Source organism: Aotus nancymaae, unplaced genomic scaffold (assembly GCF_030222135.1).
Source record: "Aotus nancymaae isolate 86718 unplaced genomic scaffold, 86718_ANA_hifiasm-v0.15.2.pri h1tg000040l, whole genome shotgun sequence".
Classification (NCBI taxonomy): Eukaryota; Metazoa; Chordata; class Mammalia; order Primates; family Aotidae; genus Aotus; species Aotus nancymaae.
The window spans coordinates 99307309-99379397 of NW_026988454.1; the positions used below are offsets into that span (position 1 = coordinate 99307309).

Below are 72089 nucleotides of genomic sequence, written 5' to 3' on the forward strand. Positions count from 1 at the left end.
CTTTGGCTGACTCCCTATCTTGGCTATTGTGAATAATGCTGCAATGGACATAAAGTTTAAAATTTTATTTTCCTCAGATATGTACTCAGAAGTAGATGTTGGGTCATATGGTAGGGCTATTTTTAATTTTTTGAGGATGCTTCATACTATTTTCTAAAATGGCTACAACAATTTACATTTTCTCTCACCGTCTACAAGGCCTTGTCTCCACATCCTTGAAAACAGTTGTTATCCTTTTTCTTTTTGAAAATAGCTATCCTAACAGGTGTAAGAGGATATCTCATTGTAGTTTTGATTTGCATTTTCTTAATGATTAGTAATATTGAGGATCTAGTCACATACCTGTTGGCCGTTTGCATGTCTTCTTTCAATAAATGTCAGTCAAGCTCCTTTGCCAATTTTTATATTGGGTTATTTGTTTTTTTGCTACTGAGTTCTATGAATTTTTTATATATTTTAGAAATAAGCCACTTATCAGATATATACCCTGGCATTGTACCTATGTGAATGCAGGGACATTTGATTCTTTACAAAAGGGCTTCATTTATTCACTGAGGCATGCTCCCTGAAGGTTTTAATCCATTAAGAAGGATTGCCCTTTTCATGTTTGCATAAAGATATTCTATAGGCTGATATTATATATGCACATATTTGTATATGCACATATCTATGTGTACATATCCATGTGCACATACACATATTTTCATTGACTGGCAGAGGGAGGAGAAAAGAGCAAATGTTCTTGTTCTTTCTATTCTGACTAATGACCATAGAAAATATGTGAGTCTCCTTTATAATTTGAAACAGTGTGGCCAAAACCTCCACAGGTGAAGATCACCTTACTACCTAATTTGTATGGCTGTCTTGTAAGCATTCTCCTGATTCCCACTAGGATAATGCTCCAAGTTCCTGAGGGAATATATAATATCTCAGATGTGCAAACATATACATATATTGTATGTATATGCACTACATTTGTATATATGTAAACATAATACGCACAATACATATTCATTAAATGAAAATATACCTATATAAAATATATTTCTTTTGTTTTTTTAATCTAATATATACCTATAACATTATTACCAATTAAAGCTTAAGATATAAGAATGGTAGAAGTATATAATTTTATCTATATCATATACATATGTATATTTTAATTTGCTATATTGCTTCAGACTATAACTGACCTGCTTTCTGTGTCCAGTTGCAAAGCAAGTAATACTTGCTGAACCCTAGAAGTGACTATGAAAATAAAAAAGCAAGTGAATACATTTTTTTAAATACAGACTATGTATTATATATCACTACCCTGAACTTGACTTCCAGTCTTACTATAAACCATAATCATGTACTTTGACCAAATTGAACATTAACTCCCCAGTGTTTAATTATAGCACATATTAGTTCACTTACCCTAAGCACTTCTTTGTTTTAATTTCTTTTTCTGATTTATTCTATCCCACTGAATTCCATATTGAGAAACAGTCACAAAGTTGCTGTCTTATCCAATCTTTTAAATTATATGAAAATGAAACAACATATTTTCTACTATTCTCCTTGCACAAATACATGCCTCTAGTTTTGAAATAATTTGCTTGGATTCTCTGCTAAGCATAGAATGAAGAAAAAATCCTATAGAGAATGACTAAAATTAGGATGGTTACTACCTTCATAAGGATTTGCCAATTTTCACTGAAAATCTCTTTATATTACTTCATTAAATCAAATATAATCATGGATTTGTATGTTTGCCTGGTTATATTTTGTGTTTTAGAAAGTCACATGTAAAAGTTTTAAAGACATTTATTTATAAATACAAACATTTTTAAGTTGCTATTAGTGTGGCTCCACCTTGACTCCAAGTTTAAATCTACAACCCACAAAAGAAAAGTAAAATAGATCCAATTAATACAGTCATTATAAATAAATCTGACTTGAGAGTCAGATTTTGTAAAGGAAAACTGACTGCTTACAAGGAATTTTTATTATTTGAGCATTACATCAATCATCATATTTACTTTATGAAAATACAGTAATGTGTAAATGTATGACAGAAATGTTAGATTATATTTGTAACTTATGACTTCCTGCCCATTAGTTTTCAATTGCTGATAAATTTGTATATTGCTTTTTAGATCAAATTTAATTTATATTCAATGCAGACTCTCCATTTCTATTTTATTAAAATCATTATTTGAAACTTATACTATTAAATTATTTCTTTTAATATTGTGCTTTCACCTCATTGTTTTGTTTATCCCTACTAGAAGCTTGAATAAAACACAATGTTCTAGCTGTATGTTTCAATGCTATATTGTAATGACATGAGTCTTCACAAAAAGTTCTAAGCCCTGCTAAGCAATTTCTTGCCTGTCAGCCACAAGTATGTTTCACTTTTGTTTTGATAACAAAGATTGTTTGTTTTAGTTAACAGGATCTTAGCTAAAAATCACTAACAATGATAATGCATTATTGTTAATGTGTTTCTTGTAAACAAAATTCTTCATTTAAATAAATAAGTTTGTTCTCTTGTTATTTCACTGGGAATCATAACTTCATTATTCATAAATTGTAAATGTATATGTAGAGTGCTAAGAACAATTTCTGATATGGGAAAATGTGATGAAAAGTGTTTTTCTAGAACTATTACTATGCTTCCTTCTTCTTTTCAATGTCCCAAACATCTTAAGATATTCTGTAAAAATATACCTTTTTAGAATGTCATCTTTGGAGAGAAAAAATAAATTTAAAATTACTCTATTTCTAATGGTATCAAGGGAGGGAGGATATAGAAAATTGAATCAAACAGTTATCAAAAAGTTGTAATTGAATTATTTCACCTATAATTTTGGGACAACTACTAAGTTAATTCAAAATTGACCCTTTGAGTTATGTCTGTAGTAGAGTAAATCAAAAAGATTCACAAATGTAAAATGACCTATATACAAGTTTATTTCTCAGTCAGGCAATAGATGTAGATATTTTCTTCTGTGTAAGGAATCAAGAAACCAGTCTATTTTTTCCGTCTTACAGCTTCACCACTCATTTGGTCACTTTGTGCTCCAAATCTAGTTAGTTGATGAGAAAAGTGATCTTAGCTAAGGTAATATTTTTCTTAAAAGCCTTTGTTCAAAAGTGTCATGCCTTCTTTCCACTCATGGTCATAGGTAAAGTAACATGCAAGAATTAAAAATGACATAAAATTGTGTGCCCAGGTAGAAGAAAAATTTGATCAACAGCTGCTGGCTCTCTTATAACTACTCTCATAGGTTCAGAACTAAGCAACTGAAAGTAGAAGAGAAATTAAAAACTGAATTAATAAATGCATTAGATCATAGTTCCCTAAATAACTGAAATGTTAAGATATGAATATTTGAATTTTTACTTTAGATGTAAAAGTAAATATAAAATGAAACCATATATGTTAGAATAAATCTGAATAAATTATTTTCAAAACTAAAATTATTTTTAAACATAATATTTTAACATTTTATATTTCTTGTATATTTCATGTACAGATATAAGCCATTGTCAGTGGTTCCACCATGATGTTGTGAAGCATCCAAGAACTAGTTTTCTTCTGAAATTTTCTATATCTACCTACCTTGGTATTTGGATATTATCAAATTTTATCACCAAGAATAAGTGTAATTGTCACTGCCCTTTGGTAATTTTTAATACATTATGCAGGCTGGGTGCAGTGGCTCAAGCCTGTAATCCCAGCATTTTGGGAGGCCGAGGCAGGTGGATCATGAGGTCAAGAGATCGAGACCATCCTGGTCAACATGGTGAAACCCCGTCTCTACTAATACAAAAAATTAGCTGGGCATGGTGGCGCGTGCCTGTAATCCCAGCTACTCAGGAGGCTGAGGCAGGAGAATTGCCTGAACCCAGGAGGCGGAGGTTGCGGTGAGCTGAGATCGCGCCATTGCACTCCAGCCTGGGTAACAAGAGTGAAACTCCGTCACAAAAAAAAAAATACATTATGCAAATGTATTTTATTTTTTTCTTCTAAATTTCCTTTGTGTACAATGTGTTTTTTGTTGTTGCGACTAAAAGTAGTGGTAGCATTGCAAAATTTATTTAAAAAACTTGAATACTGTGAGGAAATAAGAATACATGAATACAAACAATATGTACAACATGAGTAAATCATTTCATGTATATTCAAATACCAACGATTTTTTCTTCTTCCTAATGTATCAACTAGAAAATATATTATTCTATGGTGTATGACACATAAAAATATTTGTATATATTCTTGTTTATGGAAAAAATAAAATAAGAGATTTTAATAAATAACTAAGATTGTGTTATTGTGTTAAAGCCCAATTCACAAATCCTTCATTGCTCCAACTCCTTTAAATTTAATTCGACTGAAGTTTTTCTTTTAACAGATGGTGTCAGAAGTGGGATCTGAAGTAGAACTTCTAACTACCCTCAGGAGAACTGAGTGAACAAGTAAGGTGCCTGCTGGACCCACTTGTGCCCTTCAATCTCTCAGAGCAACTGGGAATCATGGTATGTTCTCTCTTGGATTTCAGAGCTCCATGGATTTCTGTTTTGAGCTATCCAAGTTTCTCTGAGCAAATTTCTTTTCCAAACTGAATGGAAGTCATGAAAGAAAACTGGAATGACTCCAGGATGAGATATGATCTGGTAATTAACTGGCTTAGGTCCAGTTAGAGGCCACTTACATCTGATTGGGTTAGAAAGAAACTGGTAGTAAATGGTAATATTGCAGGGACTGTCAAATTTGTCTTTTGGAAATACACAGGGGCTTTTGTGCTCTACTCCTTTGTTTCATTTTTCTTGTGCATTTAGGTAGGAAAAATTATTGGATAAATTTATCAAGGGAACCTGAAAGCAAAGCCTATATTTTAGGTAAAAGTATAATACTTAATATCTGAAAAATTCAGTTCCTTTCACCTTATGCATTAGGATTGGGAAGCAGTAAAGTCTTACAGAAACGGAAAATGTTACTAAAGATACCTTACAATGGAACATTCTAAATGAACAACTATGCACTGAAGTGCATTAAATTAAAAAAAAAAAAAAAAAGATTTTCTTTTGTGTTGCAGATTGGCCCAAAGAGCTATGGTACAGGGTTATTTCAGGTGCTCAGGAAAAGGAAGCCCAGAAGCCTGTCATGCCAGCAAAAGGGTAATAATTTCTTACCAGTCAGACTTCTGGCCTCTCTCTTTGTATGCAAACTGGTTGAATGAATAGTAAAAATCACTGTTTATCTGCTCCGTAAAGTTTTCATTAATGCAAAAACAGAATTCTGAGGCTAGTCTTAAGCTGTAGCAAATCTGGTGTACTTTGTCCTATGAATTAATCTTTCCGTATTTTTCTGTCATAAAGAGGGGTACTTTATGAAATAATGTGGGCCGAGGACACCTATAAGACTGCTGTTCAAGACAGCCTAGCAAACTGGTCACTCATGTCCTTGGGAGGTTGACCTTGTAAACATATGGCAGTACTTTACCTTGGTTTCTGCTTTTCAGGGAAGAGAAATTTTAGAATTCGTATCATAGTTAGCTCTAAAAATTATCTTGAATAGGTAAAAGCCTTTGCAACCTAAAAATTAACTACTCTAGATTCCTTCTGAAAGGGCAATTGAGACTGTCCAGTGCTGTTGCTCAGTAGCTAAGGTTTTGTCTTGTCATAGTGGTGGCCTGAATTTGATTCCTGCCTTAGGGAATAAGCCCTTTATGGTTTGATATCTGCATAACATTTATCTTTTGTTGATTCTCTTCCTCTCCATGAAGCATCTTGAATTTTCCTTTCTTTGAGCACGTGAGAGGCTACTTTTTTTAAAGTTCAGAAGCCAGAAATATTGGCAGTTTGGTGTGGCTAAAGTTAGGAAATAAGAGATTTAAATGGTCTCCACCATAAAGGCAATAATCCAATTAAGAAAGTTAGAAACTGGTAAATGAAAAATCTTACAACTACTAGATCTTCTTCTGTCTGTGTAGTTATATATGTGTTTGGTATTTGTATAAAAGAGATCTAATTAATTAGCTTGAAGAAAAAAATGCTTAAATCAAATATTTTGAAAGAAAAATAAAAACTGTAATGTGGTTTAGTTCACATAACTTTAATAATCTGAGGGAAATAATAACAGCTTTAAAGATCATTGGCAAAATAAAAAACATTTGGTCTAAATCGGGCAGGTCAGATATTAGGTTTGCTAAAGGCTTTAAGTAATAAGTTGCTACTTTAACTTTTGAAAATTGTTCAATGTACCTATTTTGGAGCATTAGGTTCTAGATAAGGCCTGAGGATATATGGAAATAACCATAATCCCCAGCTATGCAAAGAAGGTTATAAGGAAAAGATATTTTATATAAGAAAGGATCTTGCATGATAAATTTTTGTCCAAAAATAAAATCATTGATTGTGTAAAACGAGGGATGTTTAGGACAAGTAAGAAAGTCTAAGCCTGTCATAGATTATCTTGTGTAAGTCAAAAAAGGATCCGTGAAAGGAAATCTATGCACCAAAAGTAAAAGTTGCTAGGAGTTACCATTATAACATGTGACTGAGACTACTGAAAACATAGTTTTGCATGCAAGTGTGTGAGAAGATGAAATATGTTTTTGGTAAAACATTACAAGAGGGCATGGGAATTTGAATTTTTGTCCAGTTTACAGGGTTAAAGGATTGTTTTAAATCAGGTAAGATAAAGCAAAAGGTTTGAACAAGTTGTGGAAGGTTTGTGAAAAATGAATCTTGTAAAGAGAAATTCTGTGTGGACACTGGCTAAAGTTAAAAAGGCATCATTAAGTTTTTCTGTAAGTTGAATATTAGAATTAAAACATAGAAGGTTTTTCTTAGAGCACTGGTTTGCTCTTTCACAAAAATTTTAAAGGGTTAAAACAGGTTTATGAGAATCTTACCTTATGGTCAAACTGATTAAGATTGCTAGATTTGTCTGTAAGGTTTTATAAAAATTGGGGTTGACATTAATAGAACACTAATGTAAGGGTGAAATGTGGCTTTCCCCAAACAAGATTTTCATGCAATATTGAAGGATAATAAAAGATTTTTGTTAGCCTTTTGAATATTATTGGAAAAAGAAGGGAAAGACAAGAAACACATTTTTTGGAAAGCTAAGTCTTCCCTCTATCAATCAGTTAACAGTTTTCACCTTTTTAAAAATTTTGAGTCAATATTTCGGCTAAATGAATGACTTATGGTAACCTGTAATTTGATTTCATAATATCAAGTGTTTTAAACTTTTAACATATTTAATAGCCTTCCTAAAATTAAATTTCAGCTTGAAGATTATCTTTTCTGACCTCTGACTTTGGAATGCTACAGAGGATTCCTGAACCATCCAAAAGAGAGGTAAACAGAGCTGTTTAACATGTTAAGTTACATGGGAAGCACTGTCAAAATAAAAGATAATATTTAATCTCCTTTAAGTTATATTTTAGTGTATATCATCAATACGTTCCAGAATTGTATAGAATTTCTAAAATTCTAATATGTCTGAGTATATGCTATCAACCATAATTATGGTTACTTTGAGTGTGTTATTATAGACCACAGAACCAACCAAATTTTCTTGTTAATTTTGTCTTTAACTATGACTATTTAAGTTCATTTCCACAGTTAATTCTGATAAATTTATAAAAACACCAAATTCTAGAATATGGTGTCTTTTAGGGGGCTCATGAAACAATAAAAAGCACTCTAAAAAGTACTCTTAGATGCAGGTTTCTAATACCTTTAAAATCATGTCATGGGTAAGAATTCCCTCACGAATTCCCCAATTCTCCAAGAATTGGACTGGGAGAAACTTTAATGAAAAGGCTGACAGGTTTATAAAACTGCTAACCAAATAGAATAAAAATTAATTAAATATTAAGAAATATTTTGCCAAATTTTCATTCTAAATCAGCCAATACAAAAACTTTTCAGATATACAATTTGAATGAACAGTACAGTATAAGTCAAATTACCTATGATAACCATGAGTTGCCAGTGCTATACACCTAAATTGGAGAAACAACTGATATTCAAGAGGACCTAAGTTCAATGTTAAGCATAGACTCATGGAGAACCAGGACAGCTGCATTGTTCTTCCTGAGTTCTTACAGCTTTTGTTATTAAAAGTTCTGTATTACATGACTCATCATGGAAAATATAAAATAATTAAAAATCAAAAATATTGGTGTGGTGACTTATAAATTGCTAAAATAGTTTATAAACAATGTTTGGTTTGTTAAATTCACATTCCTGGGAAGACAAATCCTCAGGTACATTTGGTTACTTGATGGGTCGTTTAAATGTTTTATATAGGAATTTCATTCAACTGTCATTTCCAATGCATGTTTTCTGGTTGTATAAAAGCTCTCCCATGCAAGAGAGCTGATGTTATAACAGTAGATTACTATGCTATACCGTATCTTTACCTGGTAAAGAAAGCTTTCTATGCTTCACTGAGGACAATCAATCCCTTCACAATCTAGAACCCAAAATTTAAATTTTCTGAGAAGATCAGAGAAAGACTGTTCTTGACATCCACAATTACACCAAAACTTTGGGACCTTGAACTTTGAGTTTATAATCTCACAACTGAGAAAGGTCCCTACACACTCTTGGAACTGTACACCCATTTGAACCTGTAGGACAAAGCTAACAAGGTAAGTTTCTCCTGAGAAGAAGATGGCATCCTTGATGTGAACAGCTTTGTCCAAGATCATGGATCAAGACCTCTACTCCATGAGACTCTTATCTTTTAATATTTTTCATTGTTTATGCCTCTATGAATAATAGAAATGAAAAGGGTGTCTGTTGTTTTCTCTTATGGGTATAGTTTCATTGGTAAATAATTTTGCAGCTAGTCTTATACATGGATCCCCTTATATACTTTGATAATTAAAAGATGAAAGCCCCATGCAGGTGAGAAAGTTTAATGGTACATACATTGCCTCATGAGCAGTCAGAAACAGAATATTAATTCACTCCTCTGAACCCACATGATGGGTTAAATAGAACATTGCCAGAAGGCCTTCACTTTTCTAAAACACATCATTTGTTGGGTCCTTTTTCCATGGCTTGAGGTAAAAAAAGCAATGACTAGAAATACATGCCTCATGATAGGCTATAAAGCACATTCTACTGTAAAGGCTGTAGTTACACAACAGGCTTTAAATTCTTTCTGTGAATGTTATGCTACATAGAATTATCTAAACAGTGAATTATCTGTGCAGCTGCTGGCAGTTTTGGCCTATGGAAAAATATATCAGGTATTATAGAGGGTCAGTTGCAGGGGATTAATGAAAAGACCTTCTAGTTAAGTGAATAGATTCTTTAACTATCTCATTTTTTGATCTATTTATTTATAGGTAGTTTGGTTTATGGGAACCCTGGGTAAGGCGCATACTCCAAACTCTTGGTATTATCATCCTGAGAGTCATAACTGTGGTCTCCCTGGTACACTGTACTCTCTCGAAGATTTTAAATGTTTGCATGCAGTCATCTCCAAAATGCTAAATGGTCATTATTTAACAGGAATGACAAGAGCTGAAAAAAATATGTGACTGTGAGCACACTATAATCTCTCAGTAATATGCTGAGATTAGAAATCCAAAATAATGGTAACTAAGAGTGGCACTAAGGTACCTAGTTTTGGTCAAATTGTCATCTGACAACCTGATGAAAAAGGGGGAATTTTTATAAGCAAAATTATGGGAGGTCATTGTTTTGGACTGAGCTCATGCATTAGGTCTCAACAAACAAAACCAAACAACAATGGAGTTACTCATGCTAAATATGCCTAGAATAGACCAGGTTTTGTTTTTCTTCTGTCAACAAATGTTTCACTGTAAGGAGGTAACCTCTACTCACTCTTTCTTCCTGCCTTGTTAAACTAATTGTTCTACTGTTTCCCAGTGGACCAAATAACTACATTTACATTGGTGATAGAGACATCAATAACTAAACCTTTGGTCAATCTCTCAAAATTGAGAAAGTTATCAAAGGGGGGAATTGTTAAAGCAAACTAAGTATAGCCTGAGAAGGACTCTGTACTTCTACATTTGAGTCCTTGTGGATAAACTGTCACCTAGCTTAACAGGCAGACAAGATTGAAAACCTAATTTAGGAGTATGCACCTGTAACAGTAACTTGAGTCTTGGCTAATCCCATGGTCCTACTTCAATCACTCATGGACTAAGTGTTCAAACTGTGTTCAAATAAGACAAATGCCAACCTGTAACCAATCCGGCTGTAACCAATCTAGCTGTTTCTGTACCTCACTGCAAATTTCTGTATATCACTTCTGTTTTTTTTTGTCTATAAATTTGTTTTGGACCACGAGGTATTAACAGGCATCTCTCTGAATCTGCTGTGATTCTGAGAGTTGCCTAATTAGCCAATCATTAATTTGGTTAAACTTTTTAACAATTGTAAAAAAGTAATAATTTCTTAAATGAATTATTATATAGGTAATATTTTAATTTAACCTACAAATAATTATTACAAAAGAGAAACTATATTTTTAAAAATATTTAAACAAAAATAAATACATATCAAAACACAGGAAGAAAGGAAAAAAAAAACAGGAAAAGAAAGGAAGGAAGGGTGTTAAAAAAGACATTAAATTCTTATTCAATGTATTGAAAAGTTGTGATGTGCCACCAGCTATGTTTCTAAAATTATCAAATGGTAAAGTTCAAATAAAATTTGTGTTAGTGTCTCTATTTTTAATGGGCCAAACTCAAAATGGCCTTCGCTCTTGTATAACACCAAAATCATAACCACACTTTGTTTAGTACACTTGATGAAAGCACATCTATTCTACACCACTCAAGGGTTTTAGGATAGAAAATTATTTAAAATCTCCTCAAAAAACTTTTAATTATAATGTTAGGAATATGCAGATATAATTAATTATAATAATAAACATACTTTTAAAATTACATCAATAAATATTCTTTTTACCTGCTTTTTGTTCATTCTTGGATCAGATAGTAGTAATTGATAAATTTAAAAAAAAATCTGTTAAGATATCTTAAGACATCTCAATCTCAAGTTTCTCTACCAGAAGTATGACCTTTTCTATGCATACCTGAAAAGCTTCTATCCTTTCCTCAGAATCCAAGAGCATGTTATTTTTTCTGACGCATTTTTCTACTGTCCTAAAGAGTCACTTTATATTCCCTTGGAGATCTTTTCAAATGTTTAACATCAGTGGGTATATTATAGTGTCCCTTTTCTATGTCTGTATTCGTTATCAAATTGTGGGTGCTTTGAAATCTGGAAATTGGTCTTTTAATTTTATTATTAGACACCTAGTTCCTAGTATGAGTCATGTAATGGAGATTTTGTTAAATGTACTTTCAATAAATAATTGGTTTGATTAATCATATTAATTAACCAAATATGATACGAGCCTCAAAGGGTAGGAAAATATACATTTGAAGTTCATTAAAAGGGAAGCAGATTTCTAGAGTTTATCTCTGAAATTCATTTTCTGTAAATTTCAAGTGAGGAACAGTTTTCTCCAATTTTGATGCATCGATTTATTTTTCATTTAAATGATATATGTTTATGTTTTAAAAGTATATCTAGAAAGGTAGCAGTATGAGAACACCCACTCTCCTCAAATCACACATCTTACCATTCAGAAAGAATTAATAATAGTAGGTAAATAGCAATATAAGCATTTCTACTGTGAGGGCAAATATAAATTAAAAATAGGGGTTTTGATCCTCCCTGTTGAAAGTAAGGGAAGACTCCTTAAAAGTCATTATAAATTATTTTTCTGTCTCTTCAAAATGTACCTATATAAATCTTTTTAAAAGCTAAATAACCCTCTTGCCAGCTTAAAGGCCCAGCAATGTCTTCCTAAGACCTGAGAACTGTTTCTTTGATATGCAATCACAAAGAAGATAGCAGGCTTATCTCCCAGTTTCTGTGGAAGGATACAGGCCTAACTTAAGCAGGACTTAGCTACAAGGTACAAAACTATCTCTTGTTATAAAGATATAAGAAGTGTATTTTTCCTTTGGATAAGGCCAATTAGGTAACACCATTGGTCACCTTAATTCACAGAATTCACAAGTAATTTTAGAATAAATCTTTTTTGACAAATGGTGCTGTCAAGTCTTCTGTTGGGGACTAGCTATTGTTTATCTTGAGAACATTTATGCAAGGGTTGTATCTACTTAGCTCCTTAAGAAAGTGAGACTTCTTTCAGTCTTTCTCATCTCTTAGTAGACTGCCTGTGATGTGCTTCACAATCTGGTTTAATGCTTATTCAATAGTACATTTTTTTCTCCTGTATTTTTGTGGAGAGGTTTTCAGGGTTGAGGGGAGATTTTGCTTTTAAGTATATATTAACAACACTAGACAAAGCTGAACATTACTTCTTGTGAGAAGCTTTTATCTTTGAGTATTTTTATCTGATACATGTGTTTATTGGTTGAATTTAATTATTGAGCAGAACCACCATTCCTCCTGACCCCTACCTCACTCAGCCAAAAAGGTCAATAACTACTCCTAAGTCCTTAAATTGACAATTTTCTTTTATTTTCTATATAATTTATTCACTCCTAAGTTTTTTTGTTTTTCCCAGATTTGTAAAGATGGTACCCAATCTTTCTTAATTTTGCCCAGGTATATCCTTCTTTGCATCTTACACATATCCTTCTTTGAATTTAAATCTGGTACTTTATAGAGCTGAGTCACTTTCCTCTAAATGATCATTCTGACACAGTTGAGGCCTGCTAATTGATTGTTTAAAACTTTGCTGACCTTAGAAACTGAGAGCAGATACAAAATTACCTTCTGGTGATTTGACAGGGACGAAAGTGAGGGGCTACATCTATGAAAACAGTTGAACTCTGTAAAATGTTCGAGGGCATTTCTTTTCAGCTAAATATGAGTGACCAATGGCCTGTAATACAGTCACAGGACAGCTTGAGAACATGTGCCAAGGCTACAGTTTGGTTTTATATGTTTTAGAGAGATATAAGACATCAATCAATAGATGTAAGATGCATATGTGTTTTGTACAGAAAGGTGGGACAACTTGAAGTGGGGCTTCCAAGTCACAGGTGGATTCAAATATTTTCTGATTGGCAATTGGCTGAAAGATTTATTTTAACCCAGACTTGTCTAAAGACTTGGAACTAATAGAAGAGAATGTCTGGCTTAAAACTAGGGGTTGTGGAGACTCAAGGTTATTGTTATTATTATTTGAGACAGGGTTTCATTTTGTCACTGAGGCTGCTAGAATACAGTGATCACTGCTCACTGCAGCCTGTACCTTTTGGGTTCAAGCAATCCTCTCATCTCAGCCTTCAGCATAGCAGGAACCAAAGGTATGTGCCACCAGCCCAACTAACTGTTTCATTTATATGATTTATAGAGATGGAGTCTCATATTGCCCCAGCTGGTCTTGAACTCCTGGGCTCAAGAAATCCTTCTTCCTCAGCTTCCAAAAGAGGGGATATCAGAGAAAAAGATACTTTTTAAAATAGAATAAGTAGCATGTAAAATGGAAATTAAAGTGTAATACAAATGTGTAACAGATCAGCATTAACTCTTTTTTAATGACAAGTAATTAATTTACTTTTAAAAACTATAATTCATGATCCATTCATTCCACATATGTTAATTGAGTGTCTGCCTTACAACAGGCTCTATGCTAGCTGATAAGAATAAACTAGTGAGCAAAACCAAACCTCATCTTCATGAAGCTTATATTCTTATTGGCTTATAGTCTCAACTTATAGAAAAAAACTCTGTAAGTGCAGTTGTAATACATAGTTTAGAGGAAATACAAATAAAGAATGTTAAGAGTGATATTTTAAATATAGTGATAAGAAAAGTTATCTCTGATGAGGTAAGATTTAGGCCAAGACTTGAAAGGAGTAGAGAAAAATATAAAAAGTAGAGAAAGAGCAGCGATTGGAGATTTAGAGGAACATTATAAAAACTACTAAAACTGAGGATCAAAGAGTGAAAGGGAAAGTTGTAAAGGTAAGCAGAGAAAAGGAATTTACCCTGTCATATGGGAAGCCATTGGAGGTTTTCAAGCAAAGAATGACATCAAACTTGCAGTTTAAGAGGACTGTTGATGTGAAAACAGACTAAAAACAAGGGAAGGTGGATAGAGAGACAATTTAGGACTTTCTTACAATAAAGTAGGCATGAAAGGAAGAAGCTTGAACCATGGTACTAGTGGTGATTGTGCTGAGGAGTTGTTTTATTTTGGCTATATTCTGAAGGTTACAATGACAGAATTTGCTAAAGAATTGGATGTAGGGACAAGAAGGAAGATGGCCGACTAGGAGCAGCTCAGGATTGCAGCTCCCAGTGAAAGCACAGAGGGTGAGTAGATGCCGCATTTCCAGACAGATTTTTATTGCCCACAGGCCAGGAGATTCCCAGGTGGAGGAGCCCCACGGGTCACCAGCGTGGCTGTTTTTTCTTTGAAAAAACAAAACAAAAAAAATCTTATAAAGAGACTTAGACTCCCACAAAGTAATAGTGGGAGACTGTAACATCACATTGTCAATATTAGACAGATCGACAAGATAGAAAATTAACAAGGATATCCAGGATTTGAACTGAGACCCGGAACAAGTAAACTTAATAAACATTTATAGAACTCTCCACTTCAAATACACAAAACATACATTCTTATCAGTACCACATCACACCTATTCCAAAAGTGACTATATATTTGGAAGTAAATCACTCCTCAGTAATTGCATAGCATTTCATAGGTTTAAATGAAATATTGGTTGGCTGCTTGTTTGTTATTTTCTTCCCTTATTCCTTCCTGTCTCCATTGTTAAGCACAATTATTGGCATAAAAGAGGTTTTTAATACCCATTTTTAGACTGCATTCTAGCCTCAGCAATAAAGCAATACACCCGTTCTCTCTTCCACTCTCTTCCTTTTTCTTCCTCTCCTTCATTCTTTTTTTTCTTTCTTTCTTCCTTTTTTTATTAAAAAAAAAAAAGAAATAACTAAAGTAAATGATGTTTTGTAAATGACTGATTTTTTTCCTAAACATCCATTAAAAAAACAAACAAAAAAAAGAGCTCAGGGCTGCCTGCCGGGGCTCTGCGGCCACTGCAGGGCCTGCACACGCTGCACCTCTATGGCAATGGGCTGGACCCTGTGCCCCCGGCCCTGCCCCGCCACCTGTGAGCCCTGGTGTTGCCCCACAACCACGTGGCCGCGGTTAGCTCCCGCGACCTGGCCGCCACGCCGGGCCTGGCGGAGCTCAACCTGGCATATAACCATCTGGCCAGTGCCCGTGTGCACTGCCGGGCCTTCCGCCGGTTGCATGCCCTGCACAGCCTTGACCTTGCCAGGAATCAGCTAACCACGCTGCCCGTGGGCCTGCCCACCAGCCTGTGCACCCTGCGGCTGCAGCGCAACCAGCTGCGGATGCTGGAGCCCAAGCCTCTGTCCCACCTGGACCAGCTGCGGGATCTCAACCTGGCACACAAGCGGCTTCAGGTTGGTGACATCAGGCCCAGCACCTGGCATGAGCTCCAGGCCCTCCAGGTGCTGGATCTCAGCCACAACGAGCTGTGCTTTGTGCCCCCAGACCTACCTGAGGCCCTGGAGGAGCTGCACTTGGAGGGCAACCAAATCGGCCACGTGGACCCTGAGGCCCTCCTCAGCATGCCTTGCCTGCGTGCCCTCTTCCTCAGGGCCAACAGGCTTCACATGAGGAACATCTCAGCTGAGGCCTTCCTGGGGCTCCCGAATCTGCACGTGGTGGACACGGCAGGGAACCCAGAGCAGGTCCTGATCAGGCTACCTCCTACCACCCCACGTGGGCCACAGGCAGGGGGCCCGGGATCCTGGAGAGGCCCAGCAGAGCAGCCCAGACTCCTGGGGCTCTGCTGGGCCATGGACTGAGGAGATGGCGCCCACAAGAGGCCCTCTGTCTGGCTCTCCTGGGCCTCCAGGGCTGGCCGAGGCACTGAGGCATGCAGCTGGCACACTCCAGGCTTGCAGACCCACACCCTACCCCAAACCCCCAACGCAGATGGACACAGCAACAATAAAGCCAAACCCTTCCGTACTCAAAAAAAAAAAAAAAAAAAAAAAAACCTGGAACCAACCCAAATGCCCATCGATGATAGACTGAACAGGGAAAATGTGGCACATATACACCATGGAATATTATGCAGCCATCCAAAACGATGAGTTTGCGTCCTTTGTAGGGACATGGATGAACCTGGAAACCATCATTCTCAGCAAACTGACACAAGAACACAAAATCAAACACCGCATGTTCTCACTCATAGGCGGGTTTTGTAGGGACATGGATGAACCTGGAAACCATCATTCTCAGCAAACTGACACAAGAACACAAAATCAAACACCGCATGTTCTCACTCATAGGCGGGTGTTGAACAATGAGAACACATGGACACAGGGAGGGGAGCACTACACACTGGGGTCTGTTGTGGGGAAATAGGGGAGGGACAGTGGGGAGTGGGGAGTTGGGGAGAGAGAGCGTGGGGAGAAATGCCAGATATAGGAGAAGGGGAGGAAGGCAGCAAATCACATTGCCACGTGTGTACCTATGCAACAATCTTGCATGTTCTTCACATGTACCCCAAAACCTAAAATGCAATAAAAAATAAATAAATAAATAAATAAATAAAAGAAAAAGGAAAAAAAAAAGAATTGGATGTAAGTTGCAAAGTGAGAGATATGAAGTGTTAATTCTAGGGCTTATAGTTAGAGTAACTGAAAAGGGCAATTGCTCTTAAGGGAAACACAGTAGGCTGGAGACCAGTAAATTTGGAGAGGCAAATAAGACGTACTATTTTCAATGGGCTAGTTGAGACGTCTTTGACTGTTATATATCCACGTCTGGCAATCAGAACATAAAGAAAAGCAAGAGATAAAATTTGGGATTCACCCACATATAGATGGTGTTTAAGTACTGACACTAGATGATTACATTTACAGAGTCCATGGTCTTGATATAATATGAAAGTAGCTATATTCTTTGGTTGGTTCTTAGGTAATAGATAGCTGGAGATATCTACTTGAAAATAACCTACATAGAGATCATAGGTGATACTGAGAAGGGACAAATCGTTTGTTATTCTCCAGCTTAAAATTACAAAGTTAGAAAAGAAACCATTTGCCTAATGATATTATTAGAAATGTCCTCTCTTCTGCTGTACATGAGAAAATAGACACCCGCAGTAAAACGTCTTTAATGTTAACTATATCATGCTAGTCAATAGCAGTATCATAATTCTAGAGAAAATATATACAAGGAACATGACATCTAGCAATGCTATCTTAGAAAACTGAGTTGCAGCCAGGTGCAATGGCTCATGCATGTAATCCCAGCACTTTGGGAGCATGAGGTGGGTGGATCACCTGAGGTCAGGAGTTCAGGACCAGCCTGACCAACATGGTGAAACCCTGAGATCATGCCACTACAGTCCAGACTGGGCAACAGAGCTAGACTCCATCTCAAAAAGAAAAAGAAATTAGCATTGAGAAAATGTTTTAAAAATTAAAGTCATTACAAGTCTTTTTTCATACATGAAAAATGAAACTAGATTAAAAAATGTGTGTGTGTGCGTATATATACATATATACATACATATATAAATAAAATTTTAATCTACCAGAGGTCAAAGAAACTAAAAATTTGAGGCTTTTATAGAAGCAGACAAAGGGAAAAAACACATGGTCAAGGATTAGAAACAGGCAGAAGAAAGAAATTGAGAAAAAGTATATTTTCTGGGGACAGGTAATTGCATCATATTTTACTATAACATACAGAAAATAATGACAAACACTGCAATTAATTCATATACTCTGAATTTTTCTAATATCACATTGATATAATTTGACAAAATGCCAAAAAAATTAGGATTTTAGCAGATCGTTTTCTATCAATTCCACAAATATATGCTGAACCATTTGCACCATCTGCTGTATAAGCTTTTGCAGAAAGAAGGACAATAGACATGTTTGGACATTAATATTAAAATGTAATTCAAGAGAATATACTGTATCAAAGAGAAAGAAACTAAAATAAATAGAGTGACAAGAAGGTTCAGAACAGAACAGAAGAATGAAAGCTGAATCTTTTTATCATACCTTGTCTTTGATGTGTTTGGAAATATTTACATTGGTATATAATATTTCTTAGTGATATAAAGTAAAATAAATTTTAATCAAATTATTCTTGGGAATGACAAATCAGTAAGAAAAGTGTGGTTGGGCCACATTATTTAACTAAACGTATTGTAGGTATTCCTACATCGTAGGATGATAACAGATAAAAAGGCATTTTGTGTTAATTTAAATATTTGTAGAAAATATTTTATAAGTATCAAACTGTTGTTTTATAAAATATGTGCTATATTCTCTAAACACAGACTTTTTATTGAGTTATTTATGGCATGAGTCCAAAGATGGTTTTATATAACTGTGCAGTAATAATATTCTGGTTTCAGATTAGTATCTCTCAATGTAAATGATCTTTCTTAGGATTATGTTAATTTCTAGGAGAGTAAATCACACACACACACACGCACACACGCGCGAGCACACAGATACATCCTTCAGAAGGATGAAAATCCACTGCATTGCTCTCATTTGCAGGAAAGTGCTTTTTCTTTGACTATTCCACAGCTGACCTCAGTACATGACAGTGAAACTCATTTTCTGGAAGAATGACAGGTCTCTAGCTGAGCTCATTAGCTCTTATCCTGGACTTGTGAATTCCAATGTTCTCGCATGGAAATCTGAAATCAATTCTTTAATTACATTTTATTAATTTAAGGAAACACAGTAAATATAAATTGATTTGACTAAACATAAAAATGTAAAGCTATTATAATAATTTGAGTTAAAATTTTCTTGTTTTCACCTTACAGCTTTGTTACTTACCCTTAAAGTACTTTAGACCTTTATTTTTAATTCTGAATTAAACACATACATACCACTCTCATGAGCTTAACACACACAAACATATGCTACTCTCATGAGCTTAATGGTAGTTCCCTAAAAGATATTTCCATATCCTAATTTTAAGAATCTGTGAGTATTGCCTTATATGGCAAAAGATGTGATTTGATTAAGGATTTTGAGAGATGGGGTTATCTTGGATGATAGAGATAGTCCCTAAATCCAAATGTCCTTATAAAAGCAAAGCAGAGAGTGATTTGGTAGAGACACAGAATGGGAAGCAATGTGATCACAAGGGTAGAAATTGGAGTGATGTAGTGAGTCACAAAATGCCAACAACCACCAAAAGCTTGAGGGAAAAAAAAATTTTTCTTTATATTACCCTAGAGAGCGTATAACTGTAATATTGGGGTTCAGGGGTCCGCAGTGGCCTCAACTCCCCTGAGAGGATGTTTCTCCGGATTCTTAGTCTCCTGCCTTCTCAAGAATGAGAGACGGGACCACAGTGCAGTGTGCAGTAAATGCCAGACTCAAAAGTGTTTGTAGAAAGTGATTTATTTAAACAGAGAGAAAAAGAGAAGGAGAGAGAAAGAAACAGCTAACTATCACACTGAGTGAGAGAATCCAGAAAGATGGAATTCAGGAGAAGAAAGCAGCTTCCACGAGAGTGTTACTGAACAGAGAGAGATGGACTTTAGGAGGAGAAGCCAGGCTTCCACGAGAGAGTGTGGAAGGGAACTTCAGAGGGAAAATCCAGGAGAGAAAGACGGCTTCCATGAAGGGAGTGTTCGTGGAAGGGGACCCAAACATGGAGTCCGAAGGGGTGTGGAAGAAGGGGACTTTTAGCCTGGGAGGAACCCCCACCTTCTCTAAGATCCCAGGCCAATGAAAAGAGTTCCTTAGAACTTCTGCTAGAGTGAATGACTTTTAATATCTTCCTGTGTCCACGAAATTCAAACATAAACCCTTAAATCTCCCAGATGGAGGGAGATGGGAGCGGGGCATGGTGCTAGGAAGTTCTTGTCCTTAAAACTATGCCCCCTTGTGGACCCAGAAAGAGAACACATTCCCTCATAACCATGACAGATTTGAGAATTCTAGCCTCAAAAATTGTGAGATAATAAATTTCTATTGTTTTGAGCCATCTAGTTCATAGAAATTTCTTACAGCAGCCTTATGAAAGCAATACAGTATCTGTGGAAAATAACAAACAATGGAATTTTTAGACATTCAGAAATAACTGTGCAGAGTTAAAGAACACAAGGATATTTTATTTTAATTTCAAAAATTCGTATTTGTATCTCTTAATCATGTATTGAGTCACTATAATGTGACTCTATGATGGCCACAAGGATTAAAATAAAAAGGTTTGATCTCTCCTCTTCAGGATCTCACAATAGAGTGAAATGTCCCATCTATATCTTACGTAAAACATAGCTCAAAAGCTAAATATCAAGCTTTAATTGAATAAGAGGCAAGCAGAAATATAGCCAAATTCATTGTAATCAGTTTGTAGACAGTGCGGTATGATGGAAAAAATGTGAAGTTTAAATCTAAATTCTTCCACCTATGACCAGCTGACTGTGAGTAAGAAAAATAAAATTGTTGAGGCTCTATATCCTTATGTCTAAAAATGATTGAAGGTTTCTTAGGTAATATATCTGGATAGGGAATAAATGAGTTAATTCCTATAAAACTCAAATATCTTTTGTCCTAGTAGTGCTTTTAAGAAATTAGTAGATCATTATATCTTCCATCTGCCAAAATTTCCAAAAGTTGCTTTATTTTTGGGTGGACAACTTGTTTCACTTTTTTGTTTTTAAAGAATTTTTCCAGTTTTAGCATTGAAAGTCTCATATCTTGGGAGTCTCTTTAGTCCTAGTCAAACTGCAAAAGTTGGTCACCCTATTTCTTAATGTTCACTAAAAACCTACAATCAATGATGCTTCTGGTGTTCATGTTCTTGGGTAGTCCTTATTGAATTTAGTCTGTTTTCTTCATTTACCAATATAAGGCAACCAGATGAATGGTTTCTCAAACTCTACTCAGTCTGAGTTTAGAACCTGGTAGCATTTGCATTTGCGTTCTCTGGAAACCCTGAGGTGTCATGCAAGAAATCCAGCATTGCAAAAGGAAAAAAAAAAAAATATGTGGCATTAAGCCACTAGGTTTGTGGTCATTTGCAGCTGTAATCGGAGGCTACTACAGTAATGGCAGAATGATGATAGGTTGTTGATGACTACACCACTGGCAGCAAGGCAATAGGTGTTGTGCTATAACTGCCTGAAAGTATTTGGCCCAGGACACACGGTGAGGAGTTAAGGCTCAGGTATCTTTCACTAAGATAGAATTGATACTTAGAAATTGAAATTATTTCATATATTTTGAATTTTTCTAACATGTTAATGTGAAATATTTTATTTAATTCCTTTGAAAGTTACAAACGGAAACTTGCTGGTGTGTGATGAAGATCGTTGCTTCCATACTCAACCTATGGCCAGGTATTTGTCTCTCATTTTTATAAGCAAGTCAAATATTGACATACCAATTTATTACTACACTTCCATGGTGCAAGAAATTAGTTACTTAGTAAAATGTCAGCCTATATAAATTCATCAAATATAATTATTGGGAGCTCAGATGTCTGCTTTCCTCACTCTTTGACCACCTCTGCTGAACTGCCCTTGAAGAAGGCAGTGCTTAGTTCTTTATATTTAATTCTGGCTGATCCACAAGATAGGCAAGCAGCTAGCTGCTCAGAAATAGGCTGCTCTAGGTTCTGGCAGAAACTATGGTTCATCTCTTTAAAGAAATCCAAGAAAACTCTCGTGTTTTTGGTAAATAAATCAAATTGGATAAGAACATTATAGTTTGATAGAAAGAGAGCTGCTTTTTACCAGGGAAACCTGCTAATCTCATGTAAAAGGGAGAACACAGTTTATTCTTCATATATTAAAACTTATTTTAAAATTATATTTCTAAATATACTTATATCCAACTATAGTCAACATTATTATACTGTTAACCAAATTTTCTCTGCTTTTAGATCGTGACCTAAGCTTGAACACACGGTATGTAATGCATTGCAGATCTTTTTTTTTTTAGACAGAGTTTTGCTTTGTTGCCAGACGCCAGGCTGGAGCGCGGTGGCGCGATCTTGGCTCACTGCAATCTCCGCCTCCCGGGTTCAAGCAATTCTCCTGCCTCAGCCTCCTGAGTAGCTGGGACTGCAGGCTCGTGCCACCATGCCCAGCTAATTTTTGTATTTTTTAGTAGAGACGGGGTTTCATCATGTTGACCAGGATGGTCTCGATCTCTTGACCTCGTTATCCGCCCGCCTCGGCCTCCCAGAGTTCCCAAAGTGCTGGGATTACAGGCGTGAGCCACCGCACCCGGCCGTGTGCCGTGTGTGTGTGTGTGTGTGTGTGTGTGTGTGTGTCTGTGTGTGTGTGTGTGTGTGTGTGTGTGTGTGAGTGATCTGTGTGCCTTTATTACCAGAGCCACTACTTGAGGGGGATGAAGCAGGAGGAGTGGGTGGACCCAGTGTCAGGCCAGCCGTGCTTCACGGGCTTGTAGGTGATGGAGAACTCACCCAAATAGTGGCTGGTCATCTCCGGCTTGATCTCCACCTGGCTGAAGGTCTTGCGTTGCAGACGCCCACCGTGCTGCCCACCATCTCGGGCAGGAAGATCATGTCCTAAAGGCGCGTCTTCACCGCTTCCGGCTTCTCCACAGGCGGCGCCTCCTTCTTGGCTTTAAGCAGGCGCGTCTGCACCGCTTCCGGCTTCTCCACAGGCGGCGCCTCCTTCTTGGCTTTAAGCAGGCGCGTCTGCACCACTTCCGGCTTCTCTGCAGGCGGCACCGCCTTCTTGACCTCACGCATGCGCTTCAGCAGTGTAAGGCCAGCCTGCGTGAGGCCAAGAAGGAGGTGCCGCCTGCGGAGAAGCCATTAAGTGCTGCTTCTACCTCAAGCCCCGGTTCAGCTGCCGCTGCTGGCGCACACTGTACAGCTCCGTCAGCTGTTCGTAGGACATGTCCAGCAGCTGGTCAAGGTCCACGCCGCGGAAGGTGAACTTGCATCACGTCAGCTGCTGCTGCTTTCTACCTCTGCCATCTTGCCGGATCCTCAGAAATTCCTAGGTATTTTATTCTCTTTGTAGCAATTGTGAATGGCAGTTACCTCTTGATTTGGCTTTTAGTCTGTTATTGGTGTGTAGAAATGCTTGTGATGGCTGCACATTGATTTTCTATCCTGAGACTTTGCTGAAGTTGCTTATGAGTTTCATGAGATTTTGGGCTGAGACGATGGAGTCTTCTAAATATACAATCATGTCCTCTGCAAATAGAGACAATTTGACTTCCTCCTTTCCTAATTGAATACAGTTTCTTTCTTTTTCTTGCCTGATTTCTCTGGCTAGAACTTCCAATACTATATTGAATAGGAGTGGTGAGAGAGGGCATCCTTGTCTAGTGCCAGATTTCAAAGGGAATGCTTCCAGTTTTGCCCATTCAGTGTGATATTGGCTGTGGGTTTGTCTTAAATAGCTTTTATCATTTTGAGATACCTTCCATCGATACCTAGTTTATTGAGAGTTTTTAGCATAAAGGGCTGTTGAATTTTGTCAAAGGTCTTCTCTGTATCTATTGAGATAATCATATGGTTTTTGTCTTTGACTCTGTTTATGTGGTGAATTATGTTTATAGACTTGCATATGTTGAACCAGCCTTGCATCCCTGGGATGAATACTACTTGATCATGATGGATAAACTTTTGATGTGCTATTGAAATCAGTTTGCCAGTATTTTATTGAAGATTTCTGCATCTATGTTCATCATGGATATTGGCCTGAAGTTTTCTTTTTTTGTTGAGTCTCTGCTGGGTTTGGTATAAAGATGATGTTGGTCTCATAAAATGATTTGGGAAGGATTCCCTCGTTTTGTATTGATTGGAATAGTTTCAGAAGGAGTGGTACCAGCTCCTCTTTGTATGTCTGGGAGGATTTGGCTGTGAACCCATCTGGACTTAGGCTTTTTTGGGTTGGCAGGCCGTTAATTGCTGCCTCAACTTTAGCCCTTGTTATTGGTCTATTCAGGGTTGCAATTTCTTCCTGGTTTAGGCTTGGGAGGGTGCAAGTGTCCAGGAATGTTTCCATTTCTTCCAGGTTTACTAGTTTATGTGCATAGAGTTGTCTGTAGTAATCTCTGATGGTGGTTTGTATTTATGTGGAATTGGTGGTGATATCCCCTTTTATTATTTTTTATTGCATCTATTTGATTCTCCTCTCTTTTCTTTTTATTTAATCTGTCAAGTGGTCTATTTTGTTGGTCTTTTCAAAAAACCAGTTCCTAGATTTATTAATTTTTTAAAGGGTTTTTTGTGTCTCTATCTCCTTCAGTTCTGCTCTGATTTTATTTCTTGTCTTCTGCTAGCTTTTGAGTTTTTTTGATCTTGCTCCTCTAGACATTGCAGATTTTTAAAGGACAAGCTAGTCTAAATAACCACTATAAAAAGTCCTTCCAAGTAGAAATAGAGAATGTCTAGGATATCGGTTATATCCCTGTAGCCAGATAACTGGAGTTCAATCTTTACTCTACCATGTATCACTGTGTGATCTTCAGCAATCTTGCTTAGCCAGTGCCGCATTTCTTCCTGTTTTAACCTTGGCTGAAAATTGTAACTGATTCATAAGGTTGCTATATGATTTAGATTAATTCATATTTTTAAAGTTCTCAGAGCAATGTCTTGATGCTAGGAGGTGCTAGAATGTAAATTATAAAGATTCAAGAGAATTAAAGTACAATAAGGTAGAAATTAAGAAATTAGATCAGAATTTCAGAAGTTGTTAATCAAAACAAAATGCCGAAGTTGGCTTTAATCAGGGACCATTTGGTTGCAATCAATAGGGATGATTATTTGATTAGTTCAGGTAAAAAGGGGAATATATTAAAACATATGCAAAATCAAATGGCAAGGAACAGAGTCATCAGAGGCTGCAACAGGAACTGGAAGATTGAGAGTCAAGATTGTTCTTTCTGAAATTTCACAGACTTTTATCATTTACTATTTTCACTTGATTTGTATTTCTCCCTCAACAAAACTAGCTTTGCTTTGGTGTTTCCCTTACAGAAAATTACCACTGAGTTTCCCCCTCTGCATGGCTCTACAGTACCCGAAACAGAGTAGCTAAAGTGACTATTTTGTAGGGAAAAACTTGTATTACTGCAGATTTGGTCAGATTTTCATTGTGTTAAAGGCGGTGTGCACCTTCATTTTGTTGGAGGTGGTGTGCAGTGGAAAGACATTCCTTAAATGTCCACAACAATCTGGTATTCACTTTCATAAGGTGTTGGCTTTTAGCTGGAACTTCTGATTATTATAAGAAGCACTTTCAACCTTGTTCTCTAAACTGAAAACAAATTTAAAAACATGAAGCTTTCTATAGATTTAATATATTTAGCAATCTTCAACTTCTGTAAAATAATTTAAGTGTTTTAAATGACAACATAAGGGGAATGGGGCTTAGCCTATGATATATTTAAATAAGAATAAATCACTTGCATTTTCTCCCCAAAATATAGTTTCAAAATCAAAATTTCAATTATATGACCAATAAAAAATTGGGGGATTGGAAATACAAAGTACTAAATATGGCTTTGAGGTCTACACTGTGTATATGAATGCTTGATGTTCTTGGAATATTTACTGTTTGCTAACATGGAAGGCCTTATGATCTTGTCTTACTTAAACCTCCTGTTATCTTGCTAATTTCTGTGTTTTTTGTTTTTTCTTTTTTTTCACTCAATGTTGTTTGCCTGTGGTCTCAATTCAGATCCCTCTATATGACTCAGCTTTTAACTGAGTGCAGAGGTGGGAATAAAATATTATTATTATATTTAACATGTATGTTTATAAATGGTATGACAAATATATTTATTCATTAGCAAACATTTATTTTGCCAAATACTGGTCCATAAAATTGGGTAAGTCTATTATTTTTTGTCTTCAAAGGCATCAGAGGTGAAAGAGCAAGACAGATAAATACGTTTCTAGCATATTCAGAAAAAAATGTAGAAGGTAATTAGTGGTTGCAAGTGATGAAGCTTCTAGGATGAAGCATCTTATAATTTGTTGACATGAGTTATCCCAAATTGTGAAGGGAGGAATGAGATAAAGTGTTACTGTAGAAAAACATTACAAGTTAGAGAACATGCAATTGATGGTTCAGCATGGCCAAAAAATTGAATGCAAGGGGTAGAAAATAACAGAAATATGCCCAGGAAACAAGAAAGAGAAGATCAAGGAAATTATACTCAATCTATTAAAGATTTTAGGTATTAAGTCACAGACAATAAAGCTTTGGAAAGCAAAAAGTCAGCAAAATCAAATTCCCTTGTATAGGCTGGGCATGGTGGCTCACACCTATAATCCCAGCACTTTGAGAGGCCAAGACAGGAGGATTGCTTGAGTTCAGGAGTTTGAGACCAGCCTGGCCAACATGGTGAAACCTCATCTCTACAAAAACACAAAAATTACCTAGATGTGGTGGTGCACTCTTGTAATCCCAGCTACTCAGGAAGCTGAGGCAGGAGAATCCCTTTATCCCGGGAGATAGAGTTTGCAGTGAGCAGAGATCATGCCACTTCACTCCAGCCTGGGCAACAGAGTGAGACTCTGTCAAAAAAAAAAAAAAAAAAAGAGAAAGATAGAGAGAGAAAAGAAAAGAAAATCCCATTGTATAAGTGACTGTCTGAGAATTTCAGCAATAGAAATAGGGTGGGTTTCATCTAGCCACTGATTAGAACATGAGGGTAAGAGACAGAGGAATGCAGTGTTAGAAAACAAGTTTCTGCATTTGATGATATAACTAGAGGTAGATATTATGGAGTCATTTAGTTAGCAAGGTGAGGTGTAGAGAACGGGAAGTATCTTAAGGGAAGGAATCTTTTTTTTTTTTTTTCCAGTTTGGACATATTGAGCTTAGCAGGTAAATTTACATGCTGGAAATCAGGAGCAAAATGTTCTTGTAGAAGGAAGATCTCTGTCTCCCGCATATTAGATTTAATAGCGCTTCTTGTATCAGAATGAATGGGACATTAAATGATTGACAAATTTGTGTGTATAGCAGTATCATTTGTCTTTTAAAAATTATTCATAGAAAATACTTTATCTTTCTGTTTAGAAAAGTTATTGAAGTTAAAACTATCTTTTCTTACTGAAAAGATAGTTAGTACCTGAAACAGATGAAACTAATAGAGGTGAAAAGCAAAGTAAGTGTATGTCCTCCTAAAGGAGACTATTGCACCAATCTGCCATAGCAGTAGGGAGTGAGTATGCATTGTTACAGGATGGAATAATAGGTAGCTTTTTTGAATTTGTAGATGATCTGTTCGTTAGAAAGCTAGAAATAATCTCTCTCTCTCTGTATGTATACACACAAAAAATATATGTACACATAGAGATTTATATATATATATATATATTTATCTATCAATCTATCATCTATATTATTCAATTAAAACAGTGCTGGAATAACTTTTCCCTTAATTATACTGAATAGACAGAAAAAAAAAAGACTAGCAAGTAAACAAACACTATCTTGGCACCTTTTACAATATATGAATTACTCAATATACACTTTCCCAATCATCTACTGTATCTTTTAACTGGTAGGCAGAAACATTTCTTGAAAAAATATTTATTGTTTTATTTAATCTCTATTTAGTTTAGATTAGTACACTAGTTATTGCCTTTTCATGTATAATTTATTATATTGATCGTAACTAATGAAAGAATAAAAGTAATCATGTTAATCAACTCACATTTTAATAACCACAAAAAGAGCTCCAGAATTAACATATCAACAACATGGATAAACGATGCGTACATTTATAGACCTATGATTTGAACCATGTATATTTTGCATAGATTTCTAGACCATAGGACTAATACTGCTTTTATATATTGTAGGAAGCCGATACTAAATATGACCTCTGTACTTGGATGGAAAAGAAGTCAGGTTTAATCGCACTTACCTTTGCCTATTATGAATATATTCATACATATGTATTTGGTAGCAAGAGCTAAACCACAGAATATTAGATGAACATGTATATCATCACAATTTTGATGGCTTGTATATGTTTGCACTAATTTTTTTATAACTTCTATGAATAGCTGTTACATATTGACCAATTTTTTTCTATTATTTTTAGGTGAAATGTTGATTTTTTTTTCACTTTTGTATTATCAGAGCCTATTATACCACCTAGTACAGAGTAGACTATCTATAACTGTAATTTCATATCTATCTTTATTTCTGTTATAGATTCCAGAATATTTACATTTCATTAACTGAGAATATTATAAAAATATATGCAGAAATCAAAATGTGTTCAAAATAAAAATATTTACATCACAATACTACTACTACTAATAATAAGGAAAGACCAAAAGTAATTCATCATATTATATAATCATTATAAACTTGTGAGATAACATTATTATATCTATATATTTCAAGTAAGGGCCTTTAAACTCTAAATGCTTGCTTTTTAAAAAATGTCCAACTGATCTTTATAAGGAAAGAAATTTTCAATGGATAATTTATGACAATATCTAAATTAAATTTTCTCATCCATGTAAAGACATGAATTTCATCTCTGAACTAAATTTATTTGTCCACAGTTTGATCAGTTAATGAATTTCCTTATCCTCACCAGATCAAAAATGTAAAAAGCCAAATACCCAGTGCCAAGAATTTTTAGAATATAATATTCATTTGTAAGACATATATCTATTTTTCTATGATCTATAACCATCACTCTCTTCTTAAATTACTTTTAAAATGTATACATTTTTAATTTGTAACACTATTGTTTTATTCATTTTCACATGGAAATTTTGCTGAGTCAATAATTATAAAAGAAGAAAGTTATAGCCATCTCAATCTAGATGAATCCTGACCTGCAAAGCATGAAAGAGGATTTGTAAAACTTGAATATAGATTTAATACTTCAGAGAAGGCCAAATGAAATATATCTCAGAGTTTAATTAAAAAGCATGATTATATTCTCCTAAATATAATTATTCCTAAAATAACTATTTAAGTCTTATTATAGATGCCTACCTCACACTATGTATACAATTTATGTTAAACAATATTTTTCAATAAACTCTTGAAAATAAATCTTATCGAAGGAATATTCTTTTTTAAATTTACAAGTAAGTATTTAAGTAATTACTATCCTTTGTTCTGGAATACTATGTGATGTGGGTAGAGTTATGTTGTCATAGAATGTAGTCCTAAAACTAAGAAATTTTTTCTGGTTAACACTTTTCCGCATCAGCTGTCATTTGTAATCATTTTCACACTCGGCAGTTTTGCATCCTGTCTTGCCTGAAAGTCTTCATTCAGAATATTCATGGCTTTTTTCCAGGGAGAAAAAAATATAATTTTTGTTCTACTTTAAATGCTTTCTCTCATATGCATTTATGTCTGCACTAGTCAATGGGTCTGATTTTCACTTTAGAAGCCAATGAGCTGGACCTCTGACAGTATGATCCATTAGAATTTGAGGAATGCTGATCAACACAGCAAACAGACTCACTCATTTGATGTTTTCCCATTCTTATAATACTCAGCATTTTACTGACTTCAGCATCATGTGACAAAATTGCTTCCAACCTCATTTAACAGCTGCACATTGGAAGAGGGCTAAATGATGGGTGTAAGAAAGTTGGTGAGGCTTAAGTTTGAAGATACATAAATCAACCTGAACAAAAGCCAGTTTTTAGAAATACGATTTCTGTTTATCCTGTTTACTGATGCTTGGGCTGAAGAAAATGGGTTAAAATGGAGCCCGATGAATGATGCACAGCATGCTTTTGTTCAACCCTATGGCTTGAGCTGATAGACTCTCACCTTCCACCCCAGGGCCTCCAGCCACTGTGATTGATCTTAGGCTAAGGCATCTGAAAGAACTCTTTGCTGTACACTTATTTCACAGCCATGCAACATCCACAGACAATGCAGCATCCACTATTGTTTCTTTTTCATTGATGCTCAACTGTCTCTTTTTCTTCTTTCTTTATTTTCCTGGCACTAGTGCCAACCCACACAGATTCCATTATCATTGTTAAAAATTGCCATTTTTGAATGTTAGTAGTAACAGCATTTCTTTGTTCTCAAAACATCACAAAAACACATTTATATTGTAACATATGTCAAATCAGGAAACTGAGAATACTACTGAAAAGACAATTTATAACATTATTGAAACTTTTATTTAATAAATTCTGACTTTTCAACTTTTGTCTCAATTTTCACACCCTGAAAAATAAATTTTGACTGTAAAATAATAACATTGTTGAAATGCTTTTCTCAAAAGTTAAGGAGAATTTCTTTGTTGGTAACATCTTTCAAATATTTTCCCTTTAAAATCTATTTTAAAAAAAGAGAGCGCTTTCTTACAGATCTCTCCGCAGTGCTAAATGCTCCATCTAGTGGCATAATTGAACCCTGGTTTAAGTTACTATATTTGAAGTGAAGTTTGTTTACCTTATGGACTCAAATGAGGTTTGTTGTTAAGACAAAAAAGCTGAGAAATACAATTTCAAAATGTTAGAAATTCATATGTCTTTACTTACAAATATTTTATTTGTAATATCCTAACATTTTACATTACACATAATTATACTAGAAATTTATGTAATACATTTAAACAGTGATAAGATATTTTTACTAGCAACTTGAAATAACAAAGTAGTGGATATTTACGTAGATAACATTTATATAAGGTTTGTATGGATTTAAACTCTAAAAGTGAATTAATTCAAACATTTTGAAATGACAAATATTTTAAATATAACATTTACCATATATCCAACTTTTCCCTTAAATGTAGAAATAATTTAAAATTAGTCACTAGTTTAATTTTGTTCAGACTCTGATGTATAATTATCTAAGTCAGGGAAAAGCAAAATTTTACTCCAAAGGATCAGATTGTCAATAGTTAACAAAGGGTTGACTTTCTGAGTTCATAAAATGTATTCCGCTTTATTTTTTCCTGTGCTGGTGGTTGTTTTGTAACATTAAACCATGAAAAAAAAAAAAAACAGTTGTAGTTCTTGGGCTGTGAAAAAACAGCTGGGGCTATCGAAAACTATACGAGCCATAGTTTGCCAACTCTCCGTCTAAGTTATTATGTTTAGAATGTAATTACTTTTGTGACTGTTCAAAAAATAATGATAAATTGACATCATCATATTCTTTCATTTGGTTTCTGTTTCAAAAGTCATTATTGGGATGACTATGTAGTTATGACAACCTTATAAAAGAAAATTTTAAGGTTGCATTCTACAGAGTACATTTTTTTAAAATTTAGAATATCAAGACATCGTATTGGGTAACAAGACAGAAAGGTATCAAACTTGAAAGAAAACTGAAGCAGATATAAGTAAAGTTTAAAATAATGCTATGGCATTAGGAAGAGTAGGTGTTTTGACCAATAAACAAGTACAGACAAGTGTGGTGCCTCATGCCTATAAACTCAGTATTTTAGGAGGCCTAGGCAGGAGGATTGCTCTAGGCCAGGAGTTCAAAACCAGTCAGGTCAACATAATGAGACCCTATCTCTACAATAGAAAAATTTAAACTTTAGCTCCTTATAGTAGCAGGTACCTGTAGTCCCAGCTACTCAAAAGGCTGTGGTGGGAGGATTGCTTGAGCCCAGGAGTTTGTAGCATTAGTGAACTATGATCAACTGTATTGAAGCCTGTAAGAAAAATAATACAAGTCTAAGTTTTTGTTTAGGAAATTGTTAGTTTGTGAGAGTTGTAATACATAATATGTTATCTCTTTGCAGTAAAAAATTTTGTCACATAGTTGTACATTGCACAGAGGACATAATGATTTTTAGTCTTTCTGGGTATTGGAGAGAACATTTTCTTGACATTAAGGTCAAACATAGTTATGTGGATTGCTTCGTTCCAAAAAAATGTGAGTAGAATTAATTATGCCATTTTTTGAATAGAAGCTGTCAAGCTAAAAACAAACAAAAAACAGAAAATAACCAAATGCTATACAACAAATCCATATGTAGCTCTAGTATGGGGAACTTAATTCAAATGGATTATTGCAGAGGGAAGGGTGGAAGGTAGAAGGGACCATTGTAAGAGAGGGATGGAAATTATTGCAATAGGGAGAACATTCAGACCATAAGATCTGAAAATGTCTCAAAGGTTAGACACTATCTTTTCTTTTATAGGGAGGCGTAACAAATCTAGAAAAAAACACAAGTGTTGAAAAATAGAGTGTATGAGACTTGCATGATTGAACAGTAGATCCAAGAATGTTTTACCCTGAGGCCAGTTTATTCTTCTTAGGGACTTTTAAGGAGAAGTTGCATCCTGGCTCAGGCTGAGGGTGTGCCAAAGTTCAGGAGCCTGGAGGAAGGAGAGAATCTTTAATCAAAGTTTGACTAACAAGCATTATGTCTTAATTTATCAGTGGGACAAGCAGTTTGGCTTATCGTTTATCAAGCATAAAGAATGGGAATTTGGAGGATCAGTGTCTGACTTTGTCAGAGTTAATGATGAGGCCATATCTAAGTTTCATCTAAATTGTGCAGGGGAATGATGTTTCTTTGCAGTATTCTGTTTCCAAGAACACAAAGAATAGAGGATTTCTTCAGCTGCCCCTGTTTCCCAGAATGGTAGTGCTCAGGTAAAATTTAAAGTTGTCACAGCATCTAATTTGCACTGCCATGAAAATTATAGAAGCTCCTTTGTTACAATGGTCTTACGAGATTAAGGATGTCTGACACAAGAAGCATGCCTAAATTGGTTCTTCAGACTCATAATAAATTTGAAATGAGAGTGCAATATAGCTGTGTTCTTCTAAGTCACTAAAATTTTGTATCTGTCTTGTTATTACTAGGTTTATGTATGCTAGGTTTATGGAACCTAGCATAATATAACTGAATTACTCTTTTGCAATTCTTAAAGTCAGTTATGGAGCAATCAAGGAACTTATTAGTTAATACTATTACTGCTATGATACAATAACTATTTTACATTTACTAGTTGATTGGTCATTCTACGCAATCTCCTTATTTTGAATCAGAGATTATATGTTTATGAAAGTAAAACAAGAAGAAAAAAGATTTCAGACTATAAGATCTGAAAGCATCTCAAAGGCTAGACATTATCTTTTACTATCTTTTATTTTATAGTGAGGAGTAACAAGGTTAGAAGAAAACAGGTGTTGAAAAATAGAATGTATCGGAGTTGCAAGATTAGACAGTTGATCCAAGAATGTTTTACCCTGAAGCCAGTTTATTCTTCTTAGGGATTGTGTAAATGAAAAAACTCTGAGAAACAATACAGTTTTAAAGAGTTTATTGGAATAAGATGTAATTCATTTATTGGGAAACACCAAGCTGAAAGAGGTTTAGTATTCCCATGACAAAGCATCAGAGACAAGTATTTATTGGATGAATGCAAAAGCAAAATAAATATATTATTTGATTGGTTGCAATTACAAAATTGCCATTTTGGGTTCACCTTTTTGAAAAGTCTCTGGTTACATAATCATGTTAGTTGATTTTGCTGAGGTTAAGCTTTATTTCTGTCTAAAGTAAGCATTTACCAGAAATGCCCCATAAAGTTTTGCTCATGTTTTCAGTTTAAGCACACTTAAGGCTCTTTATAAGACCTAGGGGGTGAAGTCAGGAGTTTGAGACCAGCCTGGCCAATATGGCGAACCCTCATTTATACTAAAAATACAAAAATTAGCCTGCCTCGTGGAAGGCACCTGTAATCCGAGCTATTCGGGAAGCTGAGGCAGGAGAATTACTTGAACACAGGAAGCGGAGATTGCAGTGAGCTGAGATCCTGCCATTGCACTCCAGCCTGAGAAATGAGCAAAACTCCTCTCAAAAAAAAAAAAAAAAAAAAAGACGTAGGTGGTTTTGTTTTCTCATGAATTTTTCAAGGTCAGCCTCCATTTTAATTTTACTACAACACATGAGAATAAATTTTGAAAATGAATAGATGGTGTTCAATAATCTTATTATTTTCTTATGCAAGATCTCCATTTAAGGGGGCAAAAATATGTGTTTCTGATAGATGTGATTATCCAAAGAAGCTATAGCACAACACTAAATATTCACTGAATTACTGTGTGAGGATTGTAATTTCTATAAAATTTTAGAATTAGAAAGGGATGGAGATTTCTGTTCTATTTAATTTTACCTTGCTAGGCATAGTTTTATAATCTTCTTAATGCATTCTTAAAAAGCATTTATAAATTTGTTTATGTACAATACTAATGATGTACATATAATATAAAAAATAATAACTAGTTCAAATGTCAGCACTCTGGGCTTCTTTAAAATGGAGAATTTGGTCACCAAAATATACTTCTACAAACATGTTCCTTTTTATGAAAATTATAATCACAAAATTTAATGTTTAATATTCTTGAGAGAGGAATATTCATCCAGATAATTTTTAAAATAAAGATTTTATACAAAAACATTGACAAAAGGGGACACAATTTTGGCATATACTTAATATTTATATTTTTTGAATGATGCTTTTCTGACTTGAAGATACCTTTTCTGACTTGAAAATACAGTGTCTCTATTTATTGAAAATAAAGTTATTGATTTTATGTGGTAGCAAAGATACCTGAACCTGTTCAAGCACTACAGGCTCAGATTAATCTAAGAAGTTCATAAAATGCTAAAGTCTTTTTATTTAAATATATTTTAAATGGCAAGTAATGCTCTGTATAAGATGATGTAATACATGTGTGATACAAGCACATATTTATTATTCTTTAATAAGATAATCTAAAAATAATTAAAATAAAGATAAAAATCAGTAGGATGCTTTTTAAAAAGAATACTTGCAAAATAACACTTTCATTCGCATGGGAAATTATACTGATGACCTGGCCTAAATGAGAAATTGTATCATATATTTTCTTTTCCATAAGTGAGAATAATATGTATCTTACCTAGCTTCCACTGTGATAAGAGAAGACATTTGAGATACAGCTGTTCAGGATTATGACCAAGTACAACTTATTGCATTAGGACAAAACTTTCTGGGTAAAGCTAACTGGCCCTCTGTGGATCTTTAAATCAGAACATTGACTTCATTAACTTTGCACATGAATCAACAAAATTGACTGGTTCAGATCTGCCAAATGAGAGTAATTGTCACATTAAAAAATTTAGAACAAAATCATGTATACCTAGCACAGCTAACATTTGTCTGATTTTGATATTCCCACTTCGTCATTTCAGAAACATGAACATTTAGCCCACCAAACCAAAGTGGTAGGTGATCTCACCACTGTCAACTGTATATAAGGGAACTATGTTAAAATCTTGGTCTTGGTACTCTTGGAATTATTTACATTTTTTGTGATTAAATTTTCCATAAATTAATGTATTAAAATTCTTCATTTATATTTTCAGTGAGGAAAACAGAGCTATTAAAGAACACCATGAAAGGCTTTCAGAATTTAGCAAGAATTTGCTGTGATTTATTGCTCATGAGTGATGTCTGTTTTTTGCCATGTATTCTGTCTACTGGAAGAGATTTCACTTCTAACTACAAAAGAAAGAAAAATGGGTGAAAGGTAAAAGGAGAATATTAGGAGAGTGTTCTAATTACAGAATTTCTTTACTTTGAAGAAACTTTCAAGCAGACATGATAAATTCACAGTCACTGGAGATATTAGCTGGACAACAGCAGTTGCAGATTCCATAGATAGGACTTAAGCATCTGGTGATGTTTGAAATACATGACATTTAAAGAAAATATATTAAACCCTGACATTTTAAGGTGTTTCTCATACTTTTCTCACCCATTTTGTGATCTAAAGAAATAGCGTAAAGATCACAGATTGTTTATTGAAGCATAATAATTCTGGTAATCTTTGAAATAATCTTTCAAAGAGTTCTGATAGAAAATAACTCCATGAATGTTAGTATCTTTTTTTTAAAGTACATCTAGTTCAATATTTAATAGTCTACATATTATGGAGATATCAGGGTTGTCATGACAACTGGATGGAAAATTTAGTAAATGTAATTTATTCCACATAATGCAGTATTCTCTTCCTTCCTGTTTGTTTAAAACATAATTTCATGAAAAATCCATAGTCTGCATTTAAATAGCCTGAAGTGTGTCTGAAAATATATACTCCAAAGTTAAATAAAATCTTAAAGGAAATGCATCTTGTTCTGTCAAATTCTGGTACTATAGTCCTCACTCTAACTCTTTCTCCTCCAAGTCAAGTTAGTGCCCTGGACATTGAAGCTAGTATGCATAACCCCAGGCTTCAATTAAGCTGGGGAGGAATTCTTTCTTGACTTAGATTTTGCTGAGCATAAAAATTAGATTAATCCTATAGAAAGGATTCAGAAGAAAATTTGAAATACTGAAGTAAATTATATTATCCAATTTAAAATATACAGAGGGAGTACTGAGGCACCAGAAATGGAATGAAAGTTTGGAGTATTAGACCACAGCAAAAAGAATCACAGAGAGTATATGGTTATGAAAGTATTCATTGAAATAAATAATTTAGAATTCAATCTAATTATATTCTACTTGTTTACTAGGGAGAAAAATTTTACCAAATAGAATCCTATCATATCTATATATTTTCATCACATAATATAAACTTAGTTGACTATATCAATGGAGCCAACAAATTTTTATATATTTTTCTTATACTAGTGAACATTTACAATAATGGAAACAAGTAGAAACCTAGAAAAGACCAGATATTATTTATACTATATAGACACTCTTTTTTTCTTTTCCTCTAATCGAGTGAAATATAAAAATTCAGTGAACCAAGAAATGCAGATGTGTTCACATATATCTCCATCTTTCCCGAGTGGAAGAGCTAGAATTTTCATTATGCAATTACCTGATTGTTTGAACAAAAATTTATGCTTACTTATTTATAAAAAGCTGAGAAGTATAAGACTCTTCATAATCTATGCCAACCCTTTTAGTTGTTATTCTACCCTGCTTAATTCTGCCTGTTCTGGAGTAGAGAAAAATAAATATAATAAAGTGGTTTTGTATCTGACAGAAAGAAAATATATAGGTTTCTATGAAATCATTATAAACAATTGAATTTCTTTGATAGTTTATTAAATAGTATACAGTATTAGGCAAATTATGATTTTCTCTGTACTGTTTGTAGCAAATATGCTGAATTGTATTAGAAGGAAAAATGTGGAGAAAATATTATTTCTTTTCTATGGAGCTTTTCCTTTTAGTTTTCAAGAAATCACGTGATTTAGTCATTAAATCTTAAATTCTTAAGCCAAACTGACTGCTTTTAAATGCTTGTTCAATCATAACCTAGACGTATTATCTTTGTCAAATTATGTACTTTTAAGTCAGTTTTCTCTTTGGTCAGAATATAAATACCAATCTTGAGATGCTGTTTTGAAAATTAAATGGGTTGATATATTTAAAGTCCTTGGAAAAATATCTCAAGGCAGTAGCATAAAGATTAGATGCCATATTTATCTTTATTATGTACTTTGCATCAGCATTATAGGTTCTGAACCCAAGAATTAGAAATGCTTTTTTCTATAAATCCTGGCCATGTCTTACAACTGAAGGACATTTATCTTTTTAACAAAAATTCTAAAGCAAAGGGCAGATGTCAGCAATATTTTTCCCTCAACAGAAATATCAATTCAAACAATTATGCATGTACAAAATATCTTTAGAAGAATTAATGAAAGCAGGTGAGGGATCACAGCACCTAGGTATACCACAGACAGAAACACACAGACACATGTACACAATCAAGAGGGTAGAAAGGATAGTTTTACATTACCCACGTCACCACTCCCCCAACCCTGGGCAGCACAGACTGAAAAGATACACCCTCTGCTTGAGGGTAGGAAAAGAAAATGAGCATCAGAGTCTTCTTTGAATACCTACACTGAGCCTACTCATATATACTTCAGTGCTGTGTAGATCTCTAACAGCCCCAAACTCTAAGATGGTACCTGTGGACTCCAGGCCAATTCTAGCATCAGGCTAGATTCCATAATTCCAGGCTCCAGGCCTATGAGGTGCATTTAGTCTCTAGAATGCTCTATTGCTAGGCCAACTTCAGGGATCTCAGGGTCCAGACTGTCTCCAACACATGGATAGCCCCCATGACAAGAGATTTTTGGGTTTATCCCAGCAACATGTCAACCTCTGCCACCCTAGTTATCAGGCTGTCAGCCATGGAGCCAGCCTCCAGGTTTGTCCTTACAAATACAGAACACAGGCTCATCCAGGATGAAGCCAGCCCATACAATCCCTGGACCATGCTAGAAACAGCTCAATACCCCTGGCATCAAACATAAGATCGGAACCTGTGAACACAAGCTCTGGGCTGGTCCCTATGACCATTGTGACTCTATACTCCAGCAGACTCAAGGTCCAAGCCTGTGTCAGTAAGCTCATTCCTGGACTTCCCCCCATGAACTCAGGCTTCATGACAGCTCTTGTGTACCCAGGTCTCAGGCTGAACCCTGAACCCCCAGGACCCATGCAAGCCCTACTGGCATCAGGCACCAGCAAGCAGCTATAATCCTAGGCTTTAAGGCAGCCCCTGTGGTCTTTCAGTTCTATGTCATTTTCAACATCACACTTACTTACACTAGGCTGTGGAAGACCCAGAGTTCAAGCTTGCTTCACTAGGCCCAGTGAAGCTCACTCCAGTAAACCCCAGTACCTGGTTGGATCCTGTGGACTAAAGCTCCAAAACCATCCTTTCAGACCCAGGCCAGCCTTTATGGAGTTAAAATTCAGGCCTGTCATAGGTACCAGGTCTGCCCCAGTGCCAGACCAGCCTGCATGGATTCTAGCTCCAGACCAATTTCATCGAACTTGAACTATGGAGCTATCTTGGTGCTTGGATAACTCCTGCAGACAGGCTCAAGATCCAGCCTAGTGCTAGGTCAGTACCTGTAGATTCAGGCTGGACCCCATTGATAGATAATTCAGGTCTACTCTTGTGGATCCACAGGGCTATCCCTGCAGACTCAATGGACTGATCTACCACAGTGAATATAGGATTCATGTCTCACCTCACACACCCAAGTACCTGATCTGTGTACCTACAGACCCAGACAGGCATGTGGCCAGTCTGTCTGAGGACTCAAGTAACAAGCTCACGCTTGAACCATGCCAGATATTCTGCCTAGAATGTCTAGATGTGCTAGTTAGGGAAGGGTTTTCCCAGACAAAGACATGCTACAAAATGAAATGAATCCCTAGTTCTTCACATGTGCAAACATTATGTAAAGCAACAAGAAACATAAAATGCCAAGTAGACATAACATTACCATAAATCCTTACAATAATCTCCAAATGGCTTACCCCAAAGAAATGAAGGCATACAAACTGCCTGCCTAACAAATAATTCAAAGTAAAAATATAAAGAAAGCTCAACACTTCAAGAAAATACAGGAAAACTATTTAATTAGTTTAGGAAAACAAACAAAAAAAGACTACAACAAAAAGTTATCAGAGAAATTAAAATTATATATTAAAAAAATCAAACAACTCTGCAGCTGAAAAATACAATGAATAAATTAAAAATGCAATGGAGAGCAACAATAGCAGGATTGCTCCATCAGAAGAATATCTGTGAACTCAGAGAAAGGTTATTTGAAAATATACAGTGAGAGTAAAAAATAATCAAAAGGAATAACCAACGCTTATAGGCTCTACGAGACAGCATCAAAAACACAAATGCTGAATTGAGGCAAATGTTTAAAAAGTGAGAAATGAAAAGAAATTAAAAGCTTATCTAAAGAATAGCAGAAAAGCTTACAAATTTGGAGAAAGGTGTAGGAAGACCAAAGGTCTCCAATCAGATTGAATCCAAGCAATATTACACCAAGATGTATTATTAGCAAATTGTCAAATCAGCAGCAAAGACAGAATTCTAAAAACAACAAGAGATGCAAATAACATATAAGTGAGTTTAACAAGGCTAGAAGTGGAGTTCTCAGCAGAGAGCTTACAGGCCAAGAGAGAGTGAGATGATATTTTCAAGTACTGTTGGGAAAATAAAACATACCCATAAAAAAAACCTGTCAACCAAAAATACTGTATTTAGCAAAGCTGTCTTTTAGAAATGAAGGGGAGATAAAGACTTTTCCAAACAAAAGCTGATGGAGTTCACTGTCATCAGAACTGACTTATAAGAAATGTTAAGGGGCGTTGAATAAACATAGTATAATGGTGGTGTGTAAAACACTTATGTCTATAATATGAAGGTTACAGATAAATCTGTTAAAAATTATAGCTATAGTTTAAGGGATATACAATATAAAAAGATGTAAATGGTGATATCAAAAACTTTAAAGGTGAGGTAGGGTGTAAAGTGTAGCTTTTTTGTGATCAAAGTTAAGTTGTTATCAGCTTAAAATAGCCTGTTATAGACAGAAGAAGACTTTTGCAAGTGTCATGGTAACCACAAAGCAAAAATCTATAGTGTTTAGACCAAAAACAAAAAGTAAGGAATCAAAGAATACTTGAGAAAAAAATATGTATTTGCAAAGGCAGACAGCAAGACAGAAGGAAAAAAATGTATATACAAAAAAACAAAAACAAAAAAAAACACAATTAACAAAATGGTGGTAGTAAATCTTTACCTATCAATAATCATCTTCAAGTAAATGAATTAAATCATCCAATGAAAAAACAGAGGGGCTGAATGAATAATAAACAAGGTGCAGCTGCATGCTGTCTAGACAAGAATCACTTCACCTATAAGGAAGGAGACTTAAAGTAAAATAGAACAAAATATCTTATGCAAATTGAAAACAAAAGTGAACAAGAATAGAAGTTGAAAACCTTAAAACAAGATAAATAAGATCACTATATAGTGATAAAGAGGTTAATTCATCAAATGAATATAACAACTGTAAATATATACAGATGGTACTCAACTTAAACCATTGGACTTAACAATATTTTTACTTTACAATGGTATACAACTGAAACACATTCAGTAGAAACTGTGCTTTGAATATCTATACAGCTACTCTATTATTTACTTTTTGTATAGTATTCAATAAATTACATGAAATATACAATGCTTTATTATAAAATAGGCTTATGTTAGATGATTTTACCCAACTGTCAGTTAATGTAAATATTCTGAGCACGTTTAAGGTAGGGTAGCCTAAGCTGTGATGTTGGTAGTTTAGGTATATTAACTGTATTTTTGTTATGATATTTTCAATTTATGATGGGCTTACTGGGATGTAACTCTATCTAAATTGAGCAGCATCTGTATATAGCCAACATTTGAATACCTAAATATACAATTCAAATATTAATAAATCTCAAGGGAGAAGTAGTCTGTAATAAAATATTAGTAGGGGATTTTAGTACCCTACTTTTAGCAATGGATGGATCATCCAGATAGAAAATCAGTAAGAAAAACCAAGACTTAAAAAATAATTTAGACCAAATAGAACTAACAGGGATAAACAAAGCATGTTATCCAAAATCAGCAGAATACACATTATTCACAAACACATATGGAATATTCCTGAGAAGAGGTTATGTGTTAGGTCAAAAAACAAGTCTTAATAAACTTGCAAATATTTAAATCTCTTAAACTGAGTTAGAGATTGTCACTCACTTTATCTTTTTCTCCCAATTATATGTTGTGTTGTATCTCTTTAGTTATCCCAGTTAAGTTCATTTTTCACTCTAAAAATTATCACAATCATAAATTTTCTCATTGCATAAACATATTGTGGGAGGCACTCAAGGATCAAGTAGCTGGCAGAAAGGTAGAGGAGTCCATGTCAGTAGTTCTTAACTTGTATTCTACAAACTACTGGGGATGCCGTCAATGGTAGATCTTAAAATGTGTTTTTGCTGTAGATAAATACTTCTGCATTTTGACATTTTTTCAGGTGATATGTCTAGATTAGTGTTTCAGAAATGCAGTATAATGCATAATCTATGTGACTACAAGAAAACACTTTATGACGATATTATATTGGTACAAACAAGATTATGTGTTTATTAGAACCTACAAGGGTGGTGAAATGTAAATACTTAACAACCCCTCATGTATGGAGAGCAAACTTGTATAAGAGGAGACATGGAAAGACCACAAAGTAAGAAATCTAACTGTAAATTTTTCTTGGATAAATAAACCATAGTTTTGCACAAACAGTAGTTTATTTTTAACAGGAGATATTTGTGAATTCACAAATTCACAGTTTTTAATGATTTTAATGTGTATATCTGACAAATCTCAATACATCCAGAGGCAAACATTAATAAGAAAATAGATTATATAAACTATAAATGTAATGAAGTTAATTTAGTTGAAGTATGTAAAACATTTAGGCCACAGAATTAGAGAACATATATTCTTTATAAGTATATGAGAGAGTTTTCAAAATTTATTAAATACTTTTCTATGAATGAACTTCTAAAAACATTAAGAAATCTGTGTCATACAGAACATACTCAATTACAAAGAGCTACTGGCACTTGGAAATAACAGCAAAAAGATAAATAAATAAATAATACATCTGCTTGGAAAACACATTTTTAAAATAATTCACAAATTAAAGAATGATGTATTAAAATTGATTTCCATGTATGAGAGTTGAATGACAAAGCCCTTCCTTTCTAAAAGCAAGAGATACAACAAAAATAGCACTTGAAAAACAAGTCTTCGGTCATAAATGCATAAACTAGAAAAGAAGAAAGTGAAAAACAAAACTGTGAGCAAAAATGTAAATCAACACATTAACAAAAAAAGAAACAAAATAACATAAGGAATAATAAAAATTTGACAAAATAGAAAACAATGATAAGCAATTTTATTCTTAGTACAATTAACACGGATAAATCTCAAATCAAATTGATCAAGGCAGAATAAGAGAGTGAGCAAGCATGAGCATGCAAAGGGGAGAGTGGGCAAATATGAATAACATTTGAAATAATTAAGTGGAACTGAATAAGATGCAGTATATACTAAATAAAATTTTTTTATTACTTGAATGTTAAATTTATTTATCAATAAAATATTAACTTATTTTGTTTGATTATCTAATAATCGAAACAATATACTAAAATTATCAAACAATATAAATGGTGCTGAAAATTTATTACCAACTCTGCATAATTTAGAAAAGATTTATTAATTTTTTTAAAAATTGTTGCTATAATCGTTTTCTACCATATACATTTATATGTAGGCTATTTATCAGTGATTCAATTTAAGAGCTCCTTATTGATCTGCTCAGGGAATCAATTTCTTCTTGGTTCAGTCTTGGGAAGGAGTATGTGTCCATGAATTTGTCAATCTCTTATAGATTTTCTAATTTGTGTGCATAGAGGTGTTCATAATAGTTTCGATGATAATTTTTATCTCTGTGGGGTCAGTGGTAACATTCCCTTCATCATTTCTAATTGCGTTTATTTGAGTCTTCTCTTTTTCTTCTCTATTAGTCTAGCTAGTGGCCTTTCTATCTTATTAATGTTTAAAAAAAAACACAACTCCTTAATTCTTTGATATTTTGAATGGTTTTTTAGTATCTTGATTTCCTTCATGAAGTTCAGCTCTGATTTTTGTTACTTTTTATCTTCTGCTAGCTTTGGGGTTGATTTGTTCTTACTTCTCTAATTCTCTCAGTTGTGGTGTTAGGTTGTTAATTTGAGATATTTTTAACATTTTGATGTGGGCATTTAGTGCTATCAATTTACACAGCACTAAACAACTCTTAACACCACCTTGGCTGTGTCCCAGAGAATCTGGTATGTTGTATCTTTGTTCTCCGTTAGTTTCAAAGAACTTCTTGATTTCTGCCTTAATTTCATTCTTTACCCAAAAGTCATTAAAAAGCATGTTGTTTAATTTCCATGTAAGTATGTGATTTTGAGTGATTTTGTTAGTCTTAACTTCTATTTTTATTGCACTATGGTATGAAATTATATTTGCTATGATTTCGATACTTTTGCATTTGCTCAGGATTATTTTGTGTCCAATTATGTGGTCAATTTTAGAGTATGTGCCAGGTGATAATGAGACAAATATATATTATTTTGTTTTGAGGTGGAGATTTCTATAGAGGTCAATCAGATCCATTTGGTCCGATACTGAGTTCAGGTCCTGAGTATCTTTGTTAATTTTCTGCCTTGATTATCTGTCTAATACTGGCAGTGAAGTATTGAGGTCTCCACTGTTATTTGGGAGTCTATGTCTCCTTGTAGGTCTCTAAGACTTGCATCATCAGTCTGGGTGCTCCTGTGTCGGGTGTATGTATATTTAGAATAGGTAGGTCATCTTGTTGAATTAAATCCTTTACCATTATGTAATGTTCTTTTTCTTTTTTTGACCTTTGTTGGTTTGAATTAAAGAATATAAGTGTGACTAATGACATAGAAACCACCTTAAATTTTCCAATGGCTTTCTTGTTGAATTGATGTTTCAGATTCAATAACTGAATCATTTCTTTTAATATTAATAATATTTTTGTTGAATTCTAAGCTCTTAATGATTTACATTCAAAAGTTATCTCTTTCTTATTCTATTAAAAATATTTATTACCAAGTTACAAAACTCACTTATTAGATGGTCATATTTAACTAGTTGGTTTGGATTTTTTTAATTTTTGTTCATCTCTGTTTTATAATATATTGTAAAATTTTTTGGTCAATATTTATAATTACATCAATTTAAGAAACTAAAAATATTTCCATATTAACTACTGTTACCACACAGAAGTATTTCATATTTCTTATTATTTTCCTGGGACTTGATAGTTTACCTTTTAAAATAATGTATCTTATTTATTTCTAATCTTTATTTGGTAGGGAGAATAGTGCCCTACCCCAGTGATGTCTACATCCTAGTATTCAAAACCTGTGAATATATTATAGAGTACTTTAGGTAACTTAGCTGTTATGATTAAGATAAAGGTTCTTTATGATACTCGATTATGTGGCTGGTCACAATATAATTACATGGGTCCTTCAAAGTAGGGAGGTGGAAGAGGAGAATCAGAGAGATACTCGACTATGGAAACTGATACAAAATCATTCCCCAAAAATCAAAGAGAAGGACTAGATCGAGAGCAAAGAAGAGCAAAGAAATGCAAAGAAATGTAGGCAGCCTCAGCCTCACGAGAAGCTGGGACTGCAGGCGCGCGCAAGAGAATTGCTTGAACCCGGGAGGCGGAGGTTGCAGTGAGCCGAGATCACGCCACTGCACTCCAGCCTGGCGCCTGGCTATGGAGCGACACACTGACTCGGAAAAAAAAAAAAAAAAAAGGAAAAAAAAGAAATGTAGAAGCCTCTGGAAGCTAGAAAAGTCAAGAAAGCGAATTCTCTCCTAGAGTCCTCAGAAGGAATGGAGCCCCAGCGCCACCTTCATTAAAGTCCTGTGGGATTTGTGTAAGACATCTCTGACCTGCATAACTATAAAATAACAAATTTGTATTTTTTGAAAACAGTAAGTTTTAGTAGTTTATCATGGCAGCAATTGAAAATTAATGCACATATATTTTATAATTTTATTTAGCTTTTTGTGTTTAACAGTTTAATCACTTGTGAAGGTGATGTAAACTTTAATATGTAAAACTATTTTCATATAAAGTTTTTAAAACTGAACATTGTTAATTAATTTTGTTATATTTTCAAATGTTCAAAACTCACATTCCACAATTTCCAATAAAGTAAATATATAAGACAGAAAAAATTCTGAACTGCTTTTGTTGTTCTAGCACTACAGGATGCTCACTAGGGTCCTAATATAGTTTTTTTCTTTATTGTTTCAATTTTCAGTTCTTCAAACTTTTTTTGATTACTTTGCTTTTTGTGTGAAGCATAGTAGTAAACATAAAATTTATAAGACCAAAACTACATGAATTGTTTTATTTTTATATTTTAGTGTATTTTCCAGATAGAATACCAGTTGTGACATATATTAATACTAGATTGAAGCATCCATATATATATTATACACACACATTGTATATGTTTGTAAACTCTGATTTTTAGACTTCCTCCATATTATTTTGTCATCTTCTATATAAAGTGCAAAACAGTTTTTATGTAAGTGTTTCTCTTTGGAATTATTTTCTTCCAAAGTACTAACAAATATTAATGGAATTTTCTAATTTTTTACTTGCTTTATTTATATTTCTTGATAAAATAATTTTTCAGATGTTTTATTGCTTATGAACTGTATGCATTACAGTTTGTCATTAGTTATGTAAGAGAACACTTTTCTGTCATTCTCTTTAAATATGTAAACATTTTCAACTTGTTATTACATACATTTTCCACATACATTGAACATTAGTAGCAATATCCTAGTAATTTTTGTTGAAATAAATGTTGATTTAAAATTTAGTTATTTCATTCTTATTCAGACACAGTATCAAATGATTTTCCAGGAAATTACAAGTTTTGTACAGTATCAGAAAAAAATTCCAGTTTAAAGTTTATTTTTATTTCCCTTGATCCCTAAGATTTATGTTTGTGATATTTAAAAGGAACAATAAGAAACTTATCAATCTTGATAGCTTTTTTGGCCTGGATTTTTATTTCTATCATAAATTCTTGAATGTCTTTAATGCCATTTACTTTAGAATTGCAATGCACAAACAATAAAAATAAATAAAAGTAAGCAAAATAGACAAAATAACTATGTTGGAGTATAATTATAAACTAATGATTTTTTTAAAAACATGGAGTTCATAAAATGTGTTCCACACAATTACATTGCCTATCATTCATTACCCAGTGAAACTGACATGTTAAACCACAAGTCACTATAATCATGTCCCCTTCCCTCTGGCAACACTATACAGGAGACCCAGTGAAATCAGGAGTATCCATTTTACTTTTCTTGGACAAATTTAAGTTAAGAAGGGATGCATGCCACTTGTGTACATAGTCATAAGAGCCTGCGCTTTTTATTTTCACTTCTGAGGCAGCTAACATTATCTCTAATAGTAACACCACCAGCAGCCTGGATCCCGGACAAAGGACAGTGGTGGTGTCAGAGGAGCACAATCCAAGCTGACTCATGAGGTACAAGGTGTCAGTTGAAAACTAATCTGTGCATTTCAAGTCACTGAAATTTTAGAGTTGTTTTAGTCACAGCAAAACCTAGCTTATATTAATCAATGTGTTCTGCAAATTTTCTGTGATGTTCCTACGGCAGAAGATCCATTTGTCAACAATCTTCAACCATCTACAACAGTTAGTTTGAACTATGACCTGTCATATAGACATACATACAAAATCAGATATATAGATAATAGTGACGTATACAATGTACAACTAAGAGATACAAGAAAGATCATTTTTTAATAGCATGATTTATAAAAGCCAAACTGAAAAAAAAATGCCTATTAACAGCTAAATTGGTAAAAATATTGTGGTATAATTAAACATTAGTACACTTTTAAGTAATAAATAGATAATACAAACATCAGCATCGAAAAATCTCAAAAACAAAATGTTGAACAAAAGGATGTCCCTTGGAAGACTGAGGTTAGAGAATCACTTGAGCCCAGCAGTTCAGGGCTGCAGTGAGCTATGATTGCACCACAGCTCTCCAGCCTCCAGGACATAGCAAGACCCTGTCTTTAGAAATAAAAAGGATTCCAGAGTCATAACATATAATTCAGTTTATGAGGGGAGGTAAGAAAACATAAACAAGTATATTATACTACTTAGGAATGCATGCAGGCAGAAATTTTTTTTTTAATTAAGAAAGTAATTACTGTGAAATTAGGATAATTTTTCTCTTTAGGGGAAATGGAGGTGTGTAACTTAGGAAAAGACATTGAAATTTTCATGGTGCTAGCAAAATTTTATCACTTGACCTGTGTAATATTGTGCTGGCTTAATTGGTCACTATTCAATAAAGAATAGTTTTATGATTTATGCATTTTGTGCTTGTATGTGTGTATATGTATATTATATTTTGAGTGCTCTCTGAATACAGCATGAAGAAGGGAAATGACAAAGTACAACTAGATGTCACTTTGGCTAGGCAATACAGTCCCTGGATAGGAAATAGAGTTTCTGTCTTAGAAGCCACTTTCAAAACAATATTATATTAAAGAGGAGAAAATACACAATTTGTTAGGTCAGTTGCTTTTTTTTGCCACACATACTGTGTTTAAGTTCTTTCCTCTTATTTGCTTGTATTTACCACTTAAGAACTTTATAGATGGCCATACTATTAGTGCCAGGCTTGTTCACTAAAATGACTGCCCCATTTTAGTGAACACCAAGTAATCTCTTCTTAATTCAGCCAATATTTATTAAATATTTATTATTTATAAAGTATGTATTAGACTAAGTATATTAAGGTGCATAGCACATAAGTCACAATGTCCAAGTACCTACAGTCTAGTCCAGAGACTGGTAAACTTTCTGTGAGTTTAATAATATTTTAGGTTTTGTCAGTTCACGTAAGGTCTTTGTTGCATATTCTTTTTATTGATGGTTTGTTTATTTTCTGTGGTTTTTACAACCTTTATAATGTGGGATACATTTTGCCCTAGTTTGCTAGTTTGCTGACCCATGGTTTAGTGAAAAAGCTAGAAGAGAGACTCAACAAAATACGTAGAAATTTATAGAAAAACAATGATTGACTAAATGTTCCTTACTGCTAAAAACAAAGAAACAAAGAAATAAACACAAATTTTTGTTTATATTTGAAACTATTTAGAATAGTGTATTATGTAAGTCAAATCTTTACATCATTAATGAAATGTTACTATGCAAATGAAAATGTTATTATGCAAATACAATTCTGGTTTGGCTAGATTTCTCTGTTACTCAAATACAATAGTGTTTAGTGAAATGATATAGCATTTTAATATTTCAGGGAAAAAATATAACTTTTACTTTCACTCTCTTTCAGTGTTAATGACTCAAAATCTGAATATTACATTAGTTTGAAAAGCATCATAGAATTTTAGTGCTGAATCAATTTAACTTTATCTTTCATGATCCTTAATGGGCATTAAATGGGTGTGGAAAATGCAAGATAAACTTTGGATTAGATTTTTTACATTTGGATTTCACAGAGTGCTCCCACACCACATTCGGTATGTCATTTTTATCAAAGTTTGTATAATTATTTTCTATTGCAGAACTAGGTCACTTTTCTTTGTACAAATAAACATTTTGTGATGCCTCTAGGAAGTTCATGATTACTTCTACAAACAAAATTTTAATAATTTATGGTTTATAGGTGATGTACAGAAATTACCTTGTAAGGGTAGAAGGAATTATCCAGTGGAAACAAAAAATCTCAAAATGGGTATAGAGTTCTCCAATTCTAGTTGGATGCTTTTTTTTTTTCCTGAGATATAATGTATTGTAACAGCATATTTTTAAATAATATAGTGTATAATACTGTACATTTTTATTGTTATTCCTCAGAATTCCATATTTCTTTGTTATTTTCAGAGCAAATGTAGGTTTTTACTAATGTATTTAATTTCTTTTACTAACGTAACTAATTTCTTTCTGAAATTCCACAGAAATTATTGTGGATCTTGCTCATTATTGTGAATCTAGACTGACACTGATGTGTTTTATTCATATTTCTGGATTATCATGGACCACAGGAGACATCTTGGGCAGAATTTAGAAGACAAAAAAAAAAAAGAAGAAAGACAGCAGTCAGTTTTTTTTTTTTTTTCAGGTTTGAAAGGGCAGTAGAAAACCAGGTGCTATTGCAGCTCATGCATATTGTGAGAGATTTGCTGGTTCACCTTGTTGGCCTGATAAAGCAGCCAAATACACAGCCCCTTCAGCTCTTACGCAATCTTTTCCTTCAATATTATGCAACAATCCACAACAGTTTCTCCAGCATGTCAACTTCCTGATTAAATCTGGAGACTTCAGAGACCAATGCAGATTCCAGTTGGTATTCATGGATTCCAACTTGTCTCTACTGTCCCCCACTTCACATCAATCTTTCCTTCTTGCCACACTCCCTGCTCTTCAGGCCCAGTATCAAAAGCAGATGCAATAATATATATACATAATTGAAGATGCTAGTTACATGGTATAAGTTAAAATATTTTGTATAAATTTTATAGTGTCTATCATTCCTAGTGATTCTGTTTCTATGATTGAACTCTGAATGAGATACTATCTTGAAAATTATTTGCTATCCTCAGCTATTATTTAGCAATATTTAAATTTGCTATGTAATGTTATGAAACCTAATTTTGCTTCAAAATGTTTTAAATTTAGCTTTATATTTTATGCTGAAGAGAAAACTAATGGTTTCTTAGTCAGTGGATAAAATGTTCACAGCATAAGCATTTTTAAATAAAATTGAATATATTTTCCATTTCAAAATGTAAAATATGTAATGGAAAGTCTAATAAGCTACTTCCAATATTTTATTATATGATGTGTATAGCGAAAGGACAAAAAACATGATATTAAAAAGTAGTGTGAATATAGTAGATTCTAAGAAGAGGCAGTCTGAACACGTATCTCTGATTCTCTAACATAAGATGTCTCCCTCTCTGAAAGAACACACCAAAAACATAAGCATGCTTGTTTAGCTTCTGAAATAATGCTTAGAGCCTCTTTCATTCTGGTAAATGCTAGAGGATAGCCCTCATTCTCTGTGTAACAATGAGAAGACTACAAGGTCAACAACTAAAATGTTTACCTCTAATTTAATCATGAAAAAACATCTATGTGTTTCATAACAAATTAAGGAGATCCATCTGTACTGTTCACTTTTATGTTGTAGGAAACAATACCCAATCCTGCTGTGATTGAAGTCAAGGGAAATGATAGGCTGAATTACTCAGTCAGTGAGAAGGGAAGCAGGTAGCCTCTTACATCCAGATAGGGTCTATAACAAGCAGCTTTTTCTAATACATGTCAGCTCAGAGGAAACCATTTCCCAGCCTGTGAGATGTTGTAATCCCAACACAGATACCTGTCCTATTTGCTTATTTACCCTTGTCTTAGGGAATCAATTCACTGATCCAGAACTATAAAAATAAAATAATCAAGTTATAACTTTCTTAAAACAAATTAGTAAGATGAAAAAACAAAATCTTGCTGATCAACCACTGAAGTAGTGCTAGAGAATTTAAAATAAGGAAAATCTTCAAGGAATTGTTACCAAAAGATAAAAGAAATACTTTCTAACACTAGAACTCAATTTCCAAATTAAAAAAATAATAATAATTGACAATATTTTATAGGTTTCTAGTGCTGAGAAATAAGACCAAGTTGAATATTTCACAAAACAGAGCAGAGTTGAGGTAAATATCATGAGAAGCAAGTGAAGAAAACTAACATGAAAATCATAATCTTAATGAAGAAAAATGAGCTTCTGAAGAGAAAAACAATTCTGTAATGGATTGAAGCTAAGTAAAAACATTAAGACAAAAGACTAGAAATTTTAAACTGCCTGGCTCTTCAACCCTAAAATCAACACAATTATATTAATAGTATCTACTTATAGGTTGGTACTCAAAAATTTGAGAATTAAACGTGTTATTAATTGTGAACTATGTAGAACGTTATCTGGTGCTGAATTTGTACAACATAAGAACAGATGATTACAATTATTATGAATTCAGCTTTAAGAGCTAATCAGATATTTTTCTTTTTTTTTTTGAGACGGAGTTTCGCTCGTTACCCAGGCTGGAGTGCAATGGCGCGATCTCGGCTCACCGCAACCTCCGCCTCCTGGGTTCAGGCAATTCTCCTGCCTCAGCCTCCTGAGTAGCTGGGATTACAGGCACGCGCCACCGTGCCCAGCTAATTTTTTGTATTAGTAGAGACGGGGTTTCACCATGTCGACCAGGATGGTCTCGATCTCTTGACCTCGTGATCCACCCGCCTCGGCCTCCCAAAGTGCTGGGATTACAGGCTTGAGCCACCGCGCCCGGCCCAGATATTTTTCTTAATGCATGTAATTGAACGTGAAAACTTGCTTGAAACTGACAATTCTCTAGAAAATAAAAAAGAAGTTACCAAAACTGACTTGAAAAATAATATTGAGTGTAACCAGTCTTACAAATAAATAACAGTATGATACTCTTTACCTTGATAATGTGGTATTCAATTATGAATTAGGAAACTTAAAAACATTGAAAGATAGATGTAGAAATATGACAATGTTTGTGAGCCACTGAATAATTTACAGGAAGAAAAAACATCTGTTCACCCCTAATTTAATAGAAAACTGGGAAAACACATCAGTATATAGGTAATCTGACAGATGGTTTATTGATAGCCATAGGATTGTTAAGAATCCTACAGGCAAACCTAGAAATGCTTTTGTGTGCTAGTTACTAATTAGAGGAATATACGGCCAATAAAATGCGTCTATCACGGACTTTGGCGCAATGTATCGGTTATAACGTAAAAATCACTATTAATAGGAAAATAGTGGAGACCTAAATTTTCTATGCTTGTTCAGGTAGGAGTAAGATAAAATAAGCACACTCCACCAGGTGTTTTCCATTGAAGATAACTATAAAACCTGGACAGAATGCTTAGAATAGCTATTTGAACACTGTGAAAAGTAAGCAGTATCAGGCAGGTTGGAGAAGAAAACAAGGATTCTAAATGCCACAGAACCAACAACTTTATCATTTTTCTCTCAATAATATTTCCTAGCCAGAATGCAAAACAATCTGAAATTTTGAAGTAAGCATAAACATGAATAACAAAAGTCCCAGGAGAAGCCTGCTAGTTCTGGCTTACTAGTAGAAGAGGGGAAAAAATAAAAAACTATATGGACCCTGGGTTTTTTCTTCTGTCTGCTCTCTCACTCCGCAGACACCAAGCAATATTCTGGCAATGTTGGCAGAGACTTCAATGCAGTAAGAGTTTCTAGGAGCCAAACCTTGAGGAAGAAAACCTCTTTCTCTGATACATGGTGCTGATAACATGAGGATAGGACAAATCCTTTGTATGTGTGTTTTTTTTTTTTTTTTTTTTTTTTTTTTGAGACGGAGTTTCGCTCTTGTTACCCAGGCTGGAGTGCAATGGCGCGATCTCGGCTCACCGCAACCTCCGCCTCCTGGGTTCAGGCAATTCTCCTGCCTCAGCCTCCTGAGTAGCTGGGATTACAGGCATGCGCCACCATGCCCAGCTAATTTTTTGTATTTTTAGTAGAGACGGGGTTTCACCATGTTGACCGGGATGGTCTCGATCTCTTGACCTCGTGATCCACCCGCCTCGGCCTCCCAAAGTGCTGGGATTACAGGCGTGAGCCACCGCGCCCGGCTGTATGTGTGTTTTTCTCTCTCTGTATTCAAAGGTTGGTGCTAAATGCAGGAGGAGACATTAAGGAAATATGCAACATGGTGGGATAATTAAAGCCCCACCATTCAAGGGAGTGTATCAAAAAGGGGAATCCAAGCTTATTGGAAATCACAGGCAGCGTGGTGTTCAGAGTATGACTCCATAAATTTATTTGTAAATACTTAGGGTCTTTCCCAAGCTATGCATTCTCAAATCTGATCCTAACTATCATGCCAAAAACCTTGAAAACTTAACTAACGGAAACTACCATTAAGTTTCAGAATCATTGAGCAGTGCACACAAAAGAGATATGTAAACAGGACCATAAAGTCTTTAAAAACGGAACTGACGTTGAAACCACGGTCTATAGAAATTTGGTTGAAATTTGTAGCCTGAACCTAAACAGGTCAATTCGATTCCAAAAGAAAAAAATGTGAACATTTTCCATGACATTTAAACACCATCAGAGGTCTCAACAAAATATACAAAATGTCCTGCATATACACCAAAATTATTCAGCATATGAAGAACCAGAAAAATTGCAACTGACATGAGGCAAGACAATAAATAAAAATTTCTAAATAAAACAGATATTGGAATTAACTGGAAAATATTATAAAGCTGCTATTATAGAAATGTTTAAATAGACAGTTGTGAATATTCTTTAAAGAAATGAAAAAATAGACATAGAAAATACATAGAATGTATTTGAAAACAAACAAAATAGCATGGCTTTAAAAATGACACAAGATTAGTTCAATAGCACTTTAGATATGGGAGAGAATTTTGAAGACAGAACATTAGAAATTATCTAATCTGAAAAATAGATTTTTTAAAAATAACATAAAATTTTTGGAAATATAACAAATTAACATGCTTACTAATGGAGTCTGAGGAGAAGAGAAACATTTCAATAACACTTAAAAAATTTAGTCTAACTTGGGTTTTGGAACCAAATATATGGCAATTGTAATAAAAACTTATAGCCTTGTGTGAGTTTTTTTAAAAATGTGTATAACTATCACATATGAGACAACTGTAATTTAAAAATGAGAGATTAAAGGGATCTATATGGCAATATGGTTTCTAAATTCTACTTTAACTGTTAAAATAGCCTAAGTATTTTAACTTAACTGTTAAATCAGCTAAGTGTGAAGTTGTTTACAGCAGGTCTTTGAATAACATCTTTTCATTCAACTTAAATTTCCTTATAACGTTCATGAGGAAAACAAAGTCTATTCCCAAATGGAGCAACTGTCTAGGTAATGTTTGCACTTCACTTTCTCCCATGTCTGTGAGGATTTCCTTTGAGTAGTCTGGTTTCCTCTTATATCCCAAAGATGTGAACATTAGGTTAATCTATATGTCTAAATTGTCCCAGTTAGTATACGTGTGTGCATGTATGAATGTGTATGTGTGTGTTTGTGTGCAGAGAAAGTACCCTGTGATGGAATGGTGTCGTGTCCAGAGTTGATTCCTGCCTTATGCCCTGAGCTGTCAGGACAGGCTCTAGTCACTCATGACCCAGAACTGGAATAGATGGGTTGGTAAATGAATGAATGAGCAAATTACTAAAAATTAGTGTATAAAAAAATTGTATAGTATATGATAATCATACAGATTTACAACAATATATGATATGATAAAACTCTCAGAAATCCCATCATATTGATTTTATTGTTTGTTTCTAAACTGCAAGGTAGTACAAAGTGTTTTTTCACTTTTCAACTTACATTTATTATTTGATTTAACCCAACATCACTATAGCTTCTGTCATTCAATGATTTGCCAAAAATTCGATAAGTACTCTTACTTGTTTTTATTAATCTTTCTTAAATGTATATATATAGCTCAGATTATTTCATTATTTAGCAACAACAACAAAAAAATTATTTAGAAATTTGGTAATGTTTTTGTAACCAGGTATATGCTATAGGAACTTACCTCTTGCTTATATCAATTGGCCTATAGTGAAACTGGTTTTATTATATGTATTTTTGCTAAAAATTACACATTCCAAGAACCTGTTGAGAATATTAATTGAGAAGGTTCTGTATATTGTGAAGTCTAAAGTGAGCAATAAAAGTTATATGAATTTATCAATATGGAGAAATTAAAATGAAATACTAAAATATGTCAAATAGCCCAAAAAAACAGAAAAGAGTAAGTAAACAGAGAAACAAAAAAAAAGTGTAAAAAAAAGCACAAATAATAAAATAAACACAAATATATTAATAAATATATTAAATACATGTGACATACATAAACTAATGAAAAGACAAAGATTGTCAGAAAAGACAAAACAAAAACAAAAACCAGAAGACATTGCCCTAAAATATTTTCTTCTAGAAATTCACTTTAAATGTAGTGATATAGGCGGAATGAACATAAAAGAATTAAAGATAAAGATGTCTTACATAAACAATAATAAACCTACAACAGTCACATTGAAAGCTCATAAAATCGATGTAAAATCAATGTCATAGACATAAATTTGCTAGTAATAAAAAGGGATATTACGTATTATAAAACACTCAATAAACTTGGAAGGCACAACAATATGAAGTGAGTATGCTCCTAACAATAAAGCTTCAAAATGTATAAGGCAAAACCTCACAGAACTGAAAAGAAAAATGAAAAGTACACAATTACAGATGAAGATTTTAATATATCTCTCTCAATATTAAATATAACTAGTAGACAAAAAATAAATAAGTTATGGTACTTTACAAACCATTTTGTTCTCATTAAATTTATATAACACTTTGCCTGACAACAGCAGAATATAAGTTATTTTCAAGGGCATATAGAACATTCACCAGATCATGGATCACAAAACACAATCTAACAAAAGAAAAAACATTAATTAATAATTAAACTTGTAAAATTAATTAATGTAAGTTTCAAAATCACGGCAAAATTAAACTAAAACTTACTACCATGCTCAAAAACAGACAAACAATACAACTATAGTCAAAAGGAGAATAATAGAGAAGGAATGTAGAAAGCAGTATAAGTTAATTAATTGCTCTGTATGTCATAAGAATGATTTAAAATATATTACCTTTGGTAATATAATAAATACAGAAACCTGAATAGAAAAAGAGAATTAAAGACATATAGAGAAAATTTAGAAACACTCCCAACAACCAAAACACTATACTTACATGCTTTCACGGACAGAGGATCTTTAAAATTTTCAGATAGATAATTCTTTTGTAAAAATATAATTTATTGTTATTAAAAAGTAGTATAAAATTAACTATTTTGAAGTAAAAATTCAGTGTCACTTACTATATTCACAGTATTAGGTACCACCACCTCTAATGATTGCCAAAACATTTCCACCACTTCAAAGTAAAAGTTTCTGATGGACAATCTCTTTAATAAGTGATGCTGAGAAAGCTGGATATCTATATGCAGAAGAGTGAAACTAGACCCCTATCTCTCACAGTATACAAACATTAAATTAATATACATTAAAGATTAAATCTAAGACCTGAAATTCTAAAACTACTGGAAGAAAACACTGGGAAACACTCCAGTACAGTGTTCTGAGCAAAGATTTCTTGAGTAAGACCACAAAGGCAGAGGCAACCAAATCTGACAAAAACAAACAATGGGGAAAGGATTCCCTATTTAATACATGACATTGGGAAAACTGGCTAGCCATATGCATAAAAATGAAACTGGATGCCTTCCTTATACCTTATACAAAAATTAACTGAAGGTGTATTAAAGATATAAACACAAGACCTAAAACTATAAAAACCATAGATGAAAACCTAAGCGATACCACTCAGGTATAGGCCTGAACAAACACCAAAAGCAATGGGAACAAAAGACAAAATTGACAAGTGGAATCTAATTAAACTAAAGAGCTTTTGCATAGCAAAAGAAACTATCAGAAGAATGAGCACACAACCTAAAGAATGGAAGAAAATTTTTGTAATCTATCCATCTGACAAACGTCAAATATCCAGACTCTACAAGAAACTCAAACAAATTTAAAAGAAAAAACAAACAACCCTATCAAAAGTGGGCAAACGATATGAACAAACACTTCTCCAAAGCAGACATTTATGTGGCAAACAAACATATGAAAAATAGCTCATCACCACTGGTCATTAGAGAAATTCAAATCAAAACCACAATGAGATATTCTCTCACACCACTTAGAATGGCGATCATTAAAAAGTCAGGAAACAACAGATGCTGGAGAAGATGTGAAGAAATAGTAATGCTTTTACACTGTTGGTATGAGTGTAAATTAGTTCAACCATTGTGGAAGACAGTGTCCGATTCCTCAAGGATCTAGAAATAGAAATACCATTTGATCCAAGTATCCCATTACTGGATATATACCCAAAGGATTGTAAATCATTCTGGTATAAAGACACATGCACACATATGTTCATTGCAGCACTGTTTACAATAGCAAAGACTTGGAACCAACCCAAATGCCCATTAATGATAGACTGGATAAAAAAAATGTGGCACATATACACCATGGAATACTATGCAACCATAAAAAATGAGTTCACATCCCTTGCAGGGACATGGATCAAACTGGAAACCATCATTCTCAGCAAAGTAACGCAAGAACAAAAAAACACACACTGCATGTTCTTACTCATAAGTGGGAGTTGCATAATAAGAACATATGGTCTCAGGAAGGGGAACATCACACACCGGGGCCTGTTGCGGGGTGGGGGACAAGGGGAGGAATAGCATTAGGAGAAATACCTAATGTAGATGACAGGTTGATGTTTGCAGCTAACCACCATGGCACATGTATACCTATGTAACAAACCTGTACAGTCTGCACATGTATCCCAGTACTTAAAGTCTAATTAAAAAAAAAAAGTAAATGTAAATGCCTGTTGCAAAAGGATATAGCTTGTAAATGAAGAAGTCAGACTACCTAGCAACATCTTCTATCTATAAAATAAAATAGTGCTGCTCAGCATTTTCTATTGGGTATCATTGATCTGGTAGAATTTTATACCAATAAAAGTATCATCTTATTTTTCTTTTTTAAAAATAACACTTTAATTTAGATAGAATTGCTTAATGAACAACAATTTCATGGAATACCTTAACTATAATCAGTTTATATGTTAATCATAATTATATATTTGTGTTTATAATATCTTGTTTAAATAAAATACTGTAACAAGAATATCTTTATTACAGGAAAGTATCAGTTTGTCCTTCAGATTACATTCTATATGACAATAGGATCACAGAATATTTTTTGAGAAGAGCATGTTCACCTTTCTTTTTTTAAAATAAGATAAAAAGTTAATAGAAACAGAGACTTTCTAATTTCTTCTACTAATTAATTATGTAATACCTCCCTGGCATAAATTGCACTTGTTTGTGAGCTATTTAGGCAGCTAACTGTGTACATGATCTACCCTTTTGATGTACATTGAGTTAAATGTTTATGATAGGAAAAATATTAACACATTCAAGAAAGAAATTGACAAGAAATATGTTTGGAGAAGAGAAGATGCTCTTGTATCCAGATTTATTGGTCATTTATTTGAGTTTTCATAGTGATTTTTTGTTATGCTTCTTTTTCCATAGGTTTTAGTATTTCTTGGCTTTTAGGCTCTTTAAAAGACAACTTAGTAAAAGCACTTTGGTTGATTTTTCTATTTAAAACATTCAATTGGGGGCTCACTCTATGATTCAAGTTTAGTATTTTTTTGAGAAGAAACTAACTTAAAATCAGGCCAACTGTAGTGAAGGGCTTCTGACCAAAAGAGCAGTGCTCATTGCACAGGGGAAGGTTGAAACCACACATGGTGTCTTTAGTCCCCACCACTCTTCTGCATTGCTCTTGTTACACCCTACTTCTTTCAGGATAGATATCCAACATTTTATATGAGAATATGTTACTTGGAACAAATGCACGCCACGTTTTAACATATTACATTAACACAAATTCACAAACAAAAATTAATTATGTTACGTAACAGTTTTCAACTTTGACTTTTTTGACACTTTGAACCAGGTTTTGTGTGTGTGTGTGTGTGTGTGTGTGAGAGAGAGAGAGAGAGAGAGAGAGAGAAGAGAGAGAGAGAGAGAGAGAGACGGGATGAGGGGGGAGAGAAAGAGATAGGCCTGTCCTGACAATTGTAGGATAGATAGTTGGATTCCTGCCCTCTACTTGGTAGATGCCAATCGTGCTTCTCAGTTATGATAACCAAAAAAATTTTATAGTCATTGTCAAATGCCACCTGTGGAGGAAACTCCCTAAAGCAGAGAACCATTGTGCTGTATAGTATGTGATATTAAATATCTAAAACATAAATACATGTAAAAAAATGAAACTGAATATAAAGAGCTAGTAGTGGGAAAATTAACTTTAATACATTAAAATTGTTAAGAAAAATGAATAAAGTGTGTAAAAGTGTCTAATGCAGTACTGCTCAGATAGTAAAGATTCTATCTATATTATTTAGTTGCAAAAGTAGGAATGTTATAAGGATGTTATAAGGACCTAGAAATGTTAAAAATCATTAAAATAATAAAATACAAATTGAATTGTAAGTAAAGATAAAATTTGTGAGTTACAGACCAAAGAATTCATAACAGAGGGAGATGGTGATGGTTCATATTTCAGGATAAAGTGAATAAACAAACCCATATCATCCCTTTTTATTGTTGTTTTCGATGACCCAATTTCCATGTAAAGACAATACTTTTTCTCTATATAAGTGATATACCAAGTGAGACTTACCTTCATTTGTTGATGTTTTAACATATATTCATGAGCACTTTGCTTAATGGCAAATTTTAAATAACTGTCTCATTTACATATCATACAGTATTAGATTATTTTTAGTTGAACAAGAAATAATAAATTTCTCTTGATATGATTACTATTTTTTCCTTGAATACCAATGAGAATTTGGAGATATTTGACTCATTTTTCACAGCACTTTCTCAGCAATGGCTAAAATTGATCAAAAAAATTTATATTTTACAAATAGGTATATTTAAATGTATTATATTGGTAGTTGTGATGGTTATTCCTAAGTGTCAACTTGATTGGATTAAAGGATTCAAAGTATTGATCCTTGGTATGTCTGTGAAGGTGTTTTGAAAGGAGATTAGTATTTGAGTCAGTGGGCTGGAAAAGGCAGGCTGTCCCTTAATCTAGGTGGGCACTGGCTGATCAGCTGCCAATGTGGCTAGAATATAAAGCAGGCAGAAAAATGTAAAAAGACTAGACTGGCTTAGGCTTCCAGCCTACATCTTTCTTCTGCTGGATGCTTCCTGCCCTCAAACATCGGACTCCAAGTTCTTCAACTTTGGGACTCAGACTGGCTTTCTTGCTCCTCAGCTTACAGATGCTCTATTGTGGGACTTTGTGATCCTGTAAGTTAATTCTCCTTAATAAACTCCCATATGTGTATACACACACACACACACACACACAATAGATTACATTGTCTAATTCAGTCCATTTAACTGTTACATTTGTCTGATGTTCCCATTCAATATTTTATAAAGCAATTTAATAGTGAAGATGATTTTAACATCTTGAGTCCATTTACCATGTGTGGGTCAAGATTGCCAGGGGCAGACCTTTGTTACTTATAGTTAAATAATTACAAGCTTGCTTTGCTTATTATACACTGAGATTTGTGCCACAGATCAAATATTGAATTAAGAAAAGTCCAAACTCTGATGCAGTAAAATAAAAATTGTTTAAGGTCTGTAAAAGCAGAAATCAAGCAGTAACAGGAGGCCAATAGTAAAGACCATCTGAGTGCTTTAAACCGCGGAATGCAGCTGTATGGTTGCAAGGCAGCAAAGACTGCTTTGGTCCCACAATCTCTACCCAACGTAGTGTCTGCATGAGGGTGTCCTAAAGAGGGCTTGTGCAAGAACTCTGGGAAGGAATGCAACCTCTACTCACAAAACTCGAGAGTGTCTTTGCAGATGTGAGCTTGAGAGGCCAGAAAGCCTTGCAGGGCAGACATAACCAGAATGCCACACCTATGTTCTCAGAATATGGAGTAATTCTGATTGCTCTGTGTCCGCAATGCTTGGGAGATAACAGCCCCTTGATGCACTGTGTGTGGTCAGACCTTATGGCGCCTTATCCGCTCTGCCTCTTTGCAGATGCACCTTGATAAACAATGGGTGGTAAAACTCCATGTCCTAAGTTAGCGTTACTTAGAAGATTCACATTTACTATTGAATGCTGCAGATATATACTCTCCCCGGACCCACCGCCATCTTCCTTCTCCCCTCTCCTCCCCACAGACCTCAAGATTAACAACATAATGCACCTAATAAATGCATGTGGAGCCCAGAGCTCAGTGCCAATGCGGTTCACCCCACGCTAGAGTGCATTGGCAGCCTGGATGTGTAGTGTAGAATTCTACTCTCGTCTTTGTCTTATTCTTTTCTCACTCCCTAGTCACTGCTTGGACTCAGGACACCCACGTACATGATTGGGGCTGGCTCCCAACAACCATATATGTTATTTTGGGGACTTAATGATTAAGAATTTACACAAACTTAGCAAGATTTGAAGACTTTATGTTTAAGTGATGAAATATTTGTCAAAGATCAACAATAACCATCTTCTGTTGCTATCCCCTTGAATATTTTCTTTTTTAGTAACTGTTACATTTCTCTGATGTTCCCATGCAGTATTTTGTTGAGATTCACTAGGGGTGGCTGGCAAAATATTAGGGAAAGTTATAGATTATAGTCTCAAACCTTGTGGAAGGCCGAAAGGTTTTATTGGGACAGATTGAAGGCAGCCAGTCCATTATGTTAGGGAAGAGATAGGGATGATAAAAGACTTTCCCAATTTAAGTCAGTTTACTCCATGTCTGTTTGTCTCTACTCTGTTTACTCATGTAAACTTTGTGCTGACTGGTCCTCTCAGGGAGAGATCAAAGTGGAATAACCCATTAATAGTGTTTACTCTAGGTCCAGAACCTAAAACATTTATCATTCATAAAACACTCTTTTAACCATGTTAATTATCCACAAGCATGTTAACTTAAAACCTCTGTTATGAATAAAGGTGTGGATGTATGGGGTCTTGGTCGATTGCTTGCATTTTGCCCTCTAAAAGCAGCCAAGGACCATCCCTAGACCACATAAATCACTGAATCAGGTGTAAGAGGGCATTTATTACATACTATATCATTGATAAGGGGTTAAAATCCAAAATAAATAATGAGTCCAAACTACTCAGTGGCAAGAACATATTCTAAAACATGAGCAAGGCACCTTAATAGAGAGTTTATAAAATGTTGAGCTTAATAGACATTTCTCAAAAAAGAAATGTAAATGACCAACAAGTATATGATGACATAGTCAATATTACTTACTAATTAGGAAAATGCAAATTAAAGCCATGATGAGCTATCACCTCTAACCTGCTAGAATGGTTACTATCAAAAAGAAAAAAGGTAACAAGTGTTGGTGAGGATTTGGAGAAAAGGTAATCTTATGCACTGTTGGTGGGAGAGTAAATTAGTACATCCATTATAGAAAACAGTATGGAGGTTCCTCAAAAAATTAAAAATAGAAATACCATATAATTCAGCAATCTCACTACTGGGTATATGGCCTAGGAAATGAAATCAATATGCCAAAGAGGTATCTGCACTCTCTTGTTAATTGTAAAACTATTCATAGTAGCTTAGATATGGAAGGCACCTATGTCCCTAAATGAATGATGGATAAAGAAATTGTGGCATATATACACAATGGCATACTATTCAGCCTGTCATTTATGGATAGTAAGAATGAAATTAGAGGACACTATGCTTAGTGCAATGAGCCAGACTGAAATAAAAACGTTGCATAATTTCACTTATACGTGGAATAAAAATCTGCATTCATAGAAATAGAAAGTAGAGTGATGGTTACCAGGATTGGGCAGGGAAGTGGCACAGGGAGATGTTGGTCAAATAATATAGTTTTAGTAAGACAGAAAGAATAAATCCTGAACATTTATATTACACTTTGGTGACTATAGTTAATAATAATAAATTTTATGCTTCAAATTGCTAAGAGAATAATTTGAAATGTTCTCATCACAAAAATCTAAGTACATGAGGTATTTGATATGTTAATTAGCTTGATTTAATTATTCCTCAATGTATACATATATCAAAATATTACATCATATATGGTGAGAAGTGACTGTCACATCAGGATGAGATGTCAATCACCATCTGCAGAGGTCTGTCTTACAGACCATGACTCGGCTACAGATGAATGAAATACATTCTCACACACCAGAGTACAGTGAATTTGAGTGGGCTAAGGAGGTCATCAGTTGCTTTCAGAAGGCAATTGCAGCTAACCAACCATGACTCCCTGTTCCTCCTCACATTTATTCAGTATAGATTTAATAACAGAGATTCTAAGTAAACATGCTTGTGGATAATTAAGATGGTTAAAAGAATGGTTTTACCAATGATAAAAGCCTTTGGTTCTCGGGCCCAGAGTAAACACCATTAGTGGGTAATTCCCCTTCCACCTCCATCTGAGAGAGACATTCAGCACAGAGTTTACATAAGTAAACAAATTAGAGTAGGGACAAAGGAATGTGGAGTAAACAGACTTAACTGGGGAAGGTTTTATTTTCCTAATCTCTATGACTTAAAACTCTAACATATGAACTGGCCGCCTTTATCTGCGTATGTCTTATAATCGTTCTCTAATATTTCCCTTAATATTTTGGCAGCCACTCTGATTGAATCCCAACAATATACCATAAATATATTGTTTGTTTTTGTTAAATAAATAAATTGCATATATTTCTATTACAAATTGAGCATTTTTATATGACTTTGGTCATTTTGTCTCTCATAATAGCCTTAGTTATTTTTATTTTTCCTTAAAAATAGGAGTAGCAATAATCTACTTCTCAAGGTTTCTATCTCAATTGTATAAAATACTCCCTGTATTGTATTCAACATATTACCTTGGAAAATAGATAATGCTTGTTTGTTAATTATAGAAATGATTATTACTATTAATAACCATTAATAAGTATATATTCCACAGCAACCCTTCAGAAAGGGTCTTTACACTGAGTATTGTTAATAATTTAAGAATATGATTAAAGTTCCATAGTCAAATAATTTTAGTTGGAATAAAGTTAAACAGAATTATTCTTAAAACCTATGAAGGTTTCCAGAATCATTAAAATGCTTATGGTTGTGACCATCTCAGAGGAATTTTTATTTGCAGCAATTTCTAAACTTATTTGACTACTTAATACTGGCAGAGGTGAGGCTGTATATCTGAAGGATTACATTCTATGGATTTATACTTCATAAAATACTGCTTCAAAATCACTGTCCTCATCTTTTCATCTAGGTTCATTTCCAGGTTCAGGTTTAATTAAATGTGGACATCTTCAACTCATGATGCTTAAGAGGCTATCCATTCGTTTATCATATAAATTTAAGCTACATTAGGATGGTTGTATATGTAGCATGTTTACTCATTTTGGCCAATTTATGTGAAAATTAACATTTTTATTCATATATCTTAATTCATTTAGTTCCATAGTTAATTTTCATTATTTTTTAACATATGAACATTATTTTAAAACAATTGCAATAAAGCAAATATAATGTTGAATATTAAATAAAAATTAGTTTTTATTCTCAATTTAGAATTATTTACTGAGAATTGCTTTTTATAAAGCAAAAGCTCAAAGAGATGTGATTGTTCACTTTAAGAAACATTTATGTACTAAGTGTTTCACTTGAAATAGCTTTTTAACTTTTTGGCCTTATTTTTCAAACCTCAAAACTATTCCTCTTATATATGACCACAGAAAGAGTGGCAATGAAATCATACCATTAAAGCCAGGCCCTAGTAATGAATTCTGAAGTGCTTAATTTGTCAAATATAAGTAGCCATTTAACCTGTAATAACATAACTAAACAAAGATGAATTCACTGAGTTGTGAAGAAGTTTCTTGGAGGCAGGAAAGTGATTGTAATACTAAGTCAGCATTTAAAATATAAACAATTTGCAGGAGTGTTCCAGTAAACAATGAAATACAAGTCTATCCTTAAGGAAATTGTGCAGTTTCAAAAACCCCAATACAATGCTTTGTACTTGGTCCAACATTATTACCCCTGGTAATATTTTTGCAGTACAGGGTAGTTGAAAAAGAAAAACAGTAAAAATAAATGGTTTTCATCCTGTATTTTCACCATTTAAAAATCCATGTGTCCCCAGCAATTTATCTAATCTGTAAAACAATTTCCAATTCTTTTTGAACTGCTTATCTTAAAGAATGAAAAGTTGAGTGCATTATAATTTATGTTATTCAGAGGACTTGATTAAGTGGAAGCCTAGATGAGTAGGTTAGAAAACAAGTATTTCTACTTATATTTTCCATTTGTAAGTGAATACGTATCATACTAATACTGTTCTTTTTGTGCTTATTATACATTTGCATTTTAAAATACTATAAGCTATGCCATCAAATGAAATGAAAAATTTTAACAAAAATTACCTGTAAATGTTTAAATAAATTTATTATACAGTGTTTCCATAAGTGTTGCCTTTCAAAATAGAAAATTGCGTGATTTCATATTTTTAAAAATATGTATGCTAATTATATATTAATTTTAAGTGAATTTAGATAAAAACATTGCTATTTTTGAAAAGTTTAAACTTCTACATCTTATTTTTCTGGCAAATTAGTCAAGAAGGAGCCCAGTGTATTTTTTCATTAAGTAAGATTATGTTGGAAATCCCTTTTCTTAAAGCCTCATGATTTATTATTAAATATATTTGAAAATATCTATAAAGAGTAGAAGAAATACATTTGAGTTTGAGGATTTCATGTATCATCTATTATTTATTTGTTTTCCTCCTGCTTTAGGTAACTCTTGATGTAACTGTAATTTTAAAGCAAATTGTTACTAAAATGTTGGCATTTAATAATTGCATTTTCAAAATTGTGTTTCAAATGCTCTTCACTGTAGTCATTCTTACCTTTAATGGAAGAGTAACAAATGCTATATGTACTGGTTTTTATACATGTCTGAAATTTAAAAGATAATCTAATTGTTTTTTTGTTCTGTAGTAAGGGAAGAGTCGGGAAAAGAAAAATGCCTTTCCCTTCTACCCATCTTTTGTTCATTGCCTGGAGACCCTATAACTAGATAGAGTAACAGGTGAAAAGCATACACGTATTTCTGACCAACCCTAAAGCAGGTCATAAAACCCTCAGGTGAGAGGTGCCTTCCTCTATACAGAAAGGAGAGCAACATCCTTATAGCCAAAGACAAAGAGACACAGAGAGAAACCTGAAGGAGCAAGCCTTACTAAATTTCCTTCAATTTCCTACACTTATGAACTGCTTCAGGGGTAGGTCAGAACTTCTTTTCTGCACATGCTGTTTCTCAAATTCCTTCAGCTAGCATATTGAAAATGCCAAGCTGCCATATTTTGGGGTAGTATGTCCTGAACCCCATCAGGAGCATGAACATGGACACACTTCAAATGAGAAACAATCACAAATCATATTTTTTATGAAGACAATTTTTTAAGCCAATTCCAGAGAGCAAGAACTTACACAGTTTAATGTCAGATATCTTTCATATAATCAGAAAATACTGTGGTTCAAAAATGATTTTCAATATCAGATTGATGGTTTCCTTTAGCACTCACACGTAGATTAGAGGACTTTTGCTAATTTTGGTAAGGTTAGAACTTTAATAGAGGTTCTCAGTGACTACTTTTTAATCTGTATTTTAAATCATTCAATAAAATGTTAGCTATGAATCTCTGACTCAGAAGAAAAAAACAAATAATTGAAGGCCAAAACCACTATTTGCCCTTAAGCAATGACTATTCCATCAATAAGCAATAGATAAAACAAACAAAACAGAAATTATCACCAGGACACTATAGTTAAAGAGATGATATCTTTGCATGTCTGAGGAAATAAATAGAAGGGCAAAACTTAATTCACTGAAACTCCTGTGGTTTTGTAAAATTCATCTCAGATGCTGTTATCATAAACTTACCTGTTCAAATTCTCACATTTAGAAAGCTCTTATAGACTAAGATCAGAGCCCTCTAAGAGGCATAGATGTTCAGTACTCCTAAGACTTTCTTCATAAGGAAGTATCAATTTGTATTACCACACTGTGTATGTGAGAGTGTGTGTACATGTGTGTGTGTATGTGTGAGAGAGAGAGAGGAGCAGAGAGAGAGAGAAAGGTAGAGAGAATGTATGTAACTGTTGCTGCTTCCTGACATTATTTTATTGTTATTGTTGTCTTCCTCAGTACACCTTCTCTGTCTGGGATGCTTGGTTATCTTTTACAATTTATTTCTACCTTTGCTGCCTGGAGATTCTTTCATACCTTCCTGACTGATATTTATTACTGCAGTATTTTTTTTAACAATTTCTTCATAATTACTGAGTTACTTAGCACATTGAATAGTAGTGATCGGTTTTATAGGTCTGTTTCTCCCTCACACCCCCAACAGTGCTTGCATTTAAAAGGATAAATTGCACTTTATTTATTTTCATATGCACGCCGCATAACAGAGAGCTTGCTACATAATTAGCACTCTAACTATATTCATGCCAGAGTAAACCCGGTGTTTATATACTCTGTGGTGCTCAGTTTACACCATGTTTATTTTAAGGGAGGAGAGGAATATAGTCTTTTAAGAGTATTTATTTTTCAACCCATTTGATGACATTCACATTTCTTTTCATTGAAGACCTGCAGCAAAGGTGAGCTGCAACATAAATTGAGTCTTGATCCCAACAGTGTCAGGAATCAAACTCTTCACTTTTTTTTACAGTTGTAGCTGGAAAACATCTTAATAGTGATGTCAATTTATATACAACCCAAAGGGAAAAAAAGCAGAAAATGTCAAATGCTTCTACATCACAATTTGTAACAAAATCCTATAGGCAACAGAGATATAATGAGATTAATTTATAAACATGAATACTTGGTGGAATAATCTTATTTAGATTATTTTCTTTTATTGTTTATTAAATGGAAAAGAAAACTTCATACAAATCCCTTGTGATTGTGAACAGTTATGCTACCTTTCTCTATGGTGTTCTTTTCACTCAGCCATTTGTATGACATTTCAACCAAATATACTAACATAAAGCATCGAACTTGACCACTATTCATCCTCCATCATCTTCTGCAACCTTAAAGAGCAATAAATCATTCATGACATCCTTAAAGTAGTTCAACCCGGATATCAAATCTTACAACAGTAACATGGACAGAGTAACGTGGTAAAATAGAAGAATCTGACGACAACTGAACAGTTTGGAATCAGCTTTAATTTTGGGGCTTTTTAACTTGTTATTTTCTTTAATTTGTTTTTACTTTCCTGGATGCAATATGTAATGAGGACTTCTTTTTTTTTTTTTGGAGACAGAGTCTTGCTCTGTCGCCAGGAGCCAGGCTGGAGTGCAGTGGCGCAATCTCAGCTCACTGTAATCTCTGCCTCCTGAATTCAAGCAATTCTCCTGCCTCAGCCTCCCGAGTAGCTGGGACTACAGGCGCGCGCCACCACGCCCAGCTAATTTTTATATTTTTTAATAGAGATGGGTTTTCACCATGTTGGCCAGGATGGTCTCCATCTCTTGACCTTGTGATCCGCCCGCCTCGGCCTCCCAAAGTGCTGGGATTACAGGCGTGAGCCACCGCGCCCGGCCAAGGACTTCTTATATAAACAATACTTGTGCTATTTTATATGGCAGACAACTTTTCAGTCAACTCAGTGACCTCTGTAACTCTAATCAAAAGAGAAATTAGGTTTCTGTAACTGATATATAGGAAGGTCACTTGATTTTTTCACCTTTCTTCACTACCTGAAAAGTGAGTGGCCTTAACTCTTTTTTTTTTCCTCAAAATTTCAAAGTGCTTAATAATTTATAGGTGTGCAAGCAGGATTTATAATTACAATTATATAACATTTGTAATGTCTTGTGTCAGTAGTTACATAGCAGACAAGATCACAGCTCCTTTTAATTTCACTAGTTGCTTGTTTCTTGGTTCACTGCTTCCTTAAGTTCATATCATCAGAGAACTAAATATATTTACAATTGATACATTTTAATATTCTTTAAGTTATAAAGAGCAGAACATTTAGCATAGGAAAATTAGCATTATTTAGGGTTTCTTTAGCCCCATATAATGTCTTATGAATTCAGTTTAATACTTTATTGGAATAATCACATTCACTTCTCAAGACTTAATTGTAAGGGCAATGTGGAATTTTAATCTAAATAGCAAATTTTAGGCAAGGATAAAACTCTTAATATGGTTTGAAGAATGCAGAAAAATATGTGCCTTTCTCTGTCTCTCTCTCTCTCTCTCTCTGTGTGTGTGTGTGTGTTTGTGTGTGTGTGTGTTTGTGTGTGTATGTATTATAAGAAATAGGCCCATCAGGAGATAATCAGATTGATCACTAAGTTGAAAAATAAAAAGTGAGAAACTCAAAGGAGTAAGAACTTCATTTAAAATTAATCTCTATTATCAATTTGATGATATTGTATACAATAATCTAATATTCAGGAACATAGTATATTCTTTTTAATGTGTCAGTGATTCACTGTCCATGTATACCATGCTTCAAGTTTTTGGAGTAAAGTTTACCCAAGAATCTTCGTGGCATTTACTTTAAGTAAGGAAGATATTTAACAATGTTGCTTAAGGGCCCACTGTACAAAGCACACCAGGTGAAAAAACAGTGTATGCAATAAGGTAGAAGACACAGAAGTGAGATATTTATTTAATCATGTAAGAATTTTTTTTAAGTATTAAATAATTTGTCTCCTGAGTTTGCAACTTGTAGAAAAATAAGAAATATGGTAAGGATAATTAAAGTGATTTTTTTTTTCTGTTTATGAACGGCAAAGAGACTATATTCCTCTCCTCTTTTTTTGTAAATTGTTTCTTTGGAGACCTAGCGAATCTGAGTTTTTACTTTAACTCTTGGGAATGAAATAAATCTTATCTGTGGATTAAGCCCAGATCCCAGTATTTACAATGAAGAGATATCACCAAGGTCCTAGTTAAATGACTTATAAATTTATAAAAATATATTTCCAGAATTAGCTCATGGGTGTTTTGGTAATACTGCCACAAAAAAAGAACCCCTTTGATCTGTTGAAGTTATTATTCTTCCTGCTATATTGCTATATGAAATGTGTGACATTTTGTTCTAACTTTGTAGTTGCTTTCATGCATACAAATCTGCTAATGCTAGTATAAAACTGGCCTTTCCTATGTTGGTATACAAGGCTCTTCTGTTGGTAGGAGTATTTTACATTCTCAGTCTAAACACTGACATTCACACCCACATGTCCATATACACATGTGCACATAAGGGGACATAAAGGGGAATTCATCGTATATTTTAAAAATATTGTAGATCTACATGTATAATTATTAAAAGAGGACAAATTGAATCTGATTAGATTTAGACTAGGAATTCTCAAATTGTTTATCCTGAGATAAAGAGATTTAAAGTATTTCTATGATAAAATTATTTTGGGAGTGATCCCTTCCTTCCTTCCTTCCTTCCATTCCAAATGTTTTAATTTTCACAATGTGTATTAACGTATGAATATCTTTGCAATAAAGAAAAGAATCCTGTTCATTTTTATGTTTATAAATATATTTAACTACTGACACATTTTCTTACCCTAGAAATGCCTTCTTCTTAAATACTTTTTTTGAAACACTGATTTTGCTAGAATAAATGAGGGAAGAAAGATTATTGCATGGCAGAAATTTGGGAGAGTGTGAAGATCCAATTTCTATTATTACAATTAGGGTTCTTAAAGCTGTTTATGTTATTATGGAGAAGAAAAATTTATTGGCATATTTTTCTGACTTTCTTCCTTAAAAAAAAAAAAAGGAAAGAAAGAGGTATGATGATAGAAAATGAATGTGTTAGCAAATTGTAGGCAAGCCCATAACTCTTATCATAGTTTAAAAAGTACAGGAAGATATATCTGTGTGTGTGTGTGTCTGTGTGTATGTGTGTGTGTTATAACAAACAGGCCAATCCTGGAGATGAACAGATTAATCACTAAGTTAAAAATAGGAATGAGAAACTCAAAGGATTTTGTGAAAAAGATAATAATTAGAATAAGCTATACATTAAATAATAAAAAAGAATTTTAAAATTCTAAATTTAACAGCACTACTGGTGACAATGTCACCAGTCACTCAAATAGAGAAATCTTTTGCAAGAGGGGTGGGAAATGGACATTGTTAAGGGATGCAAAAATATAGTTAGATACAATGAATAAGATCTAGTATTAGTACAACAGGGTTACTACAGTAAGCCATAATTTGCTGTACATTTTATAATAACCAGGAGAGTACATTGGGATGTTTAATACAAAGAAATGATGAATGTTTGAGGTGATGGATACCCCATTAACCATGATGTGATTATTATACAGTGTATGCCTGTATCAAATATCTTATGTACTCCCCAAATATATACACCTATCATCTATTCATAAAATAAAAATAGAAACAAATGGAGAAATTCTATAATAGGTTTAGATATATGTAATATACTTTATTAACAAATCTGCATCATGATATTATTTTTCAAACATAATCTAGTTGAATACAATAATTAAGCAAAAATAGCAACCTTAAGAACTGTGTGAATGTAATAAACCTCACAGACACTATTAGATTATTATTTATTAAGCAAAGAATAATATCTTAGAGAACTGTAGTCTCAGGCATTT

General features: G+C 33.9%; 1 pseudogene; it reads right to left on the bottom strand.

Moving 5' to 3' along the window:
• Positions 1–22445: 22445 nt before the first annotated feature.
• Positions 22446–26913, bottom strand: LOC110568138 (small ribosomal subunit protein uS19-like; annotated as a pseudogene).
• Between the last annotated feature and the right edge of the window lie 45176 nt (positions 26914–72089).